The sequence below is a fragment of the Pistacia vera genome, unplaced genomic scaffold (assembly GCF_008641045.1).
Source record: "Pistacia vera cultivar Batoury unplaced genomic scaffold, PisVer_v2 Contig135, whole genome shotgun sequence".
In the NCBI taxonomy this organism is placed as follows: domain Eukaryota; kingdom Viridiplantae; phylum Streptophyta; class Magnoliopsida; order Sapindales; family Anacardiaceae; genus Pistacia; species Pistacia vera.
Genome location: NW_022195412.1, coordinates 207,479 through 279,567, shown reverse-complemented (window position 1 = coordinate 279,567; position 72,089 = coordinate 207,479). Strand labels below are relative to the sequence as shown.

Sequence of the window (72,089 nt, the reverse complement as noted above, 5' to 3'; positions counted from 1 at the left end):
AGGTAACTCAAGCACATTCCTAACAACATTAGCATAAAAAAGAACCCAAGTTCTATTCAACAATATGGACAAAACTTTAAAAAAAATCATCCAATTTCAAATGAATTTCATAGATGATAGGGCTCTAAGAAACATATTTCTTAAAGTGAGAAAAAGCTTTAGAGGAGACAAAGGTTAGATGTTTTTTACCAACTGAAGACTTTTCACTCGCTTTTGAATTCTTCTTTCCTTCGGGTGACTTTAATTTAGAAGCTTTGGACTTTGATTTGGAGACTTGGAAGACATGAGCTTCTTTAATAGAGACTCTTTAGGCAACGAAGATGTCACATTTTGAGAGTCAAACAATGATTCTTCATGATCGGTTGACAAAGATAAAGACTCGATTTAAGCTTCAGAAGAATCTTGGTAATGTCTGACCCTTTTCTTTGCAAACAATGCTTGATGCTTTTCTTTCAAAGATGAGCTTAGAAACATTAGGAGTTTTAACAGTGTATGGACACTTAAAATCAATGTCGGCACACACGAACTCAATGTGAGCACACCAGCAAAACAAAATCAAAATGACGACATTCAATTTAGGTGCGATGACACATGACAAGAGATAATTATGAATCAAAATGAACAACATTCATCTGATGTCATTCATACAATTATGTAAGCATATTGGACAACAGGTAAAGTGTCGTGACAATGAAGAATCAAGTCAGCACATGCAAGAGAGAATTCATAGAGAATGAACTTAAGAGAACTTATGTGGCTACACATTCTCTCAAAGTGGCGACATTGGCACAAAAACTGCAAATTTTAATCACTTATTCCATTTTGAACAAAAAAACAAAAATAAGGCCAAAAGACATCAAAGATTCACAAAATACACAAAGAGAATCTCATCCCGTGTAATTCAACAATTAAATATTTATAACCTTAGATCATACATGAGTAAAAAGCAAAGAATCTTTATGAGATGTGTGTGTTGTGTCCTCAAAGGGGAATTTATGACACATTGGTCAAGCAATCAAAGAGAAAACTCCCCCTTCCCTCGTGCCCTTTTTCACTTTTCTTTCTTTTAATTTTATTGAACATAATCTCAAAATTTTATAATTCTTTTTCATAGCATATGAGATTTAATGGGCAAATATTCTCAAGAAGTAGCCAATTGTAGCTTTCACACTTGCAAAGAGATAGCCCTCTAAATGGTAGATTTTCCAAAGACATAGCACGACAAAGAAAAAGGCTTCTCTTGAAAGAAAATTTCACAGAATTTCTTGAATGTTTTTAAAAATAGTCAAGAAGTCTTTTCCTTGACAACTTCTTGTCTTAGAGACAATTTTACTAAAAATTAAGTTGTTCAATTTCATTTCTTAACTGTCATAGTCTTAATCCTTGATAATTTTTAACTATCAAGGATTTTGGAAAAATGAAATTCATTCTTTGATTGTTATATTCTTAATCCTCGACAGTGTTTAACTGTCAAGGAATAAGTTAAAAAAAAAAAAAAAAAAAAAAGCAAAAACTCAAATTCTGCTGAGGCTTCCCAGCCTAAAATTTTCCTAAGGCAAATTCTTTCCACCCAAAACACCGAAGTTCGTTGTCAAAACCCCTTTTCCCCCAAATTTCGACCAAGTCAAACCTAGGGCAAGAAAAAAACTTCTGCCAAAAACCCAAATCTCCTCCACTAAATTAATCAGATCCCATAAACCCTGAATCTCCTCTACTAAATCGCCCAAGTCTCTTCCACTAAATCTCCCAAATCTCTCCCATCACTTGTTTCTTCAATTCCCGGTAGTAGCAATAAATAGTGAAGTCGTCACTTCACCACCTCCGTCACCGCAAACAACTTACATTATATCAACCTGTCTAGACTAATTTCTGGATTCAACCATGTTAATATCTCTTAGGTCTACGTCAGAAGTATGAAATGATGCTAATTTTTTTTTTCTTTGTGCTTAATTTTTTTCCCTTTCTTCCCCCAACAATACAGGCTTCCACCATGCAATGCCGCTTCAAAGCGCTATCACCTCTATCAGGTATCTTGATTGATTCTTTATCCAAGCTTTAAGTTTGCCAAAAACAACTAGCCAATGTAATAAGCCACACTAAACTTTTCATGATTAATGGGGGCGGTTTGATTTCTTATGTTAATACTGGAGACTGAATTTTCCTTTATGAAATTTTAGCTTTGGAAGTCCTACATTAAAAAGTCAATTGTACTAGTTGGACCCGCTCTTGGTGCTGCTCTAGCAATTGACTTTGCAGTGAACTATCCTGAAGCTGTAAGCGTTTCATCTTTTCAATTCATTTTCATGCCTATGTACATAAAAAGATTTTGACTTTAGACATTCTGATGTGTCAAAATTGCTGCTCTAATTCCAACTTATGTACTCACTTTTGCTTCCAGCTTTTTACCCTCAAGTACAGAGTACTTGGTCAATAATGTTTATTCTAAAAATTTATTTCCTAATACAGGTTAAAAAGATGGTTTTGATCAACCCCGGTGTTTATGCAGAAGGCACCGATAACCTTGCAAAATTACCTAAGATAGTAGCCTATGCTGGTGGGGTAAGTTTCCACATTTAACGATTAAAGTAACTTTGACATTTTGGTTTATATAGTAGAACGACGATGTCAGAAAAAACACCTATTTGCAAAGCATGTGTTACAAAAAGGAATAAGAAAAAGGTAAAATGAATGATGTTATAGAAACAGAAGCTAGGAACACCTAACTAACAGAGAGGTCTAACGGTAACATGATCTTTAAAATTAAACAAATACATAGAATATTGTACCTCCTAGTAACCATTAAACTGTTTACAATTTATCGTTTCCTCATTTAACAGTCCCCTTTCATGAATCAGATGTATAATGGTGAAGCAGGACGCTTTTTAAGAAACACTATAATTAAACTAACACCAGGAGTTGCTGGTAGACTTTGTTGTCACATTCTACATAACCAAGGTGACACTAGTTATAGGACAAAGAAGGATGCTTCTAGACCAGAAGATGATGTTGCTTTGTCATATCTCCAGCACCCTTTTTTCATTCACCATATTTAGTCATTATTAAAGTTATCTGTCTAACTATTTTATTAAACTTTATGAATCAGGTTTCTTTGTTGAAGAGCATTCCACTGTGCCTTTACGCTAATACATTAACCTTCAATGGCATCCCATTATCTAAAGGCTTAGATTGGACTAACAAAGTCAATTTTTTCTTGTCAAGACATATGATTTTTCTTTAAGGGTGCTGAGAATTTCAGTGCCAACAAGTTAAGCTAAGTCAAATACTTGGGCACATTTGAGGTTGGCTCAAACTTATTGCTTAGCTTTAAACTTGGCTCAAGTTTGATTGAGATTGAAAAAGAAAGCTCAAGGTCCATTCATGTTAGGTTGGTGAAGTATTTGAATCGATTTGAGCTCAACTTTGGGCACAGTTTATATAATGTAAGTTGTTCGCTTATAGTAGTGATTATGATTTAATCTTCATTGGATTTTATACTGCATATTGTTGTAATTTTGGTATTTTTTAAATTGGGGCAAGGCTTTATATGAGAAGCTGAAGGGTAATGGGGCAATGTAAAAGAAACTGGTTTCATGAGCCCCAACTCATTGTCAATAGCAGGCAGCACTAATGCCACAGGAACAAGAACCCAAAGGGCACAGTTGTTTGCCAATTGGTTGGCAAGTGTGAAGAACAAGAATTTAAATAAAGTGCCATACAACTCAGGGTTTGTAATTCATTGATTTCCTTACTTTTAATCTTGTTTGAATAATCTGTTTTTAAGATTTAAAAACAATGTTTGTCCTAATTGTTTATTTGCAATCTAGAGAGTTTACATTTTTGTTATTTGGTTATGATAGACCCCTAAGGTTATTGATAGACCTCCCATTAAGAAGGTGTATCAATATAAAGGGCATAAGGGTTAAAAAGGTGTGAGAGTGCATGTGTGTTAGTGGAGGGTGGTTAGGTGTTATTTGCGTGTGAAAAATCAAGTGGTTAGTGGAAGGAATTGCTGGGACTATAGTCTGTTACTTTCCTTTTGTTGTTGATAATTTTTCTTATGAATTTTCATTTCTATTGACTTAATACAACACAGATCTGTTTCCAGTTATTACGTTGCTTTCCTTTTCTGCATTGTTGCTATGGTGTTGCTAGGTTTGTGTGAAATTGTGAGGGAGTTTCTGATTTGTGGCATGGATTTGTTTGTGTTGATTGTATACTCTAGTGTGAATCTAAATATAATATGTTGTCATCATGCTGAAATCTTATTTCGTTTTTGTTTTGGGCTGATGAACTCTTGTTGGGTAATTATTCTATTGCTTCTTTGTGGTTGTTGTGTTGGGTGTTAGTCGTTGATGGGGTTTATGCAACGGAAAACAAAAATAAAATTCCCAACAACAACATTGAACCCAAGAACCTTATACCTGATTTACGTTATTTACGTATGAAATGATATTGAATATAAAATTTCTAGATTTCATACCAGCGTTTGGAGGCTCCTTCAATCAATACGAATTGTTCCCACTCTAAGATAAGAGTGAACTGTTAGTATCCATACAAAGACAAGAGGGCGATCGACTTGCGGTCTCAAGTGCTAGCAAGACACACAAGCAAAAAGGATGTAGAATTTTTCTTCAAGAAAAATTCTCTTTTCCACCAAGTGAAAAACGTGAGCGAGTGAGGTGAGTGGCTTGGATTTAATTAATGTGTTCTCGTATTGTACTTTAATTTTAAATCGCCTTTTATATATAACAAAAATTAAAACCCTAATTTAGTTAGGAATATATTTATTCTATAACTAGAATAGTAAATCCTCGTTACCAAACAAGGTAATAAACTACACATGACATCTTATTCAAATTCAAATATGAGTTTCATATTTCATATATATTATCTTCACTAATATTAATATCATCAAATATTAATGTTAAATAATATATATAATATTTAAATATATGAATATATTTAAATACATAATCTCACTAATTTGCAACGACTTCAACAAATTTAATTATATTGTGAGATTACCAAAATGTCTTTTCATCTCAAAAGACAAAAATATCATTTTCATCATAAATGATGAAAATACCATTTCATCACAAATGACGAAAATACCCTTTCTCATCAATTCATCTTTAATCTGTCTTTTATGTGTGTGACCCAAACGCTTCTCATCATATCAACAGTGACTAGTCTTGCGATTGACACAATTCAATCGTCTCACTAAACACAGACCAAGATTGGCTTCTAGCAAGGCATCATGGGCACTTGATAGATTCGGATTCAGCGAAACAGTTTGTCTATCAACGATATGGTTACCGTGTAATTTGATCCTTTCATGATCTATTATCTCATCGAGGCTGAGGTATAGAAATAGTGTCTACCTCATTTATCTTTTATATCTTTGTATTCAATTACTGAACTAATGATCGAAATAATAAATTGGATTGAGCAACAACTCAATCCCACTGCAGCCACAACTTTAGTGTCACTGCCATTTACTAAATTGCGTCGTGAGATAACTTCTCTCATACCCGGGAATGATGATCCTTTGTTGATCCACCATAGTCTTGATACACTTCTCAATGCAGCAAATCACTACCTTGATAGCTCTGAATAGAACTACGTTAGGCTAGTGTCAAACTACACCAATCGACGCACAAGGCGCTCTGGTGATCTCAAGTCTAAGAATCACATGCACCAATAGTCGTTAGAGGGTTTATTCCATAGACACTAGGGTTACTATCTATATGGAATCCTCTGGTGGGTCTGTCCAGTGAACTTGCCTACAGCAAACACCCATGTGTCGCACCAGGTTGTCGACAAACAACCTTAACAAGTGAGATCAGTCAATGTTTTTCGATAAGGTCGTTCAACACTATAATAGCCTTATTATATTATCTGTGTCCTTGGTTAAAATAATACTAGGGCTACGAATATTTTTAGAATGGCCACTATATGTGATCATAGGGTTCTCATTATCAAGATTTGAAACACTTGATACTCTCGTCACGGTTCTACCATCCTAAGGACATATATCAATACAAGCAATTATGATTTATATGATACAGAAGAAAATTGTCTTTTATTGATTAATAAACATTATTTCAGAGAGTTAATTCTACAATAATTGATTAGCTCTAGGGCACTTACTCTAACATTGGGTACTTATGCAATTTTGTTCATAGATTTCATTGGGTTTTTGTTACTATTGGCATGAAGACTTTAATTGTGTACTATTTTGATTCCTTAAGCGGAGATATTAGGCAGGATTTATACGAAATAGTGCAAAAGTTAGTAATTCTGCTTATGTCATTTTTAATGCTCTTTATAATATCAAATTCAATGTGTTAATTTCATAAGTTGTTTTAACTTTCACAGTGGTATCTTAATCTACCCGAAAGGCGTCCAAAAAAAGGGCTAATATCTCGTGTCAAAAAGTATTGGTGTATAGAATTGTTATTATCAATAGCAGTTAATTTTTAGTTATAATATTGTTTTACCTTTTGAAAATTAATGCTTACTTCCGAATAAATTTTGTGTAAGGACCCCGGGAAGCATTGAATGTGGGTTTTATATAATGAGATACATGAGAGATATAGTTGAGAATGGGTTGGCATTATTGAAAAACAATGTAAGTCTTTTTTTTCTTTTTTTTTTTTTCTTTTTGAATAATAAGATATAGTTGATATTTATTGACTAGTCTTATTGTGTTTACTTTTACAATTCTTGGGGAAAGAAATATACGAATATGCGGAGGTCGATGAAGTCAGAACAGAATGGGCAATGTACGTATCAAACTTTTTTTAGTTATTGTTGTTTCAACGATGTCAAACGACAATGAGGGCAAAAACTATGTATCAAACTTTTCATTTGTTTAGGCAATATTGTAAAATAGTTACTGTTGTTCAATTTTGTTTACCCAGAGCAACAGTAATATATGTACCATTCGATCAATTATTCGATGTCTCATTGCATATTGTTGAATGGTGATAATTGTTGGAAAGATAAATATTATGAAGCATTTCATTCGACTATTCTATAATTTAATTCGTAATAATAAAGAACTTTTACTAATTTAAAAAAAAAAATAACAAACAAAATCTTGACAATGTGAAAATTGTCAACAATTTGGCTAAAACTCAAAAAAAAAAAAAAATTTGAAAATTCGACTAAATCCTTGACAGTTCGATAACTGCCAAGGATTTAGCTAACTGTCAAGGATGTGGTTAAAATTCTACTAAATCCTTGACAGATATCAAACTATCAAGGATATATCAAGAGGTCTTTGACAGTTCAAAAACTGTCATGACCTTTTCTTGACAGGGGCTACAATAACAGTTCAAAAACGGTCATTGTACCCCTTTCTTGACAAGTAATACCTGTCAAGAAAGGCCTTTTTTTCTTGTAGTGTAGGGGTCATTACATCCTAAAATAACCCAAATATGACTTTCAGACTACAAGTGAGATAACTCTTTCATAAGGTGACAAGAAATAAGCAATATGCACTCAATGATGAAAGAAAGTCATTATACTTCAAGAGGTGAAAAACAGTGTGGACACATCACTCACAACATACATTTATCAAGAGAGAAGAGTATTTTTTATGTCATGACACAGATCAGTACACTTGCAACTTTAAAACAAAGAAAATTTTCTAATAAATTTATTGAACAAAACAAAGACTTTACTCAAGTTGAATCAATCCAATGGACTTCCTCAAGTTCACAAATGTTTGAAAATCTAAAGCCTTTGTAAACAAGTCGGCCAATTGAGAGTTTATGTTTACATGTGCAAGCAAAATAATTTTCTCTTCAACTATATCTCTTAGGGAGTAATGCCTACTATCAATGTGCTTAGTCCTAGAGTGTTGAACATAACACCGGTTGTTAATTTAATTCATCATTTTTCCTCTTGTAATCATTACCTCATCTAGATTTCCAATCACATTTGAAGGTGGATGACCTTTCTTGATCCATGAGGGTGGTTCTTTCCCTGTGGATGTGTTTCTTTGAGTGATCTCATCAGAAAGATCAACAATTAATTCAAGTCCTCTTCTTAGGGAGACTGATCCTTGTTGAGCAACAATGGTGCTCACATAAGGTTCTAGTGTGGTCACCTCAGCTTGGGATTTAGTTCCAGAAGGAGTCACGGTAGGCACATCATCATGATCTGTGGTACCTCAGCAAGGGCAATCATATCATCAATTTCATCTTCCTGTGAGAATTGTGAGTAATCTTCCTCAAGACAACCTCTTCAAGGTTCCACTAGAATTGAATTACATCAAGTTACAATGGTTTGAGAGGATTTCACTTAAGATAAAATGAATTCAAAATGTTTGTGTGGGCTTTTGCCTCCACTCTAGGCTGATACACAAATATTACGCAAATTTCTCTCTAAGGATATTGAATAAGGATCTTGGAGAGTGGTGAGAAGATGTAGAATTATAGCTCAAAGAGTATTTTGTTGTTGCAAAAATGTAGGACTTGTTTGCTACACTTCTTCTCCAGTTCTTTCTTCTTTAAAGTGAGATATTATACTCTGATATGAAAAGATACTCGTTTATATCCGTTAGGGAAAAGTTGCAACTTACAAAAGTTGGAGGAACGGGCGTTCCAATATCGCAAATAGTCGTTCTTGACTCCAACGATCATAAAATTTAAAATCTTGGCATGCTAACAACCATTCTTTTGTTAGTAATATGCGTTCATTACTTTTGATAGTGCAAGCCATATATCATTGAAAATATATTTTAGTCAGTTTCTCACAAATTTTACAGAGTTGAATTTGGAGTTCTCTAGAGAAAGTTATAGCCCAATCTTTGCAACCTATCTAGATTTTCCAAAATGATGAACAGCTTGCTAGAACAGTGTTCTTCATGCATGGAACGACTTGGGGACTTGATGAACGACCCTTCCACTATGAATCTCAAATTTTCCAAAATTTGGTAGAACCGTGAACAACTTTATGGAATGGGGAACATCTTGAGGATAAAAAAATGGTCATTCATTCTCTTGGAATGGGAGTTCCTCCGTGATTTGGCAAATGTGATCAACATTAAAGTTTTAGTCCTTTGAATTATCTTTTTGACGCTACAATAATCATGTAATTATGATATTTATAGCAAAGGTTATCCTTGAAATACCAAAGAGATGTTCTAGATCTTGATTCTGCCAAACTATCAACTCGTGTCATGATTTTATCCTCGATTCCAGATGATGTAGGCAAAGTGATAAAAGTAAACTTTTTATAAATTTAAGTTATCTTTACAGTGCCGCAAGAATCACAAAATTTGCAGCTTTCTAGACAAAGTTATCTCCAAACTATGAAAGATAGTTCTGGATGTTGATTTTGCCAGACTGTAAACTTGTATCTTGATTTTCTCCTTGATCCGGGCTAATCTGGGTGAACTTATAACATAAAAGTTCTATCCCTTTGAATTATCATTCCAACGTCATAGAAATTACTTGATTTAGATCTCTCTAGCCAAAGTTATCATCAAAATACCAAAGAGTGTTCCAGAGGACGATGTAAGGATATGAGGGATGACTTGCCTAGAGGTGGGAACGACGTTCTGAGATTAAATCTTGCATTTTCATTTTTGATCATGACTTATGTCATGCCTTAAGAGTTTTGTTAGTCCCTATACAATTATTTGCTAGTTTTGGCACATCAAAACACAAAAGGGTCCAGTAGTTTTGTTGGAGTTCTAGGAAACAAGAAGTTGTGGCTCAAACCATAGCGGAAGTTGAATATGTTGTCATAACAACTGCCACCAATTAAGGAATATGGATTCGGAAATTGATGAAAGACTTGGAAGAAGAACAAATGGAAGCAACAGTTATTGCTTGCAACAACAAATTTGTTATTTCTATCATGGAATATCTAGTCCAACATGGAAGAACAAAGTATATCAACATCAAGAATTATGCAGTTCAAGAAGCGGAGAAATTGAAATAGATCAAAATGGAGTTTTGTAGCTCCAAATTTCAAGTGGCAGATATTTTCACCAAAACTTTGCCAAAATCAAGATTTGAAATGCTAAAGAATTTGCTTGGAATGGGCACCAAAAAGGTTCAATGAGGAGTGTTGAAGGTTGAACCTATTTTGGTGAGTGCAAATGATGTGATACCCTTATATTTTTGATAAGTTTTACTAAGAATTTTTAATTGTAATTTAGGGTGCAAAGTGAAAGGATTTGGAACCTTTGAGGGAGGAATGTGTCACAATTGAAACATGGAAAGGCCAAATTGAAATTTTCCCGAGTAGTACACTGTAGTGAGACAAACTGCTCAAAATCACACAAAAAGCAACAGACCTGAAAACAACGCTCCAGCACAAACAACAAGCAAGGATCTATTGATCAAATGACTTTTCAAAATATGTTTTGATACCAAATGAAAGTTTATGACTTAACCAAGTTCATTAAACTTCTGCAGAATAAATTAATCATGTTCATTTGTGCTTGTGGGTTTGTCCATTCCTCATCAACACATTCCTAAACATCCAAGATATAAAGTAAAGCACACAAATGGTTTTTACATGGTTCAGCCAATTCCCTACATCCATGGGACCACATCCAAATGTAGCAAATCTACTACAACAAACATTAAAGGTTCATTACAAAGTTGTAGTTAAGCAAACTAAAGTAAAACACTCCATGTTTTTACAAAGCTCTAACTCCTTCCCTTGGATGATCCACCGTCTTGCCACAACTTGCTTGAATCCAAGAAACCTCTTGGATAGCTCGAGCTCCACTCAAGCTTCAACACCGAAGACGCACTTGAGCTCTACAGCTTGAAATCCCATCAAGCTTTTCATCAATGGAACCAGGCACGTTCCAACAACAAATGTTAACATGGTATTTTAAAGCTTACTAAAGCATAAAGGGAACCTGACCAAATATGAAATCAACCTCAAAGGACTTTCAGAGAATAATAAGAAGAATCTTCAGGTTCAAGACATAATGCAAGGTTTATGAAGAACATAGAGAAAACTTGCTCAACAATCCATTAGACAATCAGCCGACAATCTCTTACAATGTTCAACTATTTTTCGAAAGTTTTCAACCACTTTCTTTGGACCATTTCTAAAAATTTAAACGGAATTCCAGCACCTCATCTAAGATATTAACATCTGTATACGGACCACTTACACATATCTCAGGTCTAGAAAAATATCCTAGCAACAAATGAAAACATAACATTTGTATGAAAGTCTGACTGGATGACTGTCTGCACACTAGACTCTGATGTGCCCACATGTTTTACAATAAAAACAGACTAAGTGTGCGCACATCAACACAGAGTGTCATGACAATTGAAAGCTACAAAAACGATTGTGCTTAAACAATATGATGTGCAAACATCCAAACTTAATGTGTCCACACAAAATTCATAAGTTGATAAAAGTACTTTTAGAGGTCATAAGTGAGACAAGCAAGGGCGGCTGTGGAATATTCTAATCTAATGATTACTAGCAGTATAATTTGATTGTATAGTATTTAATCGATGTGATTAACAAAGAATTAATACATTGATTAGCTTGGTTCGAGCCTTGTTTACTCAGTACTTTAAGCCATTTCAGCGACTTGACTTGAGATGCTGAAAATTCTTCAATTAGATAACCTTGTCGATGCTTATATGTGACAGATCATTTTTTGAGAACTCAATTTATCCTCTAGATAAGAACATTCAAGATGCTTATTCTAAGGATTGTGAATCCTTTCTTGTAGAAGGAACAAAGAAATAATATAGAAAAATTTATGATACAGACAATCACTTTTGGTTTGGAAATTCAAATAATAGTTTCCACGATAAACTAAAAGTACTTTTGCAATTCTGAATTTGGATTTTTTATTCTGAAATTCCAAATGGACGACTCATAGCACATTATAATTTATAGAAAGAATCTTTCTTGGTACCATAATGTCATGGTATAGAAAGAATCTTTCTTGGTACCATAATGTCATGGTATCTTTATTTTATTTTATTTTTTTCTCTAACTTTTTGGTTCGATTTTTTTTTTTAACAAGATTAATGGAAAAAAAAATTAAATCATTAAATATGTTAAAAGTAATTTTTTATGGACTTGGTGTACCACAAATCCTTCATAGTCAATTAATTCGTAATAAATCTTGCTACATTAGCAAAAAACAAAAATCAGGCGTTTGATCCATTAAGAAAGTAGTTGTAAACAGAGATCCTTTCATAATATCTTTGAAAGTTGAGAGGTGGAAATTTCTATCCCTAAATGTGGCATCTATTATTACGTCCTTAAACAGTGGAAAGTGTTGCTAATAATTTTTAAAAATTAGCAAAAAAATCATATAGAGTTAAACGATGGCAAATCTGCTATTATGTGGAAACCTTAAGAGTTTTCACAAAACCATACTTATACATAAATATTTGGGGCAAATGATTAAAAGGCCATATTGGCCTTGAATTTAATTAAAAGGCCATGTAGTTTTTTAGTCTTAACTAAGTGGCCTTATTTTTTATTAAGACAAACTAATAACAATTAAACACTAATCATGGTTTAATTAGGATTAATGAAGTATTGTGTAATCTTTTATAAATTTTAATATGTCCCCCAAAACCTGAAATTATTGCAAACAAACCCAAACATAACATCTTCTTCTTCTACCTCCCGCCATTAACGCATCCCTCCTCTGGTTGCTGTTTATTCTAAGCTTCGTCTACATTTTCTTCTTCCTCCTTCATGTACATCTTCTTCTTCCCACCATTAACACTATCTTCTTCCTCCGCCCTCAACATCTTCTTCGCCACAGATCCGCCTCCTTCTCCTCCTAACATTTCGTCCAAATATGTGTATCTCCTCTTTCTATTTTATATTTCGATTTACAAAGATTTAATGATGGATTAGGTTTGGGTTATGATTTTGATTTAGTTTTTTAGATTGTTAGGTTGTGTTTAATGTAATGCAAGTTGAAAGTAGTGAAATTTGTTGAATATTTTCTTGCATTGTGGGTAGCTAGGGGTAGGGTGGTAGCACCGATTATAGGTGGAGATGACTAAAAATATGTTCTGAATCTGATGGATCGCTTAAGCGTTATGGTGTATCATTTAAGCGATCTGGTATGTCGTATAATGCAGTAGATCAAAGATCGTTTAAGCGATTAAGTATATGGCGTAAGATCACTTAAGCGATTAAGCTTATTTATACCAGATCTCTTAAGCGATATACTGGATCGCTTAAGCAATCTAGTAAGCGATATAACAGATCACTCAAGCGATACACCACATCGCTTAAGCGACTCTGCAGATGCTTTTTAAAATCTATCAACCTTTAATATATCAGTTACCAATTTTTGTTTTCTTGCATTATAGGTACTTGGCTATTATTAGACAGGAGACAAGTTGTTTTAGGTGTTGAATATTTTGGTTAGTGGGTGAAGGAAAAAAGTTGCTAGAAATGGATTGGGAAGAGCAAACAAGTTAAACCAATTGTGGTGAGTACAGAAGTTAGTTTTGATAAGTTTATTGGTGAAATCATTAGAAGAGATGGGTTAAGTTGCTAAGGTGGTAATATAGTCGTGAAGTATGTTTTAAATAAATGTTTTAAAACATACGGCTCCTGCCATCACAATAAATTTTTCAGCACAACAACTATATCATGTAAATGTGTGATGACATTACATTTGTGTTTTGAGAAGCTTGAATAAATCATCATTTATATCATATTAAATAAAATTAATTATTTTTAACTTTCATCCATTTTAAATATTATCAAAATAATTGTCGTGTCAAATCAATCAATTTACTGAATTAGTCACGAGTGAGCTATAAAAAGCAACACCAAGCCCAAGGTTATTGCATTAGTTAGGCACTCTCTCAGTCTACAGAGTGCAGAGCAGATGGTTGCAGAGTTCAATTTTATATAAATATTATATTTATTTATATATTATTTTCCTGCTAAGAACTAACAAAAATAATAGAATAACAATAGATCATTCAGTTTTATGTACGGTGCTTACTGACAAAGACTGAAGTGTTATTTTCACATTCTATTAAAATGAAAAAAAATTATTAATAATATTAAATATTAAATAAAAAAGGATTAACAATCGTAATAGAATAACCATAGATCATTTAGCTTTATGTACGGAGCTGTAACTCTGCAAAACCATCTGCACAAACAATCTTTTGACTAGTAATTCAAACTTCATTTACTCCTTAAAATAACAACTCTTTTTAAAATCAAACTTAGAAGAATCTCGAAAGAGTGTAATATTTCTCAATGCTCTAAAAATTTCACCGTCTTCTTCTTTGTCCATATATCAACTCTAAAGCCATTTTCTTACTCGAACTCTTAACATCTTTATGTTTTGAAGAAAGAAGAAGAAGATATGTTCACTAAGATTGCATAGTTATCTAGTTCTCTTCTACCCAAATCTCTACCCTTGAATTTGAGAATGATTATTATAGAATACAAAGGAAATTAGCCTTGATTGTTTAAACGATGCGGGATATCGTTTAAGCGATCATGACTTATGTACACTGGATTGCTTAAGTGAGATAAAACATCACTTAAGCGAACCTGTATTTGAGAATGAATTATTTTAAATATAAAAGGAAATTTGCTTGGTCGCTTAAGCGACGTATGTTATCGCTTAACTCGAGGGTCATACTTTTAGTCAAGCAAACAATATCTTAACTCGAGGGCCATATTTAATAAGGAAAAATGTGTGTCGAAATGTTAAATAAAGAAAGAAATCCATGTAAAATAAAACACAAAATTTAAATTGATTAATGTATTTTATTTATTTATAATATAAAGTTTCGTTAAGTTTGTTTTTTTGACTTAGTTTTTGAATTATTGAATTTGTATATGATGGGCCTTATTTATAATTTAAAATTTCATTAAGTTCGTTTTTTGGCTTAAATAGTATTGAATTGGGTAAAATTTAATTTAATATATTTTTGTGTTTAATTATTTGACTGGGTATTTTGAATTATATAAAATATTGAGGGCTTAAAGTAATATAATAACTTCAATTTTTTTAAAAAAAATTATATATATGAGGGCTAAAGGAAAAATCCGTTAACACATTGACAAATAACCAATCAATATATATTATATACGTATTATTTCGTTTTTGATAATATTAATAACCAACATAGTTAAAATTAATAACAAACATGATTATAGGTTGATGATCATAATTTTAACATACTTTATAGAACCAATGATATTAGTTATAAGATGTTGTGATAAATAATGTTATTTTTTTCACCATTAATGTGATATTACACATCACAGCCATAACCATATCAATTAGAACTAAAGTTGGATCTCTATTATAATTAATTTAGAGTTAAACATACACCCTTTAATGTTATTCTAGAAATATCAATAATTTTTTTTTAATACAACCATACCGAAAGTGAAAAATTATTATTAATTCATGATATAACATAAATTCTTTACAAATAATGAAATGTGAATCCATTTCTTGGATCAACATTATAAATTAGATATTTATAACGTGTACATTCAAATTATTAAATTATATTTTAATCAAATATTAAAACTTGATATCCTTTCAACTCTATAAAAAAAAAAAAGGCTCTTTTCGTAAATTCGTTATAAAGCTAATAGTTAAGGGATGAGTTTAATTGTCGAACGAGGCCGAGTTCACTCATGAGATATTTAAAGAGACTGGACTAAAACAAGTACCCCTCCGGTTTGCAAAATATTGTTAGTCCCTGTGTTATTCGAATTGTCCAACGACGTCCCCTTCCGTTAGTTTTCCGATAAAACTAACTTTTCACCGATTTTGACTTGTGAATAACCAAACCCCTAAAAATAGGTTACTACTAAATTAAAAAATTATTTTAAGTTTTAAAAAAAAAAATCACTTAACATAATAAATTCAATAAAATTACCTAAAATATAATAAATTTTAAAACAATTAAAAAAACCCAAGAAAAAAATTATAAATTTTAGAAATTCTTTTAAAGTGTATATTTTTAATTTTTTTCAATTTTTTTTTATGATTTGGGCTTCTTTAAAAACTTTAATATAATTCAAATATTTTATAGTATTTTTAAGATTTATTTCAAAACTTGTAGAATTTTCTTTTAAATTAAAAAAAAAAAACTCATTTTTAAGGACAACACTATTATTTATTGATCTAAGTTAGTCTTAACGGGAAAAAGCAACGACAGGGGAGATAGTTGAATGATTTTGGATAATACAGGGACTGAATTAATTTTACAAACCACAGGGGTAAGTCATTAAAACGACAGTAATTTACACATAAACATCAAATCAAATTGGCTTTGGCTCCACACTTGTAAGTTTCCGCCATTTCGAAATTTTGCGCACCAAAAATAATATTCAATTGCTTTAATCCAATATCTCTCCCTCATTCGTCATCCAAAAGACTTTTTCTTTTCAGAAACAAACAAGCCTCTCTCCCTCTCTGTACTTTTTCAACCTTTTCTTTTTCTTCTTCACTCTCTTTCTCACTCCCTCACTCACTCCATTTCTTTTTTGTTTTTGCTTTTTGTGTTGCCACGCCACACCATTTCCTCCCTTGCTTTCGCTGCCGAAAAGCAAAAACCCCACCGGAAACCGTTGCCGGTTTTTCACTTTCACTTTCAGTTAATTCACTTATTCACTACTTAAATACGACGAGGTAGATCTAACCGTTTCACCACTCCTCGTTTCAGGTACTTTCGCCTTCTCTCTCTAGTTCGTTTCGCATTGTTGTTTTCTTTTCACTGTTTTGGTTGGATCGAAGAAATGCGCTTTAATTTTAGCTAAAGAACCTGCATTTTCTGCTAGATCGGTTCGAGAATGCGTGGCACTGTTTTCAGAGCTTGCTGAATCTTCTTCTTCAAGTTGTAAGAAGCTTCTTTTTTTTTTATTATTTTTTTTATTTTTTATTTTGTGTGTTTGTTTGGTGGTTAAGTGTAGTTTGAGCTGCATTGCTGAGTGTGCGTCTGGTAGTTGGGAAAAGTGAAAAATTTTGTATTGTGGTTTATCGCTTTATTATTTGATTTGTTAGGGGCGAAAACGACACCTGAACTGAAACCGAAGCGTGTGTTCTGTGAAAATTATACCGATGCAATTATGTATTTTTTTTTTTCACGCAAGCTGTCGGCAACAAAATTTTTCGTATTACCTTCCGTTTCATTGTTGGAAAAATTCGAAAAAAATCAAGTGAAAGTTTAAATTTTTATTTTTATGTTTTGAAGCCTGGTTTCTGAGGTTCAGTGTGTAGGTTATTTACTTGATTTTTGGTGTCTTCATTGTAAAACACACTAACAATATTTGAAGAAAGTTTTAGTTCTGTTTGTTGATTATTGTTCCTTTGTGGTGGGTTAGTGCATTTTGGTCTTAAAATGGAGGGCCCATTAGTGCAACCAGGCGAAGATCCTTTGAAAAAGCTGCAAAGTGAAGAAAAACAGTCCTCTGTAAGTTCAGTTGAGAGTGTGAAAAAGGTTCCAAAACTTGGGAAGCCTAGTGGTGCAGTAACATCAAGAGTCGCAGCACCAACTAGTTCTAGTAGTAGAAAGAAAACAGACCTTAAAAGTGGATCTGAATCAAGTTCTAGGCTGACCAAACCTACTGTAAGTGCTTCTTTGAAAACTTCGAATGCAGTTCCGGTGGTTAGACGAAACAGTACTGGTGGAGTGCCTGAGAAGTCATTGAACTCTACAGCAAAGCAAACAAGTGTTGGTTCGACTGTCGGGAAAAAGACCACTTCTTCACCTTCGGAATCTGTTAGGAGGTCTCTCCCTGAACTTAGAAGAAGTTCATTGCCTTCAGATGTTACAAAACCCACAAGTAGTCGAGTCAGTAGTTCTGAGGCAAGGAAGTCAGTTCCAGTTTCACCAGTGGGTCGAAGTTTGAGCAAATCAACAGAGTCTGAGGCTAAGCAAGGGACTGTCAAGAAGGCTTCGATTAAGCCGGCATTGTCAGTTTCCTCTTCCTCACGAAGGGTTTCTTCAGCTTCAGTGGACAGTAGCAGCAGCAGTGTGAGTAGGAAGAAAATTTCAAAGGTTTCTTCTCCGTCAGCTCGTTCACCTTCAATTTCTAGTGGATTGAGAACTGGGTCCTTGTCATCATCTTTGGATAGGAGTTCCAATTTATCCGGACGGAGAAGAGCTGGGACACCAGAAAGCAAGGATTCTCGATTCATTGTTCTTCCACAGGTGGAGATCAAAGCTGGAGATGATGTGGTAAGCACTAAGTTAGCAACCCTTAAAATTTATATGGTGCTATACAGTAGCTTCTGGAGATCAATTTGGATTTACCCTTCTTGAGATTAATTAATTCAGTTTCCGGTAAATGCTTGTGAAATATACTTGTGTAAGTTAAAATTTTGTTGGCTAATAATTTGGTTGACCTTGTAATGTTTCTGCTTCTACATGACTTTTTTATGCAATTTTCAACATTGAAGGAGAAGCAAATCATTGCCTTCAAACATTTATTGTCCATAATTGTATTGTATTTTACCCTCTTGATGTTCTGAATCCGTTCACATGCTTAATGGGGCATAATGTTGCTATGTTTTTCTTAGTTATGCTTATAGTTCTTTAGTTTTGGTATAACTTGTACTTTCTTATATTTTCTTGACAGTAACTTTTAGTGGATAAAATGCAGAAGAATATGTAGCACAAAGCAGAACTTTTTGTTAGTTATTATTAGCTTTGGTAATGTGGTGTGCAAATGGACCAGATATGCTAATAGATGGTTGTTAAATGTTGGAGAGTAAAAATCCTTAATCCTTTGCTATTGCTTGCCTTCTTTTAATGGGTCTTTCTGCCCAAAATCTCCTAAGATTCAGTATTCATCAAGTTTTACTTGATCTTATGGAATTTCCTTTTAATGGAGCTTTTAATTTAGTACAGAAAAATACAAGTTTATGTAAATAACTGAATGTTCCCTGGTTTCCTTAGCTTTACACTAGCCTTTCCTGAAAGGGGGCTCTTACTTAGTAGTTTTCTGTATTGGCTTACAATTGAAGCAACCTTACTACTGTCTCTCATCTCCTCAAGAAGAGAGAGTTCAAATTTATGTTCTTTATGTGCACGTTCTTTGTGTTTAGCTAATGGTATAACTTTAATAATCATGAGATGGTCTGTTGTAATGTCATTCGATTGCTTAAGAGTGGTTCAGTAGAGCAGCATGCAAAAACATTTAAACTTGTTGAAACAGATTTAGATAATAGCCTGTGTAAGTTTTCGTATAAATCTCTAGGAGCACAAGGGTGAAGGATGGCTACGGTATCAAGTTATTAGATAATAGCCTGAGTAGTTTTTTTTGTTTTTGTTTTTTTTTTTTTTTTTTAAACTCTCAAGGAGCATAAGAGTGAGAATGGCCGTGGTGTCAAGAATTTTTTTTTTCTCCGTAAAATTAACAATATGTAGACTAGAATGTAATGTTAAACATGATGGATTTGATTGTAAGTGTGATTCCTCTTTCAATGTAGTATGACCACCTTCATTTTATATTTGCTTATTGTTTTGGAGATAAGTTTCATGTAATATTGGTAGTATTAATAACCAACATAGTTAAAATTAATAACAAACATGATTATTGGTTGATGATCATAATTTTAACATGCTTGATAGAATCAATGATATTAGTTATAAGATGTCGTGATAAATAATGTTATTTTTTTCACCATTAATGTGATATTACACATCACAGCCATAACCATATCAATTAGAACTAAAGTTGGATCTCTATTATAATTAATTTAGAGTTAAACATACACCCTTTAATGTTATTCTAGAAATATCAATAATTTTTTTTTAATACAACCATACCGAAAGTGAAAAATTATTATTAATTCATGATATAACATAAATTCTTTACAAATAATGAAATGTGAATCCATTTATTGGATCAACATTATAAATTAGATATTTATAACGTGTACATTCAAATTATTAAATTATATTTTAATCAAATATTAAAACTTGATATCCTTTCAACTCTATAAAAAAAAAAGGCTCTTTTCGTAAATTCGTTATAAAGCTAATAGTTAAGGGATGAGTTTAATTGTCGAACGAGGCCGAGTTCACTCATGAGATATTTAAAGAGACTGGACTAAAACAAGTACCCCTCCGGTTTGCAAAATATTGTTAGTCCCTGTGTTATTCGAATTGTCCAACGACGTCCCCTTCCGTTAGTTTTCCGATAAAACTAACTTTTCACCGATTTTGACTTGTGAATAACCAAACCCCTAAAAATAGGTTACTACTAAATTAAAAAATTATTTTAAGTTTTAAAAAAAAAAATCACTTAACATAATAAATTCAATAAAATTACCTAAAATATAATAAATTTTAAAACAATTAAAAAAACCCAAGAAAAAAATTATAAATTTTAGAAATTCTTTTAAAGTGTATATTTTTAATTTTTTTCAATTTTTTTTTATGATTTGGGCTTCTTTAAAAACTTTAATATAATTCAAATATTTTATAGTATTTTTAAGATTTATTTCAAAACTTGTAGAATTTTCTTTTAAATTAAAAAAAAAAAACTCATTTTTAAGGACAACACTATTATTTATTGATCTAAGTTAGTCTTAACGGGAAAAAGCAACGACAGGGGAGATAGTTGAATGATTTTGGATAATACAGGGACTGAATTAATTTTACAAACCACAGGGGTAAGTCATTAAAACGACAGTAATTTACACATAAACATCAAATCAAATTGGCTTTGGCTCCACACTTGTAAGTTTCCGCCATTTCGAAATTTTGCGCACCAAAAATAATATTCAATTGCTTTAATCCAATATCTCTCCCTCATTCGTCATCCAAAAGACTTTTTCTTTTCAGAAACAAACAAGCCTCTCTCCCTCTCTGTACTTTTTCAACCTTTTCTTTTTCTTCTTCACTCTCTTTCTCACTCCCTCACTCACTCCATTTCTTTTTTGTTTTTGCTTTTTGTGTTGCCACGCCACACCATTTCCTCCCTTGCTTTCGCTGCCGAAAAGCAAAAACCCCACCGGAAACCGTTGCCGGTTTTTCACTTTCACTTTCAGTTAATTCACTTATTCACTACTTAAATACGACGAGGTAGATCTAACCGTTTCACCACTCCTCGTTTCAGGTACTTTCGCCTTCTCTCTCTAGTTCGTTTCGCATTGTTGTTTTCTTTTCACTGTTTTGGTTGGATCGAAGAAATGCGCTTTAATTTTAGCTAAAGAACCTGCATTTTCTGCTAGATCGGTTCGAGAATGCGTGGCACTGTTTTCAGAGCTTGCTGAATCTTCTTCTTCAAGTTGTAAGAAGCTTCTTTTTTTTTTATTATTTTTTTTATTTTTTATTTTGTGTGTTTGTTTGGTGGTTAAGTGTAGTTTGAGCTGCATTGCTGAGTGTGCGTCTGGTAGTTGGGAAAAGTGAAAAATTTTGTATTGTGGTTTATCGCTTTATTATTTGATTTGTTAGGGGCGAAAACGACACCTGAACTGAAACCGAAGCGTGTGTTCTGTGAAAATTATACCGATGCAATTATGTATTTTTTTTTTTCACGCAAGCTGTCGGCAACAAAATTTTTCGTATTACCTTCCGTTTCATTGTTGGAAAAATTCGAAAAAAATCAAGTGAAAGTTTAAATTTTTATTTTTATGTTTTGAAGCCTGGTTTCTGAGGTTCAGTGTGTAGGTTATTTACTTGATTTTTGGTGTCTTCATTGTAAAACACACTAACAATATTTGAAGAAAGTTTTAGTTCTGTTTGTTGATTATTGTTCCTTTGTGGTGGGTTAGTGCATTTTGGTCTTAAAATGGAGGGCCCATTAGTGCAACCAGGCGAAGATCCTTTGAAAAAGCTGCAAAGTGAAGAAAAACAGTCCTCTGTAAGTTCAGTTGAGAGTGTGAAAAAGGTTCCAAAACTTGGGAAGCCTAGTGGTGCAGTAACATCAAGAGTCGCAGCACCAACTAGTTCTAGTAGTAGAAAGAAAACAGACCTTAAAAGTGGATCTGAATCAAGTTCTAGGCTGACCAAACCTACTGTAAGTGCTTCTTTGAAAACTTCGAATGCAGTTCCGGTGGTTAGACGAAACAGTACTGGTGGAGTGCCTGAGAAGTCATTGAACTCTACAGCAAAGCAAACAAGTGTTGGTTCGACTGTCGGGAAAAAGACCACTTCTTCACCTTCGGAATCTGTTAGGAGGTCTCTCCCTGAACTTAGAAGAAGTTCATTGCCTTCAGATGTTACAAAACCCACAAGTAGTCGAGTCAGTAGTTCTGAGGCAAGGAAGTCAGTTCCAGTTTCACCAGTGGGTCGAAGTTTGAGCAAATCAACAGAGTCTGAGGCTAAGCAAGGGACTGTCAAGAAGGCTTCGATTAAGCCGGCATTGTCAGTTTCCTCTTCCTCACGAAGGGTTTCTTCAGCTTCAGTGGACAGTAGCAGCAGCAGTGTGAGTAGGAAGAAAATTTCAAAGGTTTCTTCTCCGTCAGCTCGTTCACCTTCAATTTCTAGTGGATTGAGAACTGGGTCCTTGTCATCATCTTTGGATAGGAGTTCCAATTTATCCGGACGGAGAAGAGCTGGGACACCAGAAAGCAAGGATTCTCGATTCATTGTTCTTCCACAGGTGGAGATCAAAGCTGGAGATGATGTGGTAAGCACTAAGTTAGCAACCCTTAAAATTTATATGGTGCTATACAGTAGCTTCTGGAGATCAATTTGGATTTACCCTTCTTGAGATTAATTAATTCAGTTTCCGGTAAATGCTTGTGAAATATACTTGTGTAAGTTAAAATTTTGTTGGCTAATAATTTGGTTGACCTTGTAATGTTTCTGCTTCTACATGACTTTTTTATGCAATTTTCAACATTGAAGGAGAAGCAAATCATTGCCTTCAAACATTTATTGTCCATAATTGTATTGTATTTTACCCTCTTGATGTTCTGAATCCGTTCACATGCTTAATGGGGCATAATGTTGCTATGTTTTTCTTAGTTATGCTTATAGTTCTTTAGTTTTGGTATAACTTGTACTTTCTTATATTTTCTTGACAGTAACTTTTAGTGGATAAAATGCAGAAGAATATGTAGCACAAAGCAGAACTTTTTGTTAGTTATTATTAGCTTTGGTAATGTGGTGTGCAAATGGACCAGATATGCTAATAGATGGTTGTTAAATGTTGGAGAGTAAAAATCCTTAATCCTTTGCTATTGCTTGCCTTCTTTTAATGGGTCTTTCTGCCCAAAATCTCCTAAGATTCAGTATTCATCAAGTTTTACTTGATCTTATGGAATTTCCTTTTAATGGAGCTTTTAATTTAGTACAGAAAAATACAAGTTTATGTAAATAACTGAATGTTCCCTGGTTTCCTTAGCTTTACACTAGCCTTTCCTGAAAGGGGGCTCTTACTTAGTAGTTTTCTGTATTGGCTTACAATTGAAGCAACCTTACTACTGTCTCTCATCTCCTCAAGAAGAGAGAGTTCAAATTTATGTTCTTTATGTGCACGTTCTTTGTGTTTAGCTAATGGTATAACTTTAATAATCATGAGATGGTCTGTTGTAATGTCATTCGATTGCTTAAGAGTGGTTCAGTAGAGCAGCTTGCAAAAACATTTAAACTTGTTGAAACAGATTTAGATAATAGCCTGTGTAAGTTTTCGTATAAATCTCTAGGAGCACAAGGGTGAAGGATGGCTACGGTATCAAGTTATTAGATATTAGCCTGAGTAGTTTTTTTTGTTTTTGTTTTTTTTTTTTTTTTTTAAACTCTCAAGGAGCATAAGAGTGAGAATGGCCGTGGTGTCAAGAATTTTTTTTTTCTCCGTAAAATTAACAATATGTAGACTAGAATGTAATGTTAAACATGATGGATTTGATTGTAAGTGTGATTCCTCTTTCAATGTAGTATGACCACCTTCATTTTATATTTGCTTATTGTTTTGGAGATAAGTTTCATGTAATATTGTATTTTTTTTTTTTTGCTGTGCCCTCTGTTCTAACTTATCACTGTTTCTTATCATGTCAGAGATTGGATCTTAGAGGTCATAGAGTTCGCAGTCTTACTGCTAGTGGGCTGAACTTGCAACCAAATCTAGAGGTAAACTATCATATTGTGGATGTACTAATGCTTATATGCATTCAATTAAGAAAGCTTTTTCTATTCATTTTTTAAATGCCCTGTTATGATTGTGGCTGTAACTCCTTATGGAGCAACTTTATCCATTAGCTTTTTGATCAGTTGTCTAAATTTTATTGGGTGCAATTGATGCTACACCTATACTTGAGAGCAATAGGGATTTGTATACTTAGCTTCTATGCTAGATTACTTAGTTTTTCAACACTTGATATGTCTTAGTGGTGAGTAATTGTTTGATCAGTACAATCGGATATTAAATTGGAGTTGCTTTGTTAACTTAGCTTCAACTTTTTGTGATGGATAAGGATCTGTTGGCTAATTCTGCTATTTTTCTTAATTTTTGTAAAATTTGGTTTGATAGTATAAAGAATGAACATGTAAATGCAGCAGGTGTCTTTTATAGTAATGTGTAAATTTTGATGAAAAAGATACTTATCCTGCAAGAGCTATATAAATTTTTAGTTTTCTTGATAAGGAAAAGTAGTTAACTTTTCTATGAAGAGAAAGAGAATGAGGGTGGAGCCTTTATTTAGTTGAAAAAACTGGGCTGGACGCTAGTTATTTTCAGATAACTTTTATCTTGCCTTATGGAAGTGTTTTTCTTCTTTGTTTTCCACTTCAGTTTATTCTTTCTATGCATTTATTTTCATTATAATTTGGTGGAGAAGTTGAGGTAATGCGCTTCTTTAGGAGGATGGTTAGTCTTGGCAAAGACCAACATATTTGAAAATCAATCTATTGCCCTTTGCTTGAGTAGAGATTCTATGGGAATCTAATGATTCCTCATCCAGAGTGTCTTTGTTATCATGTTTATCTTAAATTTTATCTTGATAATTATTACCATAGTACCTTTGCCTTATCCTGCTCTTTTGGCAGTTTGTTTATCTCAGAGACAATCTCTTATCAACATTGGAAGGCATTGAGATACTGAAGCGGGTTAAGGTTTGTTGTTCCTTTACGTACAGCCTTTCATTTTTCATCATCTTTGTAGTCCTTTTCTTGTACTCTTTTGTTGGCATCAAAAAGTCAAACATTCTATTAACTGAAAATACTTTTTCTTCCTGAAGATAAACAGTTGACATATTCTTTGTGCTCGTAGATTTTTCAATAAATGCCTTGTTAACTGCTTGATTGCATTGTTTTCTTTTCAGGTTCTTGATTTGAGTTTCAATGACTTTAAAGGGCCAGAATTTGAACCTCTTGAGAATTGCAAAGCCCTACAGGTTTGTGTAGTCATTTGTCATTAACCATCTCTAAGAGAATGTTGAATTTATCCTTGAAATATGTTCTCGAATGTTTATCATTTTTTCAGCAACTTTATCTTGCTGGGAATCAAATCACATCACTTGGAAGCCTTCCGCAGCTCCCTAACTTGGAGGTAAGCCTTGAAAGTAGTTGTCAGCTTTGCCATCAGTTATCTCAGTTCATGATTGGCTCGATCTTTCTATTATTTTAAGAAACAGATTTGTCTTGGTTTTTAAGCTTGTATTTATAGTAATTATTACTCATTTATTTTAAATTTATACTGTGTGCATCTTTCTTCTTTCTAGTTTCTCTCTGTTGCTCAGAATAAGTTAAAGTCTCTTTCCATGGCAAGTCAGCCTCGGCTGCAGGTTTGTTCTTGGTTTAATTGCATGTCACTTTCTGCTCCATCAGTTCATGATTAATCGAACTATGTATTTTACTTTTCTTCTTCTTCTTTACCTTTTACAGGTGTTAGCTGCGAGCAAAAACAAAATATCAACTCTAAAGGGTTTTCCGCACCTACCAGTCCTTGAGGTTAGTATTGTGACTACTTTTTGGTATATATCAAACAGCATTTTATTGAAAGATTAAGTAATCGTCAATGAAGAAAATTGTTATGATTGTTTAGTACTATTGCATGGAGAATGACAAGTGCAATGTATATGTATGAATATATGTTTGCGTTGCGTCAGCAGTTTGAAATTTAAATTTCAATGTTTATGAAAAATGGTGGAAGTGAATTATGTGGGTCACTAGTTTTAAGTTGTGCCTGTTATGATTCATATTTTCGAGGAGGAAGCATTGAGTCCGATTGCCCCTCTCTTTTTCTTCTCTTGACCGCTTGCCTGCGCCTTTTCCGGGTGTGCCCCCTTTTTCTCCCTGGGATTAGTCAGTTGAATTAGATGTTGCAATTGATGGTTCCCAACCCTATTTCTTTCCATGATATGATATGGGAAATTGTTGATTGACAGTAGTATCCATTTAGTTATTCAAAGAAGCAGCTCTTTGCTACCGCCCTAGCTAATTGATTGAAGCTTAACTCCTAGTAGTGCACTCACACAAAAAAATAAGTGTTTCTTATCCCAACCCCTTTTCGTAGCCAAAGTATTTACTGGTTGTCCAGGGAAATATGTTGGTCTAGCAGAAACAATTATAGGGTTTAAATTGATCCTGTCCGGAGATTTAGATGGTCTTCTGGAACAGTTATTTTGTAGGTAACATCGGTGAAGCTGCTGGCGCTTCTTTTTTTTTTTTTAAAGTAACCTTGGTGGGACGAGGAATTTCTTTTAAAAGAAATATAAAAGTTGTATGCTCAACAATGCTGGGTGATCTGAACATCTAATACATTTTCGATCGTATTAACTTCTCATCACGCAAATTACTGCATCAAGTGAATTACTTGTTTTGAAGTCTAAGGGTTTGCTTTTAATAATGACTCCAAAACAAAATCTGTTTTGAATTGTGGTTTGTGGGGCTGTGACTTGGTGATGACATGCACATAGACTATTTTATATCTGGTACAGATGTATCATATATTGAACTTGAAACAAAACACTGATGAATTGTTTGCTCTTAGATTTAGTTTGCCACCTTTTAAGGGCTATGAATTTATTTTTGGTTTAATCCACATGCCTCTTTTTTGGTTCTACACTCATTGCAGATGAAATACTATAAGTCCATGGTTTAGAAGTAATTACATTAATCTGTCTATTTAACATCAATCCGACTGTTACATAGTTATACTTTTCAATGCTGTGCTGCAGCATTTGCGAGTGGAGGAGAATCCTATACTTAAGATGTCTCATTTAGAAGCAGCTTCCATTTTGCTTGTTGGTCCTACTTTGAAGAAATTCAATGATAGAGGTATATTGTTACATATTTATATTTCAGTCTGGTAAATTGACTATGTTTTTCTTCTGTACTATGTTTGAAAAATTAATCTCTTTTCTTGCATGTTAAAGCTTTATTCAGTTGATTATGAGTCCCTCCGTCTCTCCCATCTTGCATCTTTTATTTCCTTACTTTCTTAAATTTTCAAGGTTTTGTTTGGGAATGAGTTATTAATCATTGTATTGAAATCCTTGATCTTAAAGAGCTTTGATCTTCTGCTTTATTTTTATTGTAAATTAATTTGTACCTTCTTTTTTTTTTTTTTTTTTTTGCTATTATATAATGTGGGAAATCTGATAGATCTTTCACGAGATGAGCTATCAATCGCAAAGCGTTATCCTGCACATACGCCTTTGTGCATTCGAGATGGTTGGGAGTTTTGCCGCCCAGAGCATGCACCAGGTATTTATCTTGGAAAATGCACTTTACGTTAATGTCTGCCTTCCAGTTTTATAAGATTCAGTGTTTTTGCTGGAGTGTTTCCCTTTTAGCTATTTCTTATTTCATCTAGAATGTTTCTCTTTTAGCTTTTGAATGGATCTTAAATTCTTTAGTATGTGCTTTTAGCTTGGGCCTCCATTGCTACTTAATGCCAGGATAATTGTTCATGACAGTGATCACTTTTCATCTATCTGAGTTAAATATTTTACATGATTGGTTTTTATGTGCAGACTCAACTTTTTGCTTTCTATTTGAGCAATGGAAGGATCATTTGCCTCCTTGGTTTCTGGTCAAGGAAGCCTTTATTGAAAAACCTTCGGAAGAAGATGCTTGTCGCTGCCACTTTGTCTTTGTTCAAGACAGCACCCTGAGCATTGATCCGCAATTAGTCTTGAAATATCAATGGTTTTTGGGAGAGAGACCACTTTCAGATTTTGTTCCTATTCCTGATGCCACTGGTGAGGTAAATGATTCTTTCTATATTATCAATTGTGTCTGAACTTTGTTTGGAAATAGATCCATGTACTGTCATGCTGATGACACCACACAATGATCAGGTTTATTGGCCAAAGCATGAAGACATTGGTAAATTTTTGAAAGTAGAGTGTACCCCCATCTTGGGAGAAACTGAGTATCCTCCTATATTTGCCTTATCTTCTCCAGTTTCACGAGGTATGCCTTCCATTTTTTTGGGTAATATTTTGTACATGGCATGTACTGAAGAAAATTTGGTGGAATTTGTGTTCACGCTTAAACAGGCAGATCTCTAGGGAAATAAACAGTGATCTTGATCTATTACATATTTCTACAATTAACCAAATAAAATCTGGTCTATGATACCACTCTGGAAGAGTAACTTTCTTGTGAGAGGAGTTAATCATTTTTTTTTTTTTTTTTTTTTTTTTTCGTTAGAAGATTCAGAGGTGTTAAAATTTATGAAGATTGATAAATTTTGTTCATGTTTATAGGAATCACTAGATGTCCTAAGATTTACTTCACTTTTATCTCTGTTTAGGGCTTGTTGTGTATAAGCAATTTTGGAATTCCTGCAAATAGTTGGAATAAGGCTCAGCTGGGTTGAGCTGTTTTCCTTTCTCTTCCTTACTTTCCCCTAGCATTTTAGTTGTATAGATATACTCTACTTATTCTCTATATTACCATATATTATGAGCTTCTTTCTGACTGTTTATATTAAAACTCAAAAAGGGTGCATTATAAAACAATTCATAATGCTGCTTCATGATTTTCTTTAATTTCATCTAGTATGGACCTGAAGTTAAACATTTGTTCCAATTAAATTGTTTTTGACACATGCTTATTGAAAGTCTCTTATGTTATATATTCTTCATAGCTTGCATCATCTTTCTTGTGACCTTAATTTTTTCTCATGCATAGGAAGTGGAATCCCAAAGGTTGTGAACCTTGAAGTACGTGGGGAACTAGTAGAAGGGAATACTATAAAAGGCTTAGCTGAGGTTGCATGGTGTGGTGGGACTCCGGGAAAAGGTGTTGCTAGGTATTATTGTGTAATTACTTTCACTTGCGTATGCAAGTGTTTGTGTTCTTCCAAACCCCATCAATGGAAAATGAAAAAGAAAAGAGTACAGTGTAAGTTGTAACTTACATTTTACATTTTGCAGTTGGTTAAGGAGAAGGTGGAACAGCAGTCCAGTAGTCATTGCTGGAGCAGAAGATGAGGAGTATTGGTTGACTATAGATGATGTTGGTTCAAGTTTGGTTTTCATGTACACACCAGTCACTGAAGAAGGTGCCAAAGGGGAACCCCAATATAAGTATACTGATTTTGTGAAGGCAGGTGTGTGGGGAATAAAGCTGTCATGTAACTTTGTTCTTCAAATTTCGTTTTTCATTTTCATTTTCATTTTCATTTTCTTATTAAAGTTTATACCGTTTATTTTTACATGCACTCATTAAGTATTCTGGGTGGTTTATAGTGGGATATGTTATTGGATGTTTGCTCATATTGATTATTTGGAAATTATCTTTTGGATGTCATTCACTCCTTTAGCAGTTCCCTCCTTTTTTACTTTAAAAACTCATTTTGTTGTTTCTGTTTCCTTTTTGTAACCAAAGATTGTCATAAGGCACGAGAAATAACTTTGTTTACTGGTGGCAGCTCCTCCTTCAGTCAGTAATGTCCGTATCACTGGAGATACCGTTGAAGGAAATATTATCAAGGGAGTTGGGGAATACTTTGGTGGAAGAGAGGGTCCCAGCAAGTTTGAATGGTTACGTGAGAATAAGGACTCTGGGTTAGTCTACTTCCCCTTGACATGCTCCAATATAAGATAATATAATAAGAGGCAGTTCTCCTGCAGTGGTTTTCTCTAAAATGATTTGGGGTTTAGTAATTTTGTTCAGGAGATCATTATCATTTGTAACTTTTGTTTCTTTATCCTCTGTCTTCCTATTTTTTTCAGTTCTTTTTCTGTTGAATGGTTACACTGATTGTGTGTCGTGCAATGGGCTAAAAATGATGTCATTGGACGAAAAAAAATAATGCAATTGTAATATACTTAATGTAAATAAACTGAACCACATAAGTTTGGTGGATTCTTTTTAGAAAATTTCAATCTGTTTTTCTGTGGTAAAATTTAATCTCCTAAAGGTTTGCTACCTTTTTTTAAAAAAACTAAATTGCCTCTATTTTGTAATTTTTCTTTTTTTCTTTTGTGTGTCTTCTGTAGAGAATATGTACTGGTATCAACTGGTACAGCTGAGTATACTTTGGTCAAAGAAGATGTTGGGAGACAATTGGCTTTTGTGTATATACCTATTAATTTGGAGGGTTTGTTCATCTCTCTTTTGTTCTTGGAATATTTTANGACTCTGGGTTAGTCTACTTCCCCTTGACATGCTCCAATATAACATAATATAATAAGAGGCAGTTCTCCTGCAGTGGTTTTCTCTAAAATGGGTTGGGGTTTAGTAATTTTGTTCAGGAGATCGTTATCATTTGTAACTTTTGTTTCTTTATCCTCTGTCTTCCTATTTTTTTCAGTTCTTTTTCTGTTGGATGGTTACACCGATTGTGTGTCGTGCAATGGGCTAAAAATGATGTCATTGGACAAAAAAAAGCAATTGTAATATACTTAATGTAAATAAACTGAACCACATAAGTTTGGTGGATTCTTTTTAGAAAATTTCAATCTGTTTTTCTGTGGTAAAATTTAATCTCCTAAAGGTTTGCTACCTTTTTAAAAAAAAACTAAATTGCCTCTATTTTGTAATTTTTCTTTTTTTCTTTTTTGTGTCTTCTGTAGAGAATATGTACTGGTATCAACTGGTACAGCTGAGTATACTTTGGTCAAAGAAGATGTTGGGAGACAATTGGCTTTTCTGTATATACCTATTAATTTGGAGGGTTTGTTCATCTCTCTTTTGTTCTTGGAATATTTTAAGAATTTGCCTAAATTTTCTCAATTATTGATCTGGTAACATAAAAATTGGCTTGTTCTGCAGGGCAGGAAGGGGAATCTGTTTCAACGATATCTCAGACAGTGAAGCAAGGTGCATTATTTATGCTTGTATTTAATGCTTTTATTCTTGGTATGATCCTCTAAAGGCTGTTTATAAACAATGAATGTATTCTGACTTTACTTTGGTGGGTATTTTTCTGACCATTTCTTGACGTACATCCTTGGCTTCATCTTTATTATTTTGGTGCATGTGACCCATTTCCTTTATTCAAGACCTCTCTCTCTTTCGTTGTGATACACACACATAATCTATTTAACTGAAGTGCAATTGTATGTGTACATGATGTTGTTTGCTAGTGGCTAGGATGCTCTATAGTTGTCAATTTTTATTTTCATTATTTTGAAATTCTTTTGGTAAGCTATATTTGTCAATTGCTTAGAGTCATTGACTTAGTTCAGTATTTTTCAAGGGGTTTTTACCTACAAATTTTGCCATAGCTCTGGCTAAGGTCAAAATAAAAAAAGAAAAGAAAAGAAAAACTTGGTTTGAAACATGCAATTTTCTTGCTAATACTACCACAATGATTCATTTTTCATGAAAATGCACTAGTATTATTGTTTTATTTCTGTGGTGTCTCATAAAGTATTGTCTGGTTTGATTATTGTCACTTTTACTTTTGTTCTTCCTGATATCTTGCATCTTTTCTTGAATAATGAATTTCCACTTGAATTGCTGCTATTGTTGGTTTTCATTCTGCATAACATTATTATTATCCTGTAATTTTGATGCTTTTTTGTCTTTGCTCAATTTCCAGCCCCTCCAAAAGTTACAAATGTTAAGATAATTGGTGATCTAAGGGAGAATAGTAAGATTACTGTAACTGGTATTGTCACTGGAGGAACTGATGGTTCAAGCAGAGTGCAGTGGTTCAAGACAAGTTCTTCAATAACGGATGGTGAGAATGGTCTTGAAGCATTGAGCACATCCAAGATTGCCAAGGTAACGGAGATTTTGTTTTCTACTGGTGATCCTTCTAATAGACAATGTTTTTCTTTTTACTTGTGTGTTTAAATCAAAACCTTAGTTGAGATTTCACATGTCTTAGGCATTTCGCATACCTTTGGGAGCTGTTGGCTTTTACATTGTTGCAAAGTATACTCCTATGACTCCTGATGGCGAATCTGGTGAACCGGCTTATGTTATGTCAGAAAGAGCTGTTGAAAGTAAGTGAAACTTTGTCTTTTCCATGTTAAGGAGTGTTGAAATTAAATTGATAAGTATGGAAATGTTTGATGAGCAGTTAAAATAAGTTGATGTTTGTATCATCTTGGAAAAAATTTCTTTTCCCGTTTATTTCTCTTATTAATGTGTTAAAGCTATTGTTTAAACTTTGGATGATCATATAATAAAGGTTATAAATTGAAAATTTAGAGGTTTGTATTTTTCAGTTATATATATAAACTCGTGGTTTGTGTTTCCTATGTTTATGGAAAATAGCATTTAACGATATTATAATTTTTCTCTTCTATCCTCTTTCTTCTTTCGTCTCTCTTTAACTTTTTTTTTTTTTTTTTTTTTTCCCTTTTCTCCTCTTAATTACTTAAAAAACCTTGAATCCATTAGCTCTATGCTTTATACAAAAGAAAACCAATCAATGTGCACATTACAGAACTAGGGCCCTGAATTTCTCTGTTATCATTCTAACAACTTGATAACTTCTCAAGTTCATGATAGATCATATGTCATGTAACAGCTTAGTGTTAAGGTCCCACAGAATTTTTACAACACTAGTGTTATCCAGGATCTTTTGTCTATTTTTTCTTTCATTATTTTTAATCAACTGATACTTTGCATGCTTGGTTTAACTTTGGATTTATGGAATGAAAATAGTGTTGAAGTGATACTAGTGGTAAACATTTCTTTATTCAGTACGTTAGAGATCTTTTATTTTTAAGAGGAAGAATGAGATTTGTAGGCAGACAGAAGAAGAAAGAGAATATTGAACAACTGGAAAAATCTGTCATTAAATACTATATTGCTATGTGTTCCCCATGATTATGCAATTTACCTTTTAAACTGAAAAACCATTAATCCATGATTTAGATCATTGATGATACTTTTAATCTACAAGTTCAAAATTAGTGTAAAAAGGGAACCTGCATCTTAAAGTTTTTAACTTATGCTTTGGCTAGAGGCTTGAAATGTGAATGTCTAATTATGGCAAGTTTAATGGTTGTGCCTTTTTGTTGTTGCTGAATATATTTCCTTTTTGGATGTGGGGCCCAAGATGAGTAAGCAACAATTTCTTTCTTTCTGACTTTGTTAACTCCATGGCCCTGTGCATGGTTAGCTGAAAAAAAAAAGCCTTTTGATTTTCATTCTTAGTATATCGAGAAAGTGTTTAGTAATGAATTTTTTAGATAGACTATTGTTGGACACAGAAGAAATTTCCATAAATACCTTTGTTGTTCTCTTTATCCTTGCTTTTCCACATAAATTGTGACAGTCCTCTCAGGCACTGCAGTTCAATAATTCATATTTCTTAATTCTTGCAGCTCTCCCACCAAGCTTAAATTTCTTATCTATTACGGGTGATTATGCTGAAGGTGGAATACTGACAGCATCATATGGCTACATAGGTGGCCATGAAGGCAAAAGTATATACAACTGGTACCTGCATGAGGTATGCATTTTGATCTACTCATTGCCTGTTTTAATACTTTAACATATTTCTTTTTTTACACTTTAAATATATCCAATACTTGAAAATGCTCAGCATCATTATATAGAGATCTTATGCTCATATTAACTTGCTTCTTTTTGGAGAATCTGCAGGTTGAAACTGACACTGGTACTTTGATACCTGAGGTTTCTGGACTTCTTCAGTATCGTGTTGGTAAAGATGCAATTGGTAAATTCATTTCCTTCCAATGTACTCCAGTGCGTGATGATGGAATTGTAGGAGAACCAAGAACTTGCATGGGGCAGGAACGTGTTCGTCCTGGTAATTTTATTATCTTATATCATGGAATATGTTTGCAAATAATAAGCAAATTCAAACTAGTTATCTGTCATTTTGAATTAATGATGCATTGGGGAAGATTTTTGGAGTAGCTTTCACAAGATGTGAAATGTTATAATTAAAAGCTATAATGTTAGAAGCTAAGGTACAATTGCATTTCTAGCTACAGAATAACTGTCATTGCTAATGAAAGATAGCCAGTTAATAGATATTTATGTTAGTATTAACGTGAGGTTATCTCCGAACTCAGTCAAGATATTTCATAGTGAGTACTCAATAGCGTATTTCTTTTCTTGTGGTTCTGGGATTTCTAGACAGCACTACTTGAAATTATAGTTACATATTATTACTTTTATTTTGTTTGTCTTTCATGTATGTGTATTCTGTTATTTATTTATCTATTTTTTTTTTTAAATATCTTTGAAATCTGCTTCTTATACTGAGTGCTGCTTGGTGATTAGGGAGCCCAAGATTGCTCTCTCTACAAATAGTTGGAATGGCAGTTGAAGGGACTATAGTGAGTGTGGACAAAAAATATTGGGGTGGTGAAGAGGGTAATTCAGTTTTTCGCTGGTTCCGGGTACTTTTCACCTCTATTATTATATTTTCTTGTGTAGTGTTGTTGTGGACTCGTGACCATGATTGGATTGACTTTTAATTTGTACTTGACAACATTTAGTGCATTACTGGAATTTCATTGCCTTTTATATTTGACATTATAAAATGTTAAAAAAACAATATATTCTCAAAAAAATGTTTCCATCAAAAGAAATTTCTTCTTCTTTTCTCATTTTTTTCTTCAAAATGGTTGGCTGTTACAGCAATTTTTTTGGCCACAATCTGAAATTAATCAAGAGATCATGAATGCAGACTTCTTCAGATGGCACACAATCTGAAATTAGGGGTGCCACTTCTGCATCATACATTCTCTCAGTGGAGGACATCGGCTTCTTTGTTTCTGTTTCATGTGAACCTGTCAGAAGCGACTGGGCTCGGGGCCCTATTGTTCTTTCTGAACAAATTGGACCTATCATACCTGGTAAGGAGCTGATTTCTTATTATCATGTTAGGGTTTACTTTTTCTCTCTTTTTGTTGATTAAGAAACTGCAGACTTCAGTATTTATTTATGTATTTATTTTTGTAGAAATGATAGTGTTGAGAAATACATATACCTTCAGGAGCCTGAGTGATGTACAATAGATGTTACATTTAATCAATTTTTTTGGTTTTGGTGTACATTGCAGGCCCCCCAACTTGCCAGTCCTTGGAGTTTCTTGGGTCACTGATTGAAGGACAACGGTTGAGCTTTGTTGCTTCTTATAGTGGAGGGTGAGATTTTTGATGAATAACTTTAGGTTTATTGAGANTATCTCCGAACTCAGTCAAGATATTTCATAGTGAGTACTCAATAGCGTATTTCTTTTCTTGTGGTTCTGGGATTTCTAGACAGCACTACTTGAAATTATAGTTACATATTATTACTTTTATTTTGTTTGTCTTTCATGTATGTGTATTCTGTTATTTATTTATCTATTTTTTTTTTTAAATATCTTTGAAATCTGCTTCTTATACTGAGTGCTGCTTGGTGATTAGGGAGCCCAAGATTGCTCTCTCTACAAATAGTTGGAATGGCAGTTGAAGGGACTATAGTGAGTGTGGACAAAAAATATTGGGGTGGTGAAGAGGGTAATTCAGTTTTTCGCTGGTTCCGGGTACTTTTCACCTCTATTATTATATTTTCTTGTGTAGTGTTGTTGTGGACTCGTGACCATGATTGGATTGACTTTTAATTTGTACTTGACAACATTTAGTGCATTACTGGAATTTCATTGCCTTTTATATTTGACATTATAAAATGTTAAAAAAACAATATATTCTCAAAAAAATGTTTCCATCAAAAGAAATTTCTTCTTCTTTTCTCATTTTTTTCTTCAAAATGGTTGGCTGTTACGGCAATTTTTTTGGCCACAATCTGAAATTAATCAAGAGATCATGAATGCAGACTTCTTCAGATGGCACACAATCTGAAATTAGGGGTGCCACTTCTGCATCATACATTCTCTCAGTGGAGGACATCGGCTTCTTTGTTTCTGTTTCATGTGAACCTGTCAGAAGTGACTGGGCTCGGGGCCCTATTGTTCTTTCTGAACAAATTGGACCTATCATACCTGGTAAGGAGCTGATTTCTTATTATCATGTTAGGGTTTACTTTTTCTCTCTTTTTGTTGATTAAGAAACTGCAGACTTCAGTATTTATTTATTTATTTATTTTTGTAGAAATGATAGTGTTGAGAAATATATATACCTTCAGGAGCCTGAGTGATGTACAATAGATGTTACATTTAATCAATTTTTTTGGTTTTGGTGTACATTGCAGGCCCCCCAACTTGCCAGTCCTTGGAGTTTCTTGGGTCAATGATTGAAGGACAACGGTTGAGCTTTGTTGCTTCTTATAGTGGAGGGTGAGATTTTTGATGAATAACTTTAGGTTTATTGAGAGTTGAAATTTTTGTCATTTCTTGTTTAACTTTTACTTATGACATTAATATATCCTTTGTGATTCAGGGAAAGAGGATATTGCTTCTATGAGTGGTTTAGAGTGAAAAGTAATGGTGTCAAGGAGAGACTAACTACTGAGGGTGAGTTTTTCAGTTATTAGATCTGATTTGCTCACTTATCCATTTGCAATTTGATGATGAAATGGTAAAAAGCTTCTCTTGGCAGAGTTCCTGGATTTGACTTTTGATGATGTGGGGAGAAGGATTGAACTTGTTTACTCTCCTGTGCGAAAAGACGGAATCAAAGGGAGTCCTAAAACAATTGTTTCTGATGTGATTGCTCCTGGTGAGTTGTTCAAATAATAAAAATTAAACATATACTTGCATTGACAAAACTGTCACTGTGTTTTGTGTTTTCCTATTTGGTCACATACTTTGAGTATGTTTGAACACAACAATTGCCGGATGTATGTGAATGGAAAATTATTCATTTGGCTTTTTTTCATACTCTTCTTACAGAATAAGTTGATGTTGTCATTCATATTTAACTGGGTTTTGTTTGCATTCTATAACACTTAGACTTAATCCTTTTGGCCTATTCCATGTCTGTGTGTCTTGCTACAGGGGACCCAGTGGGATTGGACCTTGTTATTCCTGATTGCTGTGAGGATAAGGAGGTAGTTCCGCATAAGAAGTATTTTGGTGGACAGGAAGGTGTTGGAGAATATATATGGTACAGATCAAAGAATAAGCTTCATGAATCTGAGTTGATGGATATTTCTGAAGCTTTGAGTGATGTTCATTTATGTGGCAAAACATTGTAAGTTTGATATGTTTTGATGCATCCTGGAATCTCAGCATTTCTGTTTCCAGTCTGTAGACTAAGAATTCATGAATAATGTCTGATTGTGACAGAACGTATACTCCGTCACTTGAAGATGTGGGGGCTTATTTGGCCTTGTATTGGCTGCCCACTCGTGAAGATGGCAGATCTGGAAATCCATTAGTTGCAATATCTGACTCTCCAGTTACCCCAGGTATACTTTAGTATTTTGTTTAATAGTTAAAACTGTCTTTTGTTCCTTGTTGGCTTACATGTGTACCTACCAATTTTTGAAGTAAAACTTCAATTGTATGGGAGAAATGTACTAAAAGAAATAGGCGGAAAAAAAGTACACCTGGATGCTGGGGTGAGGGGATGTAAGGAGCCTTAGTCCTTAGAAAGCAATGCTGAAACACTATATAAGATTGTGCCTACACTCATACAGCCTTAAATCCCTTTACGTTATGATAACGTGATGTAGACCTTGTATCATTGTTTCTGTTTGGGACTTTTATATTTTTGGTGTTTTCATGAGTTTGACTGGCATTACACATTCTGCTTTGATTGATCAATCAACAGAGAAGTGGTCAGTCCAAGTTAGCCCTATCATACTAAGAGTTTTCAAATGTTTAGTTCTGTTGAATATTGGTCTTTAACTCATTGAAGGAATAAAATGTTGCAGCTCTTCCAATAGTTTCCAATGTTCGTGTGAAGGAGCTATCTTCGGGTTTATATACTGGAGAGGGTGAATATTTTGGTGGATATGAGGGGTCAAGCCTCTTTAGCTGGTACAGAGAAAGTAATGAAGGGACTATTTGTCTCATTAATGGGGCTAGCTCTAGAACTTATGAAGTCGCAGATTCAGATTATAATTATCGTTTATTGTTCGGGTAATATTTCTTTCTTACACTCTTTTACTGTCATGATATATAGCCTAAGCTAGATGGGGTGTTTACAAAATTAACCGTATAGTATGTTATAATTATCACGTGTAGTGCAAAAATATTTTACCTATTCTGTTTTCTATTACTCAGTGTATGACAAAAATAATAACAAATTAAGCTAGTGACTGGTTCAAATTTTGGAGATGGTGGAAGAGATGTGTAAAGATGGGGTAAATTTTATTATATAGCAAAAGCAAAGTATTCCGTTTCAGATTCCCATAGGAATCTGAGTAAGAATACTGCCCCATCAATCATATAAGGAATGGAATTTCTCATTCTGAGTTAGTGTGGTTCTTAATTCAATCGGAATGGTAAATACATTTTCACATGCCAAACATGGGAATGAGATTTCCATTCTTGTCAAACAAGCATGGCCCAAAGCTAGAGNGTTTACAAAATTAACCGTATAGTATGTTATAATTATCACGTGTAGTGCAAAAATATTTTACCTATTCTGTTTTCTATTACTCAGTGTATGACAAAAATAATAACAAATTAAGCTAGTGACTGGTTCAAATTTTGGAGATGGTGGAAGAGATGTGTAAAGATGGGGTAAATTTTATTATATAGCAAAAGCAAAGTATTCCGTTTCAGATTCCCATAGGAATCTGAGTAAGAATACTGCCCCATCAATCATATAAGGAATGGAATTTCTCATTCTGAGTTAGTGTGGTTCTTAATTCAATCGGAATGGTAAATACATTTTCACATGCCAAACATGGGAATGAGATTTCCATTCTTGTCAAACAAGCATGGCCCAAAGCTAGAGTCACTTACCTCTTCCTTTGTGGCCGGATGACTATTCCTTTAGCCATCAAGTTTAGCTATATTTAGGGATCTTGTGTTTAAGTCGCGGGAGAGGTATTTACTACATTTGTGCAATTATCTTGGTCCATTGAGCTTGTAGAGTGTTCTGTGGCCTTGAGTATTATGTGGACCCGATTGACAGTTGTGCTTGGATACCTCAATTATTAAAAAACAAAAAAGCTAGGGTCACTTGAAATTAAACTTTATATTCTTCAGTCTAGCCCAAGTTTGCTATTGCTCTCCTGTAAGTGTCATTGATGGCATTAACGATATTTCATGAATACCACTTTCTGTTCAAGCATTTGTCTCATTGTTGATTGTGATTTTGTAGCATTTACTTTGATGAATATGTAAATGGGATATTCAATTTGTTTTCGCAATATATGGATGTTCACTACCATAAGTGGCTGCTAGATAATTCCATATAATTATTGAATATTTGATGAAACCTACTATCTTTGGAAGCTAACTTGAAAAAGTTTCCTTAGGCTTCTAACAACCTTTCTTTTTTCCCCATACTCTGCCTTTTAGACATGTGAATTTCTATTCTTCAGAATTTCTATTTTATCATGAGAGTTTAGGTGCTACTACTATGAAGGTGTATCCATTCTGATAAACATGTTTAAATGTTTAGGTACACACCAGTCCGTTCAGATTCAGTTGTGGGAGAACTCAAATTGTCTGAGCCCACTGACATCATTCTCCCTGGTAAGTAATCCACTTGGAAGAAGTGAAGCGTTAAAAGTGTGGTCTTCATTGTTGCTTATACGGTATTTGCATTTATCATGTTGGATTGTTACTTGATAAGAAACTAAATTATTGATGATAATGGAGAAGATACAACAAAATTCTACATGCTTGACTTGTATTCCTAGACTTACCTTATTTATTAAGAGTAATTCATCTGATTTTAAAATAAAGGTGAGAGGAGTTCAGGGAAATTCGTTCTACTGTAGAATGAAATAGAGTTTTGCTGAAGAAGTTCAGACAACGTCAACATATGGTTACTTGGTTATTTTTATCACATCTGCCTGCCCCCACACTACTCCCTCCCCTCTTCTTTCCTCCTGTCCCCACCAATTTATGAGGGATAATCTATTGAAGATCCTTTGTTAAACATTAAGAAGGTTGCCAAGTTAGTCCTAACCTTTAAATTAGTAAAAGGAGCCATGCTCTGTGTTTGCTGATAAGATTATCTTTCGTGGGGAAAAGTGTTTATGCCATTCTAGAATTTGTATGTTGTGCATTTATACCTTAAATATGTCAATCATAGCCCAGATGTTAAATGTTCACTTATTTGAGAAGGGTATGACTGTAATGATTGTCGGTTAAAGCTGTTGCCTGAAGAAGTCGGAGAATTATGAACATTTGCAACTCTATCCAACATTTTGTTGTTTTGTGTTTTCCATTTTCCTTGAAAGTAATTATCATGAGCTTGAGCTTTTCATGTCCTTTGGGCCTGCTTGTTAAAGCCTGAATGGTAGAAAGTCACCCTATTAGACTCTGTTATAATTAGTTTGTTGGCTTCAATGAATTGCTTGATGAGATGCAGTATTTATAGCTTATTGTATGAGTAAAGCTTGAAATAATAATTTGAACCGGATATTGGACTGCCCTCCAGAGCTTCCAAGGGTGGAGATGCTTGCCCTCACTGGAAAGGCAATAGAAGGTGATGTACTCACTGCTGTTGAAGTTATCCCGAAGAGTGAAATTCAACAATGTGTGTGGAGCAAGTACAAGAAAGATGTCAGATATCAGTGGTATGACACTGCATCCTTGACTGTACAGCATGATTTAAGTTAGATGGTTTTGCATCAACTGCTAGCTCCACCTCAATGCTGCTATAATTTTCCATAAAATTTTAATTTTATTTGATGATGGGAGTTCATTTATAACAGTAATAAGCCCTCAAGTTATAAAAGCCTTAAAGTTCGGTTTTCCTTCTTTCTTTGCCCTTTTTTTTTTTTTTTTTTTTGGTGATATCTGTGAGTCACGATTCATGTGGGAAACCTGTTCTGATAATGCTGCTTTCGTGTAGGATTTATCCTCAATTGCAATTCAAATCTTACAGTACTTTTCTCATGGTCATATGTAAAATCAATATTTGGGATAATCAATATATAAAAAAATAACAATTCTTGTGGGATTCTGTGCTTTTTTTTTTTTTGGGTATCTCTGAGCTTTAGTTTGAATATAAATCTTTGCATGTACAGATCATGTAGCTAATCCATCTTTCTGCATAGCCTGTACAAAACTTCTGGTTTATCTTTTGTACAGTAATTTACTCCCTTCCTTTGGGGGTGATCTGATACCTTAGTGGATATTATATCCACTTTTGTAATTCTCTTCTTCTATAAATATAATTTTCTGTTTCCTATTAAAAAAGAATAAGAATAAATAAATATACAGAAGAATCAGATGGCCGTTTTCTGTTATCATCTCTGGCTTTTCTTCTTTTTCTTTTTCAAATTTTTTAATCTTTGTTTTGTGAGTCATAATCTGGGGCAATTGTCTTGCTCACTGTAAGTATCCTGATGAAGTTATAAGTTTATCCGGTTTTTTGATATTTATACAATTACTGTTGTTTTCTTTTAGAAATTGTTGTTTTTCTCTTCCAAATATGTGATGCAAAGAGCAATGCAGGTTTTGTTCATCAGAAGGGGATGATAAGTCTTTTGAACCTTTACCTACACAGCGTTCCTGTTCTTACAAAGTTCGGCTGGAGGATGTTGGTCGTTGCCTTAAATGTGAATGCATTGTGACTGATGTTTTTGGAAGGTCAAGTGAGCTAGCATATGCTGAGACTACTCCTGTATTGCCAGGTTATTTGCGTTTCAAGTTCAATGACTTGGGTCAATATCTCTTGTTCAATTAGTTCACATGGTTTACCACAATATTACCTTTTTATCTGGAATGAAATGCTTTTAGTTATATTTTAAAAAGTTACTCTTGCTTAAGTGTTAGAATGGATGTTTCTACATGAGGTGCACAAACGAGCTTAATTGACATGAATGCTATAAAAATATGTTTAATTGAAGTAATTGTTTCGTATCCTTGTTTTAGTCAATCCTATGTAGAAAGGGCAGCTTTTGCCAAGTGGTTAGTGTCCCTTCCTGTATTATTTTCTTTTTTGTTATTGTTTTTGTAAATGTCAAAATACTTTAGTTTCAAAGTCTTCTGTTTTAGTAGATGGAGCATTGGTTTTTTTTTTTCTTCTTTTTTTATATTTAGTTGTGTATTTATTTCTTAATTCTTAATCATCTTAGTGCTTTTCATGGATTCATAAATTATAGAAACTAAAGATTGTTTGGAGGTTCCAGGACTGACCTCTTGGAAGAGTTTTTCCCATGTTGTTTTGTTGTTACTACATTCAACTATGTTCTTTTTTAGAATGAGTATATGCTTAATAATATTCTATTTCTTGTGCTATGAAACAATCTTTTTTCTCATCAACTGTTCCCTGATTAATAAATATTTGTCTCCAGGAATTCCTAGAATAGACAAACTGGAGATTGAGGGGAGGGGTTTCCACACCAACTTATATGCTGTTCGTGGAATTTATAGTGGGGGAAAGGAAGGGAAAAGTAGAATTCAGTGGCTCAGAGCAATGGTTGGAAGTCCTGATCTTATCTCCATACAAGGTAGTCCAAATTCTAAATTTTTTTTTGACTGATGACTGTTGTTCTTTCATATACTATTTTTGTACATTTGTCTTATAAGATAACATTGTAAAAATGGAAGAGTTGTGACAGCGGTACCTGCTGTTAGAATTATAATCTCAATTTTGATTAGGGATATATATTTTTTGAAGTTGGTTTCTGTGTTTTAAATAATTGATTCCAAATGGTTAATTTTGACATTGTAGGAGAGACCGGGAGGATGTATGAAGCTTATGCTGATGATGTGGGTTACAGGCTGGTGGCTATCTATACTCCTGTAAGAGAGGATGGAGTTGAGGGGCAACCTGTTTCAGCATCCACGGACCCAATTGCAGTTGGTAATTTGAAACACCATCCCCTGTTTCTAATTGATTCTTTTTTGTTTTCTTCTCTTACAATTGCTTCAGTGAATTATTACCAATTCAAATCTGTATGATATCCATGAAAAAGTGTCTAAAATGAGTACTTCTTCAGTAATATTGCTCGGCTACCTTTCAGTGGTGGGACATCTGAAGTTTGTCTTCTGATCTGGTTGATGGGGCTGACATAAGTTTGTGTGACATAAACTTACTTCCTAGTAAACGAGTATAGATGCTATCCATAATATAATTTCTTGAAATTATTTAATTAGGTTGAATTTTTTTTTCTTCTTCAATCATAGAAGGTAATAATATGCCCCAAGTTAAATGGAATATCCTATAAATGGCCCAAGTCTTCCCTGACTCTTAAGTCACTGAATGATTGGAATACATTGAGATATTGCTAAATTGAGAGGAGATAACTAGGGTGATGAGACTTGTGGAAGCATGCCTGGAGAGTAAGCTTAAATTTTAGGGGTTTAACGCATCCAATCCCAACATTTTGCCATCCCTATAGTTAACATGTTCTTGCAGTTATGCTCTATATGACCTTGTTCTTTTCTCCCCTCACAACATTCAAAAGCGTGATATATCTAAAGTTTTTAATATATATTTGTTGAAATATGAATGATTCCATCTAGGTGTCTACATTTTTGTTTAATTTTGGAATTGACGAACTTGCAGAACCTGATGTACTTAAAGAAGTGAAGCAAAAGGTTGATCTTGGAGCCGTGAAGTTTGAGGTCTGATTCTATTTCAAGTTTTATTTTGGTTTTATAGTTTAATTTTCTGATTCAACTTAGTGTCAGCAGTAATTTCTGTAGTCTCTTAGTCTCTTACTCGATTGAAATTGATATATATTCAGACAAACACACATGTGCACCTGAAATAAAACATCAGTTCTTTATTCTAACCAGGGAAGCTAAGGGTATTTCTTAGTAAGGGTTTTGTGTTAGGCGAGGTGAAGATGTTTTCAATCTGGTATTTATTCTGTGTGCACAATTATTTAGTTCTTTTGGAAGAAATTAAGGCAAAAATAATCCATTACAAATTGAAAAGCAGGGAATGTGTCCTGGATTGTAAGTGACACAAACAAAATCTGTAAAAAGTTAATATCATCAAGTGTACACCGAGTATACAGGATTTATAAATTCATTTGTATAAGTGGAACTGCAAGATTGTGTTAGACAGTGCTAATCCAGGTGATTGATATTTTTGGTTATTTCCATCAAGTTCAGTCTACCAATTGGCAGATGAATGTAGAAATATCCATAATTTGAGCATTTTGGGTGTGTTTGTTTTAGTATTTTTGAAAAAATTAGAGTTGGGTGGTATTAACGAGATAAGATTTAAAAATTAACAAAAACACCTCCTAGGTTTGTTAATTTACTGAACACCCCTGTAATAAAAACACTCCCATCCACCTATTAAATACTGGCCACCATCGCTGGAGGGTGGCTGGAGTCGTTGTTAAGATGACCTTTGCTAACTAGATCCACCGTAGATCTAGCCGAAAAGCTGGACAGATGTTAAGATGACCTTTGCTAACTAGATCCACCGTAGATCTAGCCGAAAAGCTGGACAGATCTAGCCGGTAGTGCGCCATTATACCAGATTCCGGCCACCTTCTGGCGGTGGTGGTTGGAATCTGGCAAATGTGGGTGGGTGGGGGTGTTTTTGTCAATTTCTAAAAAAAAATTTGGGAGTGTTTAGTTAAATTAAAAAACTTAGGGGGTTTAAAAATAATTGAATAAAATATAATAGTATTTTCAGAATAGGGAAACAAATGTGTATTTTGGAAATGATAGGAATAATTGGTGTTTTCTGTTTTTCAAGTTAAGCTGAGTGTCTTTGTAAAAATGAACGTACTGTGTGATTGCTCTATCATAACATGAATATTATTGTCCTTTTGAAACTGATTGCTTGATCTTTGGAAACAGGTATTATGCGACAAGGACCGGACTCCCAAAAAGGTCTTGCCAATTTTCTCTCTAAATTTTGTAATCTAGGAATTAGTGTTGAAATAATTGTAAACACTATATCTTCATACTTTATTAATTTTACAGGTTCTTGGAGAGGGTAGTCTTGAGAGAAGAATTCTAGAAATTAATAAAAAAAGAGTAAAGGTTGTAAAGCCAGGTTCCAAGACTTCATTTCCAACTACTGAAATCCGTGGAAGTTATGCTCCTCCTTTTCATGTAGGTTTCTTTATAAATTCTAGATGGTTTTATATGCATAAGTGTAATATACCGAGTGATTGTGCAGGAGATACTGACCTCTCTAAACAATACCTCGTTTATTTTTCTTTGTGTTTATACTTAGTGGAGGCCTTACAGTCATGATTGTGATGTGTGACAGGTGGAGCTATTCCGGAATGACCAACGCCGGCTCAGGATTGTAGTGGATAGTGAAAATGAAGTGGACTTGATGGTTCATTCCAGGCATCTTCGAGACGTTATTGTTCTGACTGTGCGAGGCCTTGCTCAGCGGTTCAATAGTACATCCCTCAATTCTCTCCTAAAAATAGAAACATAATTAATCTTAAGAGATGCAGAACTGAATGCATATCAAACGTATAATCTATTGTGCTTTAGGTTTTGAGGCATGCCCATTCTTCTCTCATTTTATTTCTGGCTTGTCAATGCTGGTTTTCTTCCCATGTTTGTGTATTATATTTTCTCGGGTAAGAAATGTTTGTGTTGTGCAGCAGTCAAAGGGTTTGAGTTTATTCACAATTGTGTACATTATTACATTAATGATAATATTCAGCTTGGTTGCAAGATTTTCCTTACCAAACTTCCAAAATTGAACATTTTGAGATTACAATTTGCAACCAATTGAAGCTTCCTTTATCCAATAAATTACATCAATTGGTTTAGACATATACTTACATCACAGCCAGGTGAACTTCAACTTCACTAGGTGAAAAATTGAAGATTTTGTCGACAATAAGGTTGATTTGAGGGGTGTTGGAGCAGTCCCTTGTCCACAAAAACGAAGATTTTAATTGTGTACTAGAGCAAGAAATGACTGATTCGAGTTTGAATTTCAAATTACAATCCTGTATATACAGAAAAACTGAAAGGAAAGACGGGACTTACCCGTACCTTTTCTGAAAGCTTTTAACTACTAACTGTAATATTTGGTATCCGTCAAATGTTTGATTCTAGAGATGCACCAGCTGCCTTTGTAGTCTCCTTAGCTGCATCATACGAAGCGTGAAGTGCGATGAAGAAATAGTAAACAAGCAAGAGAAATGTCCAGAGAATAAATCTCATGAACGAGGGGCCATCAATGGATCCCATGATGAAAACATTTGCAGCAATGCAAGCTGATGGCAACCATGGAAGTAAAGGTACTCCTCACATCTTTGGTTTCCTTGCTTTCTTTACAGTAAGTTGCAGCCCGAGTGTAGCGAAGAACCAAATTGGCACTGTAACTGTGTAGCCAATTCACCCATTTTGGCCAAGTGCCCAGAGAGCTGATGAAGCAATAGAAGCTCCTATTATCAGCGCCAAGAAACCGATGAGCTTATATCTGTCAGAATCTGAAGTTTCGCCAGCAACATAATATCTCCTTACCAGCAGCGCAATGGCGGCGAGCGTAAAGATGAACAAGGTTGAAATTGAAAGGAGGTTTGATAACACATCTAAGGTTGTGAAAAATGCCACAATGGAGTTTGCAATGGTCATGACAACTGTGGCATTAACTGGTGTCCCTGTTTTCTCATTGATGGCGGCAAGAATAGGTGGTGCCATATGTGTGCGTCCAATGTGAGTGAAGTACCGAGCTTGGCCGAGTTAGCCAGCAAGACGGTGGTCATACCCTTCAGTGCACCCAAGGCGATGATGTACTTAGCCCAGTTCATGCCGACGGCTTGAAAGGCAATGGTGAATGGTGCATCAACATCAATCTGATAGTAAGGCTGCATCAAGCACAATGTTGCAGAAAGAATGCAGTAAGCTAGTATGGTGATCACCATGGAACCGATCAGTCCAATCGGGATATCTCTACTGGGGTTTTTAATCTCCTCACCCAGAGTTGGTACTCCATCAAATCCAACATAAGCAAAGAAGAGCACAGCTGAAGCTTTCAGAATACCACGAACACCATTGGGGGCAAAGTTTTCATAATTTGCAGGATTAGCTCGAGTAAGACCAGTGATCAAGATGAAAACCAAGATTATGATATGGATCATTGAGGCAATGGAGTTGAATCTTGATGCCCATTTCATGCTTAAACAAGCACCAATACACACAAAAATCGAGACCATGACAGCAATTGGGTCTAAATGGCTGTAATCTGCAGCAAAGGATGATACATTTAACCGAAAACTGTTGGGATCATGGTTGCACAATGTAGCAAAATATGAAGTCCAGGACCTCGCCACAGTAGCACCGGCAACTACATACTCAAACAGAATGTTCCCAGCAGCAATGTAATAGATAAAGTCACCGAGCTCCACTCTCAGATAGGAAAATGACCCTCCAGCCACCCGTAACTCAACTGAAAACTCAGTGGAACAGAAGACTGATAGCAATGCAGATAAGCCTGATATAAGCTAAGAAACAGTGACAGCAGGCCCTGCATAATTCCTAGCAGCTTCGCCCGTGGCGTGAGGACGAAAATACCAGCACCCATCACAGCACCAATGCCAAACCAAATGAGATCCCACCAGTTGAGGCTTTTCTTCATTTCATGGTGGCTGCGAGCTCGCATTTCATGTAGCTCAAGGTTGTCGTCCGACCGCTCCAGGAGGCGATCTTTAAGCCTTGTTTTGGTGCTGGATAAGGCCTTGAGGTAGTTTCCCCAGCTCTGGAATGATTCCTCCGGCAAGAAATCTTGTTTGGTGCATCCACATCCTCTCTTCTTGAGGCCATTCCCATTCCCATTCCCATTGTCAGTCAACATTCTCTAATCTGCAAAGAAAAATTAAAAAGCCAAAAGGGATTTTTTTCTTTGCATTAAATTCTATTAAACTCGCCGAAAAGTACCAGTGCACTACTACTAACAAATAACTGTGGAGGGTTAGGCAATAGATGAAAATCAAGATAAATCTAGTGGATATTAATTACTTGATCCAGATGGAATTCATAGCATAAAAATATGCTTTTGACTTAAGTTGGTAAAATCTGTGCGGCAATTTAGGATAAAGATTGTTCACGTTGATAATTCTTATCACTCAAAACTAATTTTTAGTCGGAAAATAAAATATAAAAAAACTCATTGTTTGGCGGCCTAACTGGTGAAGAGTAAAATATAAGGAGAACCCACCCATGGTTTGGCGAAACAACATGTCCCACCCTTCAAGTTTCAAAACAACACTTTCCCACCCACTGTTAAGACCTGTTAGTAAATTCTGTTAACTGACATGGTATAATTATTGTAAAGATGAAAACATCCTTTATTATTTGAATCTAAATCTAAATCTTTAGTTTGAAAAAAAAAATTGAAAATCTGAACAAAAATAGTTTGCCAGAATCACAAGGAATAGCACTTGTGCTATGCTGTCAACTGCTGCTGCTGCAAATCGCCGGCGAGGCCACCAAATAACCCATGGATGCCTAACCCAAATCCATCACAAAGTAACACACATCCGGCCAAAAATCCACCATCAAGCAAATGCGAATCCGACAAAAAATCAATCACCAAACAACCTAAATTCAACCACCCAAAAACCAATCGACAACACACAAAAGATAAACATTGGGTTTAAGGGAAACAGGGTATCAAAAAACCACGTTCAAATAAAAGGAGGTTCGCGGGTTGAATGCGTGAAGTATTGGAGGGGTGAGGAAGAAAGGTCGGGTTTCTTTAATTTTATATATAGGGGTGAAATGACTTCATTAGCCTGCGACTGTTTTATAAATTTACCATTTTATCCTTCTTCAGTTAAGTTTAACGGACAGTGGGTGAGAAAGTGTTCTTTCGAGACTTGACAGTTGGAAAAGCGTTGTTCTCCGTAAAATATACAAAGAAAGAACAAACTTTTTGCTTAAAAATAAACAAACAAAAGAAATAATTTTTGTTTTGCGTTACAGGTTATACATACATAAGGTATGAATGAGTGAATGACCTAATTAATACTTGTTTTATATTTTTTCTAAGAAAGAAAAATAAAGTATATTTTATTTTTGATACTTATAGCTCAAGATAATTAAATTTCTTTCTTTAAACAAAAAAAAAAAAAAAATTTTGAGAAGACAAATTTAATCCTAATGTTATTGATAGAAAATTGAATACAAGAACTTTAGATTCTATGAAAAGTTGGAAGCTTTCTCTTTGGCTTATGAAATAATTCCTTTTCAACATTAAGATATATACATAAACTTGAGAACATTTAATAAGACAGTACAAGCAGTCCGAATAATTAAAAAAACCATTAAAAGTTTTCTAAAATTTCACCTAATTACAACATAATTAAGATATGCAAAACCCCATTTGAATTTGTAAAATTCATCTTGCATTAGGCCAAACTTCAACAAGGAAGGTGAATAAATTCAATTCTAATATATAATTACTATTATACAATTTATTTTCATTTATAAAAAGACCAAAAAAAAAAAAAGAATAAAATCCTGAATAAGATTGGCAAACCCTCATAACTTGGGTGAAATGAGCATGTGTTTAGGTGGTTATGGAGTACCAAAATTTGCAGGGCATTTTTATAAACAGAACACATGATATTGCAGAAATGGAAGCGTCAATGGTTTATACAAAAACACAAATGGTTGAAAGAAAATATAAGAGATAGCATGTGTGTGCTTGTGAATGTGAGAAATAAGTAGAGAGAAGGAGAAGATAGATAGATACCTTGAGAAAATAGTAGCCAACAAAGAAGAGAGGGGATGAGAAACAGCTTGTTAAGCCCTCATATATAAATTATAATCAGTATTTATTGGCTTTTTATATGAAAAAACTAGGGTTTTACACTATTGGTTTTGCCCTATTTAATTAAGAAAAATACTATCCTTACAAAGCCTATACAAAGAGGACTACAAAGTTATGTGAGAGAGAAGAAAAAACTAGAAGGAACGAAAAAAGAGAGAGAGAGAAGAAATTAGAAGATCAAGGGTAACAATTGTCTTTGTATTCCCTTTGTATTTGTCTTTATAAGCTTAGTACTTCTCTTTAATTAATGGGCCAGGCTAATCAATTTATTTATTATTATTATTATTATTTTACTTAAAATGGTAGTACAATTTAGACCTTTGATGTTTACAATTTAACGATTGATTAATGGAAAATAACAAGTTTATATTTAATTAACAAGAGTTCAACTTAAAATTCTCTTCTCTTCATTGTTGTTTGAATTTTGAAAAATGTTGTAACCTATGATATTATAAAACATTTATTAAAAGTTTATATGATATCACTATCTATTTATATATTTAAACCTATATATTACAGATTCCAAAAGATGTATGTACATTTTTTTATTTTTTAAACTAAAGTGTTCGGACCGCTTACGTATTTTAAGTGTCTGAGCCAGTTAATTACACATTGACTAATCCTTAGAAGACTAGCAGTGACCTACTGTCATAGTCCTTCACTTAAATCTTGAGACTTAGGGAATTCAAACCTGATGTATATACACTTTTCCTACATCCTTTTGTGCAAAGCCTTAGTTTTAATGCAAATGGTAAGTCCAAGTCTTTGTGGTAAGGAGAATATATATATATATAATATATATTATATTATATATAATATATATAATATATATATATATATATATATATAAGTACATGATTGGGAATTATCTTTTCACTTTTCGGCTTTCCAAAGATCAGTCACACTGATCATATATATTGACAATATGGCTATTACACGAATGATAAATTTCTTACCATAAATAAATAATCTCATCTTAATTACATTATATTTGGATTTAAATTGTAACTAATAAGAAGAAAATAATTTTCATCATTTTATATAGAGTTTTGTATAAAACATTCATAGTAACATATATCTGTAACTTGATTGTTTGTCGTGAAAACCTTATCAATGAAATTCTTGTTTATTTCGATGCATGCATTGCGTCAAGAAAACCATTTTCCCTCGGTGTTTGATAATTCTTAGGGTTGCATCTCAATTTCTAGCTATGTGAATTTATTGGAAGCAATATTTGGTTGCAGGTTTAACGCTTCCTTTAATTAATATTCAATGTTACACTTTCCTTTGATTGGACTATTTTAAATTTACCCTCTTAATTGTGAGTAGAATAAGTGAAGAGCAGTTTTATTGTAATCTATCTACTTCATAATAGTTTTGATATAAGAATTACAACAGACAATACAAATCACAAAGTGATTGAAGCATAGTTTATATAGAGCTTATTTTTGAATTACCTAATGCATATAAAAAGGGGAAAAACAAGAGGAGCATTTTAAAGAATTATGTGTTTTACATGTTTGGTAATCTTTACATTTAGAAGTTATATATCATTAATAATGAATGAAATAAATGAGCTAAAGATGTAAAGAAAATGACACTATAACCCTAGGCTATTAATTGAATGCCTTCCCAATTAAGTATATGAAAACCACATTATTAACATTTCTACCTGGAAAATTTTGCTACTTTGTACTATTTAAGTTCATACTAATTACCTCTCTCCCTTGTGATTGGATGGTAAACCCTAAGCCACTGGGGTTAGCTATACCCAAAGATCTTTTGTTCAACATATAAAGTACTTACCATATTGTGGCAAGATCTGGGTTATTGGGTTATAAGGTGTTCCGTGGTCCTGAGAACTAGACATACTCAAATGTAACCTGGATACCTCAAATACCTGGAAAAAAAAAAAAAAAAAAGTTCATACTAATTAAAAATTATTTCCAAAAGATTGTAGTGATCAATTCTGTTTGTACTTGAAATGCATTGTGAGATATATTAAAGAATTAAGTTTAAAATACTTCACTTTATGAATTTTCATTCAATCACTTACTAGTTGACAATAAAATATTTTGTAATCAGTTTAATATATAATTTGATATATGTTTCGAGCTTTGGTGAACATTTTTTATTAATAACCTTCCACCAGCAAGAATCAAATTTCTTGACCCGTTTTCTATAATTAGTAATATTTTAGAAATGAGTAATACTACATACAACATGATGCAAAAAATAATTGGGTAAAAGTTTATTTTTAATTTAAAATGACCATTATCTTTTGTCACATCATGTTGTATAAAATGTTTATATGTAGTATTATGCTTTAGAAAAAAAAAAAAATCTACAAAAAATAAGAGAGTGAGAAGATCTATTGAGATGCTCTCTTGTCCAGCCACTATAAGAATTAGTGCATGTATATAGAAAATTTCCCCCATTTTTGACCAACAATATCAAGAATCAAATTTCTTGACTCAAACTTTTTTTTTTCACCTTTACATTGACAATATATAATTAATGCATTATTCGAGAATAAATATAACTTTACCTAATTTAATCAAAAGTTTTGGATGCACTACAGCCCCCCTTGGAAAGAATGTGATACACATGACAAGACAATGGGAATGATTATTTTTCTGATATTCCATTATTATAAAATGGTGGATATTATATTAAAATTAATGATAGATTGAACAGAATAATCAAATTATTTTATTCGTCTTTAACCCTTTCAACATATTCGTTTCTACATCGATCAAGAGCCTTTGGAACTTAGAGAAGTTAACTTAGATTTACTCCAAATTCTATTGCTGGATTTTTTTTTTTTTATATAATTTTGTTCATTTTAAAGGTCATTGGATTGGATCCTATACTTTTTTACTATTGTTTTTATGTATTGTCATATCAATAGGATATGGGCAAAATCAGATTAACTCTCAATTTAGTAATATTCTTGATTTTGTCAAGGTTTGAAATTATACATTTACCTTAACCAAGAAGGGATCAATTAAGTGAAAAAAAATTAAGTTAGGGAGGGAGATCCCTTCTTGATTCTGCCAATGTCAAGTAGCCATTTAAATGGATGGTCAGCTCACTTTTACTACTAGAATCATTGGCAGAATCAACGACCATATAAAAGGCCTTGATACAACTATATTCGCTTATCGAATCAACAACCATTAAAATTGGATTTGAGCACCGACACGTTTCCACTATGGCCACATATTTTGCATCATAGTTTACTGAATAACCCAGCAAGATAATTTCTCCTGTATCTTGAGTTTTGAATCCTTTGTTGATTCACCATGTCACAGTATACTTCTTGATGCAACCAACGACTATTGTACTTTTAACCCTAAATAGGACTACATTAGGCTAGTTTCAAAGTACACCAATAATTACCCACGGTGCTCTGATGATCTTAAGTCCAAGGATCACATGCACCACCATCCGTTAGAAGAGTTTTATAGACCTAAGGTTACCATCTATTTGAAATCCTCTAGGGGTCATCCAGTGAACTTGTCATTAACACACCTATCCTCCACCAGTTTGTCATCTAACGTTGACATGTGAAATTGTCACTATCTTTCGGTAGGGTCGTTCAACACTATGATAGTATGGCCATATAATCTGTGTCCTTGGCCAAATTATATTGAGGCTACGAATACTCTAGAATGGCCACCATATGTGATCATAGGTTCTCACAATTAGGATTTAAACATTTAATTCCCTCGTCGATTCAACCCTTCTAAGGACATATATATATATATAGTAAAATCTTTATATAGTCTAATGTTGGGATCAAACTAATTTATTACTATAAGGAGATTATAATTAATAGAGGTATAGTATCCAAAAAACTATTTTGTTTTCTTATTTTATAATTCGTTTTAGTAGTCTTATTTCTTTTAAATTACTTGTTTCTTATTTATAATTTATGTTTTGGTAGTATTAGTTTCATTCACATTTTAGTAGTATTAGGATTTCAATTCATTGTTTTGGTAGTATTAGGATTCCTTTTACTTAATATTACTTGATTTCCTATTTTAAAATTCATGTTTTGATAGTACTATGATTTCAATTCATGTTTTAGTATTATAGGTTTCAATTCTTATTTTAATAATTATTAGGATTTCTTATTTACTTATCCTAGTAGAATTATGATTAGCCTGCTATAAATAGGTGTGTATGTTTCAACTATTCAATCAAGTTTTCAATAAATCTTCCACCAATTCAAGTGATACTTCTTCTTCTTCTAGCAAATCAATCATGCCACCCAAAGTTAATACACGAACTCAATTGACTGAAAGTATTCATGTTGAGTTGTGCAAAATGAAAATACAAACCCTAGTTGGAAGCAGAAAGATCTTGTGAAGTGGTTAAAGATACTCATGATCTTAAGGTATCACAAGCACACAATCTAAAACACTCAAATGATTAGCTGACCTCTTTCAAGAAGAAGGATTGTTAACCCAGACACAAAACGTTCAAAGATGGTAAAGTACCCAGCAATGAGTTTGCCCTCTATGTGGTTTGTAGCCATCAAGACATGTCAATATGAATGGTGAATTGTTAAAAGAGAAGGGAAATATTTTTCTAAGAAACTCTATCCCGAACTACCTCGTTTGAATTTTCAAATGGATGGTTGGAAAAGTTCAGCAACGACATGCAATTCATTCCTTTCGTCATTTTGGGGAAAGTGGTTCAATTAATAGGGAGAAAATTGAAGCTAGTTTGCCATCAATAAGAGGGAATTAGACAAATGGACTTGGGAGGACATTTATAATAGTATGAAACTGGCTTATTTATTGAATGCAAGTCGAACACTCTCTTGCAACAAAGCAGTTAGAGGGCCGAAGCAAAACAAGAGAGGATTACAATTGTTATTTGTTGCAATGGCGATCTAACAACTTCCCTTTGGGTCATCAATAAGTTTCTTAAGCCAAGATGCTTTAATATGTAAACTGTGATAAACTCAATTGCAATATACAGCGAATTCAAATGCATGAATGACATCTTTGTTTTTTATGGAATGGCTTAAGTGGTTTGATAGCCGTTTGGATAGAATTTCTTGCTTATATTGGATAATTGTACGCACATGGCAAAAAGGAGAATCTCCCCCCACTTCATCACACAACTGCTATGTTCCTACCACCAGCTAGCACTTCCAAAATCCAGCCATGTGATGCAGCTTTATTAGAATATTCAAAGGTTATTATCGCAACACTTTAATCGCTTACTTTTAAACATAGAATGATCATGTTTGGAACCAGAAAAGATAATATTTTTGATGGAATTGTAAAGGCAGATGCTGCATGGTCATTAATTTGAAGCCACAGACAATTAAATTTGTTTTAAGCATTGCAAAATTAGGACCCCCGATGTTGTGATGCAAGTTCAAATGAAGTGGATAAGAAGAATAGAAGAGTCACTGCAGAATTGAGTGATCGGATATGACAACTCCACTACACTAATAAATGGATATTAATGTCTTCCTCAATCATCCAAATGAGCACAAGTCTGATATGTTTTACCCGAAGAAGAAATCATTGTTGCAATTAGACATGAAGAGAAAGGAAATAATTTTAAGGATGATAGTACGAAAATGCAAATTTCGTGACATAAAGCTCTAAAGATGCTTGAGAAGCTAGAAATATTTTGGCTTCCCAAGAAAGTGTCCATGCTACAAGTTTTATACATACCTCAAGTCAAAAATTGGTGACAACTTTAAAGCATAAATCATTGTCCTAACACCTTTAGATATATTTTATTTTATCATACACCTTAATATAACATAGCATATATTTTTTTGCAATACAATAATTGTTACTATTGGAGCAACTTTCCTTAAGACGGGAATTAAAAAATTATAACTTATTACAATGTGAAGTTTATTTTTATTTATAACTACTCAATTGGAAATATAATTTTCTATGACTTGTAGAGTTTATTCCTATATAGAGTATCCACTATATAAAAGTTTTATTCTATATATATATACATGCGTAATGTTATGATATATAATTTATGCCTTTATTGATATTCAATATAATATTACAACAGTCTTGTATATATTATTACCTCTAGTGCACCTATCCTAACAATTATTTGGTGAAAGAAGGATACACCAATGATTCTGTATGCCAGTGTGTTTTTATAAAAAATGTCAGAATAAGGATTTGCTATAGTGGCAGTATATGTCGATGACATGATTTTAATTAAGACTCCTGAAGAGTTCACAAAAGCTACCAAGTACTTAAAAAGAGAATTTGAAATGAAGGATCTGGGGAAAAAAAAGTATTGTATTAGCCTGCAAATCGAGCATTGTTCAAATGAAATTTTGCTCAATTAGTCAAATTATACTTAAAAGATTCGTAAGCAATTTAATATAGATAAATCTCACCTCTTGAGTACCCCTAATGGTAGTTCAATCTCTTGATCCTAAAAGGGATCCATTTAGTCCTAAAGAAGCGATGAAAAGATACTTGGTCTTGAAGTACCGTATCTAAATGCAATATGTGCATTATTATAATTGGCACAATATACGAGACCAAACATAGCATTTGCAATAAATTTGTTGGCAAGATTTAACTCTACACCAACTCGTCGACTTTGGAATGGGATCAAACATGTCTTTTGTTACTTTAGTGGAATAAAAGACTTGGGATTATTTTATCCAAGGAAATCTATTAATGATCCTAAATTAGTTGGTTTTACATATGCTGAGTATCTTTCTGATCCTTATAAAGCCCGCTCGTAGATGTGATATGTTTTCATTTACAATGATACTGCAATATCTTGGCGCTCTACAAAACAGACATGGTTGCCACTTCCTCCAATCACTTTGATATCCTTACACTTCATGAAGTCAACCAAGAATGCATATGGTTAAGATCTGTTATCCATCATATTGAAAGTACATGCAAATTGTCACGTACCTCAGATACTCCCACAATTATAAATGAAGACAATGCATCATGTATTGCTCAGGTCATAGGAGGATATATCAAAGGAGATAGAACTAAGCATATTTCACTGAAGTTCTTTTACATTTACAAACTCACTACAACAAAAAATCGATCCAAACTGAAAACCGAAGTGGTTTTCTCCCAATTCTATGCTGGATTTTTTTTTTTTTATAAATTTTGTTCATTTAAAAGTCATTGGATTGGATCCTATACTTTTTTACTATTGTTTTTATGTATTGTCATATCAATAGGATATGGGCAAAATCAGATTAAACTCTCAATTTAGTAAATATTCTTGATTTTGTCAAGGTTTGAAATTTACATTTACCTTAACCAAGAAGGGATCAAGGTAAGTGAAAAAAATTAAAGTTAGGGAGGGAGAATCCCTTCTTGATTCTGCCAATCAGTAGCCATTTAAATGGATGGTCAGCTCACTTTTACACTAGAATCATTGGCAGAATCAACGACCATATAAAATTGCCTTGATACAAACTAATTCGCTTATCGAATCAACAACCATATAAAATTGGATTTGAGCACCGACACATTTCCACTATGGCCACATATTTTGCAGTCATAGTTACTAACTGAATAACTCAGCAAGATAATTTCTCCTGTATTCATGAGTTTTGAATCCTTTGTTGATTCACCATAGTCACAGATACTTCTTGATGCAACCAACGACTATTGTACTTTTAACCCTAAATAGACTACTTAGGCTAGTGTCAAAGTACACCAAATTACACACGTGCTCTGAGATCTTAGTCCAAGATCACATGCACCACCATCCGTTAGAAGAGTTTTATAGACACTAAGGTTACCATCTATTTGAAATCCTCTAGTGGGTCATCCAGTGAACTTGTCATTAACAAGCACCTATGCCTCACACCAGTTTGTCATCTAACACGTTGACATGTGAGAATTGTCACTATCTTTCGGTAGGGTCTTCAACACTATGATAGTATGCCATATAATCTGTGTCCTTGGCCAAATTATATTGAGGCTACGAATAGCTCTAGAATGGCCACCATATGTGATCATAGGTTTCTCACAATTAGGATTAAAAATTTAATTCCCTCGTCGATTCAACCCTTCTAAGGACTAATAATATATATTAGTAAAATCTTATATAGTCATAATGTTGGGATCAACTAATTTATTACTATAAGGAGATTATAACTTAATAGAGGTATAGTTACAAAAAAACTATTTGATTTCTTATTTTATAATTCATGTTTTAGTAGTCTTATTTACTTTTAATATTACTTGTTTCTTATTTATAATTTATGTTTTGGTAGTATTAGGATTTCAATTCACATTTTAGTAGTATAGGATTTCAATTCATTGTTTTGGTAGTATTAGATTTCCTATTTACTTTAATATTACTTGATTTCCTATTTTAAAATTCATGTTTTGATAGTACTATGATTTCAATTCATGTTTTGTATTATAGGATTTCAATTCATTATTTTAATAATAGTATTAGGATTTCTTATTTACTTATCCTAGTAGAATTATGATTAGCCTGCTATAAAAGGGTTGTTATGTTTCAACTTATTCAATCAAGTTTTCAATAAAATCTTCCACCATTCAAGTGAACATTCTTCTTCTTCTAGCAAATCAATCATGCCACCCAAAGTTAATACACGAACTCATTGACTGAAAGTATTCATGTTGAGTTGTGCAAAATGAAATACAAACCCTAGTTTGGAAGCAGAAAGATCTTGTGAAGTGGTTAAATACTCATGATCTTAAGGTATCACAAGCAACAATATCTAAACACTCAAATGATTAGCTGACCTCTTTCAAGAAGAAGGATTGTTGAACCCAGACACAAACGTTCAAAGATGGTAAAGTACCCAGCAATAGTTTGCCCTCTATAATGTTTTTGTATGCCATCAAGAGCATGTCAATATGAATGGTGAATTGTTAAAAGAGAAGGGAAATATTTTTCTAAGGAAACTCTATCCCGAAGCTACCTCGTTTGAATTTTCAAATGGATGTTTGGAAAAGTTCAAGCAACGACATGCAATTCATTCTTTCGTCATTTTGGGGAAAGTGGTTCAATTAATTGGAGAAAATTGAAGCTAGTTTGCCATCAATAAGAGAGGAATTAGACAAATGGACTTGGGAGAACATTTATTATGGATGAAACTGGCTATTTTATTGAATGCAAGTCGACAACTCTCTTGCAACAAAGCAGTTGAGGGCCGAAAGCAAACAAAGAGAGGATTACAATTGTTATTTGTTGCAATGGCGATGGCTCTAACACCTTCCGCTTTGGGTCATCAATAAGTTTCTTAAGCCAAGATGCTTTAATAATGAAACTGTGATAAACTCAATTGCAAGTATCAAGCGAATTCAAATGCATGATGACATCTTTGTTTTTTGAATGGCTTAAGTGGTTTGATGACGTTTGGATAGAAATTCTTGCTTATATTGGATAATTGTACCGCACTGGCAAAAGGAGAATCTCCCCCACTTCATCACACAACTGCTATGTTCCTACCACCAGCTAGCCCTTCCAAAATCCAGCCATGTATGCAGGCTTTATTAGAAATTTCAAAGGTTATTATCGGCAACACTTTAATCGTTACTTTTAAACGAATAGAAGATCATGTATTGGAACCAAAAAGATAAGTATTTTTGATGGAATTGTAAATGCAGATGCTGCATGGTCAATTAATTGAAGCCACAACATTATCAATTGTTTTAAGCATTGCAAAATTAGGACCCCATGTTGATGAATTGCAAGTTACAAATGAAGTGGATAAGAAGATAAGAGTCACTGCAGAATTGAGTGATCGGATATGACAACTCCACTACACTAATCAAATGGATATTAATGTCTTCCTCAATCATCCAAAGAGCAACAAGTCGTATATGTTTTACCCGAAGAAGAAATCATTGTTGCAATTAGACATGAAGAAAAGGAAATAATTTTAAGGATGATAGTACGAAAATGCAAAAATTTCGTGACATAAAGCTCTAAAGATGCTTGAGAAGCTAGAAATATTTTGGCTTCAACAAGAAAGTGTCCATGCTAGCAAGTTATTACATACCTGCAAGTCAAAAAATTTGGTGACAACTTTAAAGCATAAATCATTGTCCTAAACACTTTAGATATATATTTTATTTTATCATAAACCTTTAATTAACATCATATATTTTTTTTGCAATATACAAATATTGTTACTATGTGGAGGCAACTTTCCTTAAGACGGAATTAAAAAATTATAACTTATTACAATGTGAAGTTTATTTTTATTTATAACTATCTCAAATTGGAAATATAATTTTCTATGACTATGTAGAGTTTATTCCTATATAGTTATCACTATATAAAAGTTTTATTCATATATATATATAAATGAATGTTATGATATATAATACCTACTGTCATAGTCCTTCACTTAAATCTTGGGACCTAGGGGTATTCAAACCTGATGTATATACACTTTTCCTACATCCATTTGTGCAAAGCCTTAGTTTTAATGCAAATGGTAAGTCCAAGTCTTTGTGGTAAATGAGAGAATATACATATATATAATAGTACATGATTGGGAATACATCTTTTCACTTTTCGGCTTTCCAAAGATCAGTCAACCTGAACAATTATATATTGACAATATGGCTAGTACACGAATGATAAATTTCTTACCATAAATAAATATATCTCATCTTAATTACATTAATATTGGATTTAAATTGTAACATAATAAATAAGAAAATAATGTTTCATCATTTTATATATAAGAGTTTGTATAAAACATTCATAGTACAATATATCTGTAACTTGATTGTTTGTCGTGAAAAACCTGTATCAATGAAATTCTTGTTTATTTCGATGCATGCATTGCGTCAAGAAAACCCATTTTCCCCTCGGTGTTTGATAATTCTTATGGTTGCATCTCAATTTCTAGCTATGATGATATTTATTGGAAGCAATAGTTGGTTGCAGGTTTAACGCTTCCTTTAATTAATATTCAATGTTACACTTTCCTTTGAATTGGACTATTTTAAATTTACCCTCTTAATTGTGAGTAGAACATAAAAGTGAAGAGTAGTGTTATTGTAATCTATCTACTTCATAATAGTTTTGATATAAGAATTACAACAGAACAATACAAATCACAAAGTGATTGAAGCATAGTTTATATTGAGCTATATTTTTGAATTAGCCTAATGCATAATAAAAAAGGGGAAAAAAACAAGAGGAGCATTTTAAAGAATTATGTAGTTTTACATGTTTGGTAATCTTTACATTTAGAAGTATATATATCATTAATAATGGAATGAAAATAAATGAGCTAAAGATGTAAAGAAAATGACACTATAACCACTAGGCTATTAATTGAATGCCTTCCCAATTAAGTATATGAAAACCACATTAGTATACTAATTACTACCTGGAAAATTTTGCTACTTTCTACTATTTAAGTTCATACTAATTACCTCTTCCCTTGTGGTTGGATGGTAAACCCTTAAGCCACTAGGGTTAGTTATACTCAAAGAGTCTTGTGTTCGAGCCATATAAAAGGTATTTACCATATTTGTGCAAGTATCTTGGTTTATTGGGCTTATAAGGTGTTCCGTGTTCCTGAGAACTAGACATGCTCAAATGTGGACCTGGATACCTCAAATACTTGAAAAAAAAAAAAAAAAAAAAAAGTTCATACTAATTAAAAATTATTTCCAAAAGATTAGTAGTGATCAATTCTGTTTGTACTTGAAATGCATTGTGAGATATATTAAAAGAATATAGTTATAAAATACTTCACTTTATGAAATTTTCATTCAATCACTTACTAAGTTGACAATAAAATATTTTTGTAATCAAGTTTAATATATAATTTGATATATTGTTTCGAGCTTTGGTGAACATTTTTTATTAATAAACCTTCCACCAGCAAGAATCAAATTTCTTGACCCGTACTTTCTATAATTAGTAATATTTTAGAAAATGAGTAATACTATACATACAACATGATGTGGCAAAAAATAATTGGGTAAAAGTTTATTTTTAATTTAAAATGAACCAATTATCTTTTGTCACATCATGTTGTATAAGAAATGTTGTATATGTAGTATTATGCTTTAGAAAAAAAAAAAAAATCTACAAAAAAAATAAGAGAGAGTGAGAAAGATCTATTGAGATGCTCTCTTGTCCAGCCACTATAAGAATTAGTGCATGTATATAGAAAATTTCCCCCCATTTTTGACCAACAATATCAAGAATCAAATTTCTTGACTCAAACTTTTTTTTTTTCACCTTTACATTGACAAATATATAATTTAATGCATTATTGGAGAATAAATAGTAACTTTACCTAATTTAATCAAAAGTTTTGGATGCACTACAGCCCCCCTTGGAAAGAATGTGATACACATGACATGAGACAATGGGAATGATTATTTTTTTGATATTCCATTATTATAAAAATGGTGGATATTATATTAAAATTATATGATAAGATTGAACAGAATAAATCAAATTATTTTATTCGTCTTTTACCCTTTCATACATATTCGTTTCTACATCGATCAAGAGCCTTTGGAAACTTAGAGAAGTTAACTTAATTTATTCCAATTCTATGCTGGATTTTTTTTTTTATATATTTTGTTCATTTTAAAGGTCATTGGATTGGATCCATACTTTTTTACTATTGTTTTTATGTATTGTCATATCAATAGGATATGGGCAAAATCAGATTAAACTCTCATTTAGTAAATATTCTTGATTTTGTCAAGGTTTGAAATTATACATTACCTTAACCAAGAAGGGATCAAGTAGTGAAAAAAAATTAAAGTTAGGGAGGAGAATCCCTTCTTGATTCTGCCAATGTCAGTAGCCATTTAAATGGATGGTCGCTCACTTTTACTACTAGAATCATTGGCAAATCAACGACCTATAAAATTGCCTTGATACAACTATATTGCTTATCGAATCAACAACCATATAATTGGATTTGAGCACCGACACATTTCCACTATGGCCACATATTTTGCAGTCATAGTTACTAACTGAATAACCAGCAAGATAATTTCTCCTGTATTCATGAGTTTTGAATCCTTTGTTGATTCACCTAGTCAAGTATACTTCTTGATGCAACCACGACTATTGTACTTTTAACCCTAAATAGGACTACATTAGCTAGTGTCAAAGTACACCAATAATTACACACGGTGCTCTGATGATCTTAAGTCCAGGATAACATGCACCACCATCCGTTAGAAGTTTTATAGACACTAAGGTTACCATCTATTGAAATCCTCTAGTGGGTCAATCCAGTGACTTGTCATTAACAAGCACCATGCCTCACACCAGGTTGTCATCTACACCGTTGACATGTGAGAATTGTCACTACCTTTCGGTAGGGTCGTTCACACACTATGATAGTATTGCCATAATTTGTGTCCTTGGCCAAATTAATATTGAGGCTACGAATAGCTCTAGAATGGCCACCATATTTGATCATAGGTTCTCACAATTAGGATTTAAAACATTTAATTCCCTCTCGGTTCAACCCTCTCATGACATATATATATATATAGTAAACCTTTATATATTCAATGTTGGGATCAAACTAATTTATTACTATAAGGAGATTATAACTTAATAGAGGTATAGTTACAAAAAACTATTTTGATTTCTTATTTTATATTCATGTTTTAGTATACTTATTTCTTATTACTTTTATATTACTTGTTTCTTATTTTATATTTATGTTTTGGTAGTATTAGATTTCAATTCACATTTTAGTAGTATTAGGATTTAATTCATTGTTTTGGTAGTATTAGGATTCCTATTTACTTTTAATATTACTTGATTTCCTATTTTAAAATTCATGTTTTGATAGTACTATGATTTCAATTCATGTTTTAGTATTAGTAGGATTTCAATTCATTATTTTAATAATAGTATTAGATTTCTTATTTACTTATCCTATAGAATTATGATTAGCCGCTATAAATAGGGTTGTTATGTTTCAACTTATCAATCAAGTTTCAATAAAATCTTCCCCAATTCAAGTGATACTTTCTTCTTCTTCTAGCAAATCAATCATGCCACCCAAAGTTAATACACGAACTCAATTGACTGAAAGTATTCATGTTGAGTGTGGCAAATGAAATAATCAAACCCTAGTTGGAAGCAAAAAGATCTGTGAAGTGGTTAAAAGATACTCATGATCTTAAGGTATCACAAGCAACAATATCTAAACACTCAATGATAGCTGACCTCTTTCAAGAAGAAGATTGTTGAACCCACACACAAACGTTCAAGATGGTAAAGTACCCAGCAATGAGTTTGCCCTCTATGAATGGTTTGTATGCCATCAAGAGCATGTCAATGAATGGTGAATTGTTAAGAGAAGGGAAATATTTTTCTAAGGAAACTCTATCCCGAAGCTACCTCGTTTGAATTTTCAAATGGATGGTTGGAAAAGTTCAAGCAACGACAGGCAATTCATTCCTTTCGTCATTTTGGGGAAAGTGGTCATTAATATGGAGAAAATTGAAGCTAGTTTGCCATCAATAAGAGGAATTAGACAAATGGACTTGGGAAGCATTTATAATATGGATGAACTGGCTTATTTTATGAATGCAAGTCGACAACTCTCTTGCAACAAACAGTTAGAGGCGAAGCAAAACAAAGAGAGGATTACAATTGTTATTTGTTGCAATGGCGATGGCTCTAACAAACTTCCGCTTTGGGTCATCAATAAGTTTCTTAAGCCAAGATGCTTTAATATGTTACGTGATAAACTCAATTGCAATTATCAAGCGAATTCAAATGCATGATGACATCTTTGTTTTTTATGGAATGGCTTAAGTGGTTTGATAGCCGTTTGGATAGAAATTTCTTGCTTATATTGGATAATTGTACCGCACATGGCAAAAAGGAGAATCTCCCCCACTTATCACACAACTGCTATGTTTCTACCACCAGCTAGCACTTCCAAAATCCAGCCATGTGATGCAGGCTTTATTAGAAATTTCAAAGGTTATTATCAACACTTTAATCGCTTACTTTAAACGAATAGAAGATCATGTATTGGAACCAGAAAAGTAAGTATTTTGATGGAATTGTAAATGCAGTTGCTGCATGGTCAATTATTTGAAGCCACAGACAATTATCAATTGTTTTAGCATTGCAAAATTAGGACCCCCGATGTTGATGAATTGCAAGTTACAAATGAAGTGATAGAAGAATAGAAGAGTCACTGCAATTGAGTGATCGATATGACAACTCCACTACACTAATCAAATGATTTAATGTCTTCCTCAATCATCCAAATGAGCAACAAGTCGTATATGTTTACCCAAAAGAAGAAATCATTGTTGCAATTAGACATGAAGAGAAAGGAAATAATTTGGGATGATAGTACGAAATGCAAAATTTCGTGACATAAGCTCTAAAGATGCTTGAAAGCTAGAAATATTTTGGTTTCAACAAAAGTGTCCATGCTAGCAGTTATTACATACCTGCAAGTCAAAAAATTTGGTGACAACTTTAAGCATAATCATTGTCCAAACAACTTTAGATATATATTTTATTTTATCATAAACCTTTAATATACATAGCATATATTTTTTTTGCAATATACAAATAATTGTTACTATGTGGAGGCAACTTTCCTTAAGACGGGAATTAAAAAATTATAACTTTACAATGTGAATTTATTTTTATTTATAACTATCTCAAATTGGAAATATAATTTTCTATGACTAGGTAGAGTTATTCCTATATAAGTATCACTATATAAAAGTTTTATTCTATATATATAAAATGAATGTTATGATATATAATTTATGCCTTTATGATATTCAATATATTTACAACAGTCTTGTATATATTATTCCTCTAGTGCACCTACTAACAATTATTGGTGAAAGAAGGATACACCAATGATTCTGTAGGCCAGTGTGTTTTATAAAAAATGTCAGAATAAGGATTTGCTATAGTGGCAGTATATTCGATGACATGATTTTAATTAAGACTCCTGAAGAGTTTCACAAAAGCTACCAAGTACTTAAAAAGAGAATTTGAAATGAAGGATCTGGGGAAAAAAAAGTATTGTATTAGCCTGCAAATCGAGCATTGTTCAAATGAAATTTTGCTCAATTAGTCAAATTATACTTAAAAGATTCGTAACAATTTAATATGAGATAAATCTCACCTCTTGAGTACCCCTAATGGTAGTTCAATCTCTTGATCCTAAAAGGATCCATTTAGTCCTAAAAGCGATGAAAAGATACTTGGTCTTGAGTACCGTATCTAAATGCAATATGTGCATTATTATAATTGGCACATATCGAGACCAAACATCCATTTGCAATAAATTTGTGGCGAATTTAACTCTACACCAACTCGTCGACTTTGGATGGGATCAACATGCTTTTGTTACTTTAGTGGAATAAAAGACTTGGTTATTTTATCAAAGAAATCTATTAATGATCCTAAATTAGTTGGTTTTACATATGCTGAGTATCTTTCTGATCCTTATAAACCCGCTCGTAGAGGGATATGTTTCATTTACAATGATACTGCAATATCTTGGCGCTCTACAAAACAGACATGGTTGCCACTTCCTCCAATCACTTTGATTCCTTACACTTCATGAAGTCAACCAAGAATGCATATGGTAAGACGTTATCCATCATATTGAAAGTACATCAATTGTCACGTACCTCAGATACTCCCACATATAATGAGAAAATGCATCATGTATTGCTCAGGTCATAGGAGGATATATCAAAGGAGATAGAACTAGCATATTTCACTGAAGTTCTTTTCATTTACAAACTCACTACAACAAAAATCGATCCAATGAAACCGAGTGGTTTTCCGTTATCTGAAAAACTGCTTCGGTTTTGGTCTAGAAATAGAGAAAATTGAATTTCTGATTTTATTTAAAAAAAAAGTAACCAATTTTTTGTTCAAATTAAAAAAAAAAAAAATTTAAATTTAAAAGATTATAAATCTAAAATTAAAGAGAATCTCAAAAACCCAAACCTTTTTAAAAAATAAATATTCCCAAATTAAAAAACGTTTGACCAAGTAAAAAAATTGAAAAAAATTACAACTCAAATCAACACTCCTCGTCACTTTGGCACGAATCCCCAAACCACAAAACCCTACCGCCGTTGCAGATCCACTTCTCCACTCCGGCCGCCACTTCTTCTCCAATTTCTGCCCTAAATTCGTCACTTCTCCTCTTGGCATTACGTCACCTTCATATACGCGTCGTATTTGAGAAAGGACTGATTGAACTCAAGAATCTCTTGATTGTGGAGCTTGAACAGATTCGTCAATTAAAGAATTATGATAATGGAGATGTTGCTGATGATCATTACCACCGATTCTTGGTAAATGAATGGTTAATTTACTAATTTTTTACTTACCTGAAACTCTATTCAACTATATGATTTCTTATTTATTTTCACAAGAAGATATTGAGATTATGCATTCACTTGGAGTAAATGCTACATTTCTTGGGTTAGAATTTTACCAAGTATGTTCTAGTAACAATTAATTGAATGTTAATGTAGTGAGATTAATATCCAACTACTTGATGATAAGGTTCCTGATCTGTAACAGAAGGCAGATTTGGTGAAGTTAATCCAAGTGGAATCATGTTTTATAATAATTTATGACCATCTCTTGCTCAGAGGTAATACCTTCCAATGAATCTATAACTTAAGCACTAGTTTTTTTTTTTTTTTTTTTTTTTTTTTTTACAATTTTCTTGAAGATGACGAATATGAATTGGTTAATTCAGTATTCTGTTCACAATCTATAAGATTTTCTGTTTCCCTGAAAAAAAATGCTCGACTCTATTTTCAATAGGTTCTAATATATGCCTCGTAACTAAGTTCTACCATTCTCTAAAGGGGTTTCTTCAATACTTTTGCTTTTAAGATTGCAATACCTGGTTGCTCTAAGACCCTTAATTCCTTTCTGTTCATTTAGTTATGATGAATCAGTTTTGTTGATACAGTATTTGATTTCAGTGTTCTTGCAGGATTTCGTACATTTTGCCAAAATATGCTTTAGAATTTTGGTGATCGAGTTAAGAGTTGGGCACCACAACGAGCCAAACCTGTTAAGGAAATGATATGTTAGGAGATGGTACCCTCCAGCTCATGTTTCAGCACCATTTGGAATTGTTCTGCTGGCAACTCTGAGGTAAGCCCCTCATTGTTATACACAACATGTTATGTCACATGCACGGTTGTTAAGCTATACCGTGAGCATTTTCAGGTAATAGAATGAGCATGAAGCAGGGACTCAATGACAGTGCCCGCTTGCGGATCGTTTGAAACCGCTGAAATGTGAGATGCTGAGGTAATTTTGGTTTTTGAATTATTTTGTTTGAATCTTTCAGATTTGTTTGTGATCGATTCTTTGTTAGATTAGTTTTAGTGAAAGAAACTGACTTTTAGATTTGTTTGGAGCAAGAAGATTAACCTTGATGATAAGGTGATTATGACTCGCTTATTGGTAAATTTGTTTTTAATTTTATTAATTACAATTTTTTAATTACTAATATATTGAATATTGTTTTTTTTGGTAGACAAAGTTTGATATTGATTTGAATGATCCTTTAGTCCTTGAGTCCCTTAATTAGCTTATGGGTAGGGTTTATTGCGATAATTGTTTTTCACTGAACAAATAATTCAAAGGTTTGCAATATTATTTTTGAATAATTTTTTATTTAATGTGTATATTGTAATTGTTATTTATTGTTTTTTTTTTAATATAATTGTCTTTTATTTGTTTTTTTTAACAATATGATCTTCTTGAAGCCGCTCTAAGGGGAGTGCATTTATTCCATGACACTCATTTTAGCAGTAAAAGAAATACTTGGTAAATGATGAAGCCAAGTTCGATATGTAAGTATTATGTAGTGTATTTCTTTTTTTGTATAAAAGTTTATTATATTTATATTATAACCTAATACCTTTAATTTTTTAATTTATAAAATTATATTTTTTTATTTTATATTGTTGTGTATGTACATATATATTTTTATACGAACAACGTGGATTGGGTTATGGTCCAAAACATCTACATCTTCTAAGACTTCAAGGCGAGTCAATCAAGAAGTTTAAAGGAACTCACACACTTGCGTGAAAGGTGCAAGAACTATGAGCATAAGGGAAGAATTTCGCCAATATAGGCAAATGATGGAGAAGATGAAGCAATTCATCTCAGTTAATATGGGTTCTTGTTCTGATGGCTCACAGACATTCCCGGGTCAATTTCCACCTGATCCTCCACCACCTGCAACAATTTTGAGTTTTCATTTGTTACTTTTTGTTGAATATTACAATTTAGTCAACTTTATATATTTTTAACTTTTTATTTGAAAACAAACATATATAGTTCTATAATATATTTGGTTTGGTATATTTGTGTGATTTCAATTAATTACTAATATTATTTAATCATATATTATACATATGTTGTAGACTTTTAGCTATAAAAACATTTATCGTTGAAAAGTTTTGTTGATGACTTTTAACATTTCATAGCTAGTAGTTTCAATTGATAAAATATAAAGTACCGTTGTGCTATACTTTAAACGACACATAGAGAGATTACGTAGCTATTAACTTTAGGCGACAACTCACATTTTATCGCACTACATGTTAGGCGACAAAACGTCATATTTTGTCGCTGTATACTTTAAGCGACACACAATTATGATGTTGCCATTAACTTTATGCAACAAAAATGCACATTTCATCCCGGTATATCGTAGGCGAGCAAAATTCACATTTTGTCACGGTATACGTGAGGCGACACAAACATACATCTCATCGCGGTATAGCATAGGCGACATAATAGAGAGTACATCGCTATTAACTTTAGGTAATGACAGCTAATATTTCATCGGTAAATAGTTTTAGCGATGAAAATGGTATAGACGATAATTTTTTGGTTTGTTGTCAAATTTAGCAATGAATTTTAATAAATCGTCGCCTAAAATAAAGCGCAACATGTCTACCACAATGATCGTGGTGACGATTTTCTTCTGTCACTAAACATATACCGCAACGATTAGGTTTTTAGCAACGAAAAAATTTATAGCTAAAAGTCCTTTTTGTTGTAGTGACTCTAGCAAAATCGATAGATTGATGTCAAACAAATACGATTTACTGATAATCTTATAGATTTATTCACTAAGGCCTTATTGACATCAACATTTGAAAGTTAGTGTATGGTATTGGTATGTGCCCACTGAATAAGTTACTAAATTAATTTTACCATTAGGAGTGGGAGCATTGATCAAGAGGAGCATCGATTTAGGGGAGTTATTATACTGGACATATGTGCACTGTATTCTTTACCCTCCCAAATCCCTTTCATTTTCTACATCCAAAAATTTTGAGGGATTAAGCATTATCAATCATATCTCTCAATTCTATCACATTGGTGTTTGTTATTTACTTTACGTTTCCTAAATTATTACTAAATAGCACCACTAAAATTACAACAGAATCTAGTTTTTAAAACTTGAAAATTCTCAAAAGGCCTGAGGTGGCCACGGCCACCTGAGATCTTCACATTGCTCCGCCACAGCATATCATGTGATAAATTTCCAATACACAATCTATAATGTCCATGTAAAAATTGGTTGGTAAAATCTACTAAAAAAATCTGAAATATAGAAGTAATTTAAAATAACATAGCTCAACCTTTAAGTCATCAAATACTTCACTATTTTGTTATATCTACATTAGGTGCATCAAATGTTTGGGTTGTTATGGCTAGTAGTATTGCATTACATGTTGAGGATTGATTCTGTCACATGATATCATGGTCAAATTATAAACTGAAGATTTATACTTGTTTTTTAAATAAAAAAATTAATTAAGCTTGTTATATTATTCAGTAAAAATTTTAGAACTCACCATCATAAGTTAAAACCTCAAGTTTGCAATGAACTAGAATGACGATAAAGAGCCACCCATTCATGAATTCTGGAAGGCTATGCATTGCAAGAGAGACTTCTATTGGGTTTCATTAATAGCCCAACAAAAATATGTAAGTCATTCTTCTTTGACTCCTATAATAAAGAATGCTAATGCCCTGATATATTGATGTGGAATTGCTTTTTGAATTTTTATTCTTGTATAGCTACTGCATTTAATGAGGAGATTGTTGTATGTTTGTATTTTGAATTCTTTGAGTACGATATTGGGAATGATAATTCCTTGATTTATGTATAAAAGCATGCTTAATTTGTTTTCTGTGATATTACCGATGATCTTTTCTTTTTAAGTTTTAAAATTCTGCATTGGTTAACTTGATATTAATAATGATAATATCCTGAATTAAGGGAATAAAGCATTCTGAATTGGCTTTATACAACTTTTTAAACTGTGTTATTGCATTTTGCATCGATTTTATATTTTTACTTAAGAATTTAGATTACCTAATAGTGTATAATTTCATTATGAAATTGTTTTAATAAGAGGTATATATAGGCTGTGTGAATACCTGTTTGTTGGGTTTTAGCAATCTGATATGGTTTTTTGTGAGCTATATATATCAAATGCATAGGATTGAATGATTGAACTTAGTCAAACACCACCTGGAAACAGCCTTTGACAGCAATTGAGATATCGGAGTGTTTTTTTCAAATGCAAGATTTGTCATGTGACAGGCCTTAGTATTAGGCTGAAATCCCATAGATCAAGCTCCACAATCGTAGAGAATGCCATACTTAGAGCCAAGATCAAGGTGTTGGAGGAGAAAAGCGTTATAGCTAAGGATCAATTGCGAAGGCATATATTGTGAATGAGGCAATGATTTTTGTTCTATGTAAATACGAGAACTAGAAACGAAATTCAATCAGCTCGATCGTGTTTATGATAGAGGTAAATGAGGTGACAAATTGTCAATATTTTCGCAACCGACACCAACATTTGGCTGATTTAGAAAGAGACACACACTTCAAGATTTAAGTTGAGTAAAATTCATTTGTATATAT

General features: G+C 33.2%; 1 protein-coding gene, 1 long non-coding RNA gene and 1 pseudogene across 5 annotated transcripts; 2 read left to right on the top strand and 1 right to left on the bottom strand.

Annotated features, from left to right (window-relative positions):
* The first annotated feature begins 1,558 nt into the window (after positions 1-1,558).
* On the top strand, positions 1,559-4,635 carry LOC116122553. 2 transcript variants are annotated; one of them, XR_004126915.1, is made up of 5 exons: positions 1,559-2,027; positions 2,178-2,273; positions 2,467-2,559; positions 2,856-2,955; positions 3,104-4,635. It is a non-coding gene; the product is annotated as an uncharacterized LOC116122553 (long non-coding RNA). The 2 variants fall into 2 exon arrangements; XR_004126914.1 differs by lacking the exon at positions 2,856-2,955 and having other exon boundaries at positions 3,104-4,634.
* Positions 4,636-16,468: 11,833 nt separating this feature from the next.
* Positions 16,469-46,002, top strand: LOC116122498 (187-kDa microtubule-associated protein AIR9). Of its 3 annotated transcripts, XM_031408337.1 has the most exons (40): positions 16,469-16,694; positions 16,810-16,868; positions 17,353-18,040; positions 21,984-22,611; positions 23,985-24,056; positions 24,972-25,037; positions 25,247-25,318; positions 25,408-25,473; positions 25,646-25,708; positions 25,809-25,874; positions 27,104-27,203; positions 27,531-27,632; positions 27,902-28,134; positions 28,229-28,343; positions 29,067-29,187; positions 29,312-29,487; positions 29,809-29,944; positions 30,380-30,480; positions 31,155-31,202; positions 31,927-32,111; positions 32,218-32,335; positions 33,668-33,795; positions 33,948-34,116; positions 34,596-34,714; positions 35,005-35,173; positions 36,513-36,597; positions 36,701-36,774; positions 36,860-36,979; positions 37,258-37,453; positions 37,549-37,670; positions 38,139-38,346; positions 39,842-39,915; positions 40,829-40,967; positions 41,851-42,029; positions 42,693-42,848; positions 43,073-43,204; positions 43,910-43,968; positions 45,166-45,198; positions 45,292-45,423; positions 45,584-46,002. In XM_031408337.1, the coding sequence occupies exons 3-40, from the start codon at positions 17,370-17,372 to the stop codon at positions 45,758-45,760; spliced, it is 5,610 nt and encodes a 1,869-aa protein (XP_031264197.1). In that variant the 5' UTR covers positions 16,469-16,694; positions 16,810-16,868; positions 17,353-17,369; the 3' UTR covers positions 45,761-46,002. The 3 variants fall into 3 exon arrangements, with proteins under 3 accessions (XP_031264197.1, XP_031264195.1, XP_031264196.1); XM_031408335.1 differs by lacking the exons at positions 16,469-16,694; positions 16,810-16,868; positions 17,353-18,040; positions 36,513-36,597 and adding exons at positions 20,873-21,096; positions 21,212-21,270; positions 35,380-35,464 and having other exon boundaries at positions 21,755-22,611; XM_031408336.1 differs by lacking the exons at positions 16,469-16,694; positions 16,810-16,868; positions 17,353-18,040; positions 36,513-36,597 and adding exons at positions 20,873-21,096; positions 35,380-35,464 and having other exon boundaries at positions 21,755-22,611.
* A 176-nt stretch (positions 46,003-46,178) lies between these two features.
* LOC116122559 lies at positions 46,179-48,472 on the bottom strand (annotated as a pseudogene).
* Positions 48,473-72,089: the final 23,617 nt, after the last annotated feature.

What these genes read in the sequence shown, in the direction of transcription:
- LOC116122498 (XM_031408337.1), top strand. Translation starts at nt 17,370, where the DNA reads ATGGAGGGCCCATTAGTGCAACCAGGCGAAGATCCTTTGAAAAAGCTG. An exon ending in CCGCCCAGAGCATGCACCAG is followed by an intron (nt 27,633 to 27,901) that starts GTATTTATCTTG and finishes TTTTATGTGCAG; the next exon opens with ACTCAACTTTTTGCTTTCTA. An exon ending in TTCCTGATGCCACTGGTGAG is followed by an intron (nt 28,135 to 28,228) that starts GTAAATGATTCT and finishes CACAATGATCAG; the next exon opens with GTTTATTGGCCAAAGCATGA.